Source organism: Nomascus leucogenys, chromosome 2 (assembly GCF_006542625.1).
Source record: "Nomascus leucogenys isolate Asia chromosome 2, Asia_NLE_v1, whole genome shotgun sequence".
Lineage (NCBI taxonomy): Eukaryota > Metazoa > Chordata > Mammalia > Primates > Hylobatidae > Nomascus > Nomascus leucogenys.
The window spans coordinates 21,831,813-21,903,901 of record NC_044382.1 but is presented as its reverse complement, the minus strand read 5'-3'; the positions used below and the strand labels follow the sequence as shown (position 1 = coordinate 21,903,901).

The window sequence follows — 72,089 nt, the reverse complement described above, 5'->3', positions numbered from 1 at the left end:
AGAGAGAAAGAGAGGAAAGAAAGAAGAAAGAAAGAATGAGAAAGAGAAAGAGAAAGAAGGAAAGAAGAAAAGAAAGAAAGAAAGAGAAGGAAAGAAGGAAAGAAAGAAAAGAAAGAAAGAAAAAAGAAGGAAGGAAAGAAAAGGAAAAAGAAAGAAAGAAGGAAAAAGAAAGAAGGAAAAAGAAAGAAAGAGAAAGAAAGAAAGAAAGAAAGAAGAAAGAAAGAAAGAAAGAAAGAAAGAAAGAAAGAAAGAAAGAAAGAAAGAAAGAAAAAAAGAAAAAAATGAAACGAAACAGGAAGGACATAAGAAAAAGGTCTTTTTTTTTTTTAAGTTAACACAGACAAAAGAGAGAAAGAGCTGAGGCAAAATTTTGAAGTGATGATAGCTGAGAACTTTTCAGAATTAATGAAAGACATGAGTCTATAGATTCAAGAAGTCAAACATCCTGAACAGGAGAAATAAAAAGAAATCCATGTCTAAACACATCATATAAAATTGCAGAAAACCAATGACAGGAAAAAGTCTTTAAACAGTCCAAAATAAAAAGATGAATTAACTTCAAAAGAGCAACTGTTAGACTGACGTTGTCTTCTCTGCAGAGATAATCAAAACAGAAGAGTACTATGATATCATCAAAAATCTGAAAGAAATTAACTGTCAAACTAGGATTCTAAACTCAGGGAAAATATTCTTTCTAGAATGAAAGACAAAGACATTTTAAGAACACAAAACTATCAGAGATGACTACAAATAAGTTTGCACAAAGAAAATGCTAGCATGGGTGCAATGGCTCATGCCTGTAATCCTAGCACTTTGGGAAGCCAAGGTGGGGGGATGACTTGAGCCTAGGAATTCAAGACCAGCCTGGGCAATATAGGGAGGCCCCATTTCTACGAAAAATTTAAAAATTAGCTGGGCATGGTGGTGCACACCTGTAGTCCCAGCTACTCAGGAGGCTGAGGTGGGAGGATTGCTTGAGTCTGGGAGGCAGCAGTTAAAGTGAACCAAGATCATGCCATTGTACTTCAGCCTAGTTGACGGAGCAAGATGCTGTCTCAAAGAAAAGAAAAAAAAGAAAGAAAGAAATACTAAAGACTGTATTTTACGGAGAAGAAAAAGAAAAAGAATATCAGATGGAAAGTCAGATATTCAGAAAGGAATAAAGATCACAGAAAGTGGTCAAAACAAAGTAAATGTTGACTATATAAAACCATAACAATAATATCATGTTGCATTAATAAATTTACATATACTTAAAATGCAGGACAATAGCATATATCAGGAGGATTAAGTGAAAAGAAAGTATTTTAAGGTCCTCAATGGTCCAGGAAGTTAATGGTGTTGATCAACATTAGACTTTGATAAGATAAAGATGTATGTTATCAGTTGTAGAGCAAACACTAAAAAATAGAAATACAGTGTATAATTTTCAACCTAATGGAGAAAAAAATGGGAAATTTTTAAAAAAATCAATCCAAATTAAGAAGATAAAAACAGCAAGCAGCACAAATAACACAAAATAATATCATAGATTTAAATCTAAATTTTATCAGTAATTCACTTAAATATAAATAAATTGTTCCAGTTAAAAGGTAAAGATTGTCAAACTGAGAAGCAAATCTAATTGTGTGTTGCTTATGAGGAAAACAGGCATTTCATAATAAAATTAATGGAAGCATAAATCGGGAAGGTACTTTGGACCTTTCCAAGGTATTTTCAGTGAACAAACTACCAAGACTTTAACATACCCTTTGAGCCAGCAATTTCACTTATTGCAATTTACCATCCAGTTTTGCTCTTATTCATGCACAAAGATGAACATGTGAGACCGTTATTGCAGTGTAGTCTATAACAGCAGAGGACTGGTCTTCGTGTAACTACTTACCATCAGGAACCTAGTTATGTTGTAATAATCTATATAATGGTACGTTCTTCAAAAATAAAAAAATGAATGAAGTATATTTTTATGTGCTAATAGAAAAAGATATCCAAGCTGTATTACAAAGTAGAAAAGAATAAGATGCCAAGCAATCTGTAGGGTATAATCCTTTCTGTATAATAGAATATATTAATGTATACATTTTGCTTATTCATGAATAAAGCATTTAGGAAGAATACACAAACACATACCCAAAACAGGCAAGAGTGGTTTCCCCAGAGAAGGAGACTGCAGATGGCAGGAGGAAGGGAAAGAGATAAAATATTTAAATTGTGTGTACAACTTTTATATAATAAAATAATATAAAAATGATGTAAAAATTTTCTTTTGTCACAGTAAGGAGTTTTGCAATTGAAAGCTGTCTCCTGGCCAGCCACAGTGACTCATGCCTGTAATCCCAGCACTTTGGGAGGCCGAGGTGGGCAGATCACTTGAGGTCAGGAGTTAGAGACCAGCCTGGCCAACATGGCAAAACCCCATCTCTACTAAAAATACAAAAGTACAAAAGAAAAATTTGCCAGACATGGTGGTGCATGCCTGTAGTCCCAGCTATTCAGGAGGCTGAGGCAGGAGACCCGCTTGAACCCAGAAGGTGGCTGCCGAGATCGCACCACTGCACTCCAGCCTGGGCAACAAAGGAAGACTCTGTCTCAAAAAAAAAAAAAAAGAAAAGAAAAGAAATAAAGCTGTCTCCTATTTGGCTGGAGCATCACCTTTGCCTTTCATTTTCCATTTCTGCCTATCACACACACACACACACACACACACGCACACACACACACACACACTTTCTCTCTCTCATACACATCATCCACAAAAGTCTTCTTCCTCAAGACTATGTCAGAATCCCAGCTACTCAGGAGGCTGAGGCAGGAGAATCACCTGAACACTTATGTAGTGTTCATATTTATAACAATGTACCAGCAACATAGGCCAGAAAAACTTTATTTTATTTTATTTTATTTTATTTTATTTTAGAGACAAGATCTGGAGCACAGTGGCATGATCTTGGCTCACTGCAACCTCTGCTTCCTGGGCTCAAGTGATCCTCTCACCTTAGCCTCCCAAATAGCTGAGACTACCATAGGTTCACCATCATGACCAGCTAATGTTTTTTTTTTATTTTCGGTAGAGATGAAGTCTCGCTAAGTTGCCCAAGTTGGTCTTAAACCCTGGGGCTCAAGCTATCCTCCTGCCTCGGCCTCCTAAAGTGCTGAGATTATAGGTGTGAACCACCATGCCCAGCTGCCAGGGAAACTTTAATCACCACAAATTCAGTATGAAGTAACTAGGTGAGATATTGCTGTTTTAAATATGATTGTGGTCTTAGGTTGCATTGTAGGATAATGTGATGGCGTTATTCTATTCTGTGGTGGCCAGGCCCCTGCATTCATTTCAAGCAACACTTGGCCAGGCTTGATGATGCATGCCTATAATCCCAGCACTGTGGGATGCCGAGGTAGTGGGATCATTTGAGCCCAGGAGTTTGAGACTAGCCTGGGCAACATAGCAATGCCCCATCTCAATTGAAAAAAAAAATAATAAAAAAAACAACATCATTTTTAAGATCCTTATTAAAATATAAATTACATACCATAAATTCACCTGTATTAAGTGTTCAATTCAGTGGTTTTTAACATATTTACAGATGTATGCTACTATAGCTATAATCTAATTTTAGAAGATTTTCATCGCCCCTAAAAGAAATCTAGCACCCATTAGTGGTCACTCCCCATTTTTTGCATCCTCAGCCCCACATAAGCAAAAATTTTTCCTTTTTTTTTTTTTGAGACAGTGTTTCACTCTGTCACTCAGGACGGAGCTCAGTGGGCATGATCATGACTCACTGCAGCCTTGATCTCTTGGGCTCAAACGATCCTCTTCCCTCAGCCACCCTAACTACTGGGATTACAGGAGTGAGTCATCTCGCCTGGCCATAAGCACTAATCTCGATGTCTCTACAGATTCGCCTATTCTAGAAATTTTATGTAAGTGAAATCACACAATATGTAGTCTTTTGTATCTGGCTTCTTTATCATAATGTTTTTGAGGTTTATCCATGTTGCATGAATCAGTACTTATTTTATTTATTTATTTATTTTTTTAGACAGTCTCACTCACTTGGTCACCCAGGCTGGAGTGTAGTCGTGCAATCTTGGCTCACTGCAACCTCTGCCTCCTGGGTTCATGTGATTCCCCTGCCTCAGCCTCCCGAGTAGCTGGGATTACAGGAACCTGCCACCACGCCCAGCTAATTTTTGTATTTTTAGTACAGGTGGGGGTTTCACCATGTTGGTCAGGCTGGTCTTGAACTCCTGACCTCAGGTCATCTGCCCACCTCAGCCTCTCAAAGTGCTGGGATTACAGGTGTCAGCCACCGCACTCAGCCCATATCTTTTTATTGCCCAATAGAATTCCATTGTATATACCACATTTTCTTTATCAGTTTATAGGTATTTGGGTTGTTTCTACTTTGGGGCTATTATAAGTAATACTACTATGAGCATTTGTGTACAAGTCTTTGCTGTATCATATAGTAACTATGTCTAACATTTTCTGAAACTGCCAACTATTATCCAAAGCGGCAGCACCATTTTACATTCTCACCAACAACGCATGTAGGTTCCAATTTCTCCACATCCTTCTTAGCACTTGTTATTGTCTTTTTTTAAATTAGTACAGCCATTCTAGTGGGTGTGAAGTGGTATCTCATTGTGGTTTTGATTTGTATTTTCCCAAGTGACTATTGAAGTTGAGCATCTCATGTCATTAGCAGCCATTCATGTTATCTTCCCGGAGAAATTTCTATTCAAATCATAGGCCCATTTTGAAATTGGTTTGTTTGTTTTCTTATTAGTAACCCCATCTTAACAGGGAACAGTGACAAAGCGAGCACATTCAGACAAAGACCAAGAAGAAAGTAAAAGTGTTGTTAGGAACTAGAAGAGAGAATACCTGGAGGCAGAGAGAAACACAACCATTGTCTTCAAGGGTCTGAAGGGCTGTCATGCGAAAGAGAGAACAAAAGCCTTCTAGTTTATTCCAGGTGGGAAGAGGGATCAGGAGACAGAAGCCATGGAGAGGCATATTTTTCCCTACTTACGAAAATATGTTTTTTACCAGTTAGAGCCACATAAAAATTAAAGAGGAGATATTGAGTTTCTAGTCACTGGAGGAATTCAAGAAAATCTGGCTACCTATTTGTCGGAGGTGTTGTAAAACAGACCAACACATGGGAAGAGAAATAGATCTACCTTCATTCATTCAAAGAATATTTGAAAATATAGTGAGGCCGGGTGCAGTGGCTCATGCCTGTAATCCCAGCACTTTGGGAGGCCGAGGCAGGTGGATTGCATGAGGTGAGGAGTTCAAGACCTGACGGACCAACATGGTGAAACTCCATCTCTACTAAAAATACAAACATTAGCCAGGTGTGGTGGAGGACGCCTGTAATCCCAGCTACTGAGGAGGCTGAGGCAGGAGAATCACCTGAACCCGGGAGGCAGAGGCTGCAGTGAGCCAAAATTGCACCACTGCACTCCAGCCTGGATGACACAGTGAGACTCCATCTCACATACAAAACAAAAAATAAAAGAAAAAGAAAAAAGAGTGCAGGCCAGATACTGCCAAGCAACGGAAACAGAGAGGCCATGACAAGCCTCAATCAGATAGGGGTGTTCAAGAAACTCAGCTGTGAAACAGGAGCAATAACTGAGGGTACTAGAACTAGAGAAAAAGAGGGTACTGTCTTGGGGTTAATTGCAGTGGACTGAGAAAGAGAATAAAATGAGACCTATGCACAGGGTCGAAAGACAAAGGTAAATAAAGCTGAGTGAGAGTTCAGAAAAGCAGGGCAAGACCAGAGGGGCTAGGAATTGAGATGGCTGATATCAGCACTGTTTGAATGTGAGCCTTTGAACCACACTCTCAGAGCGTGATCCTTTGACCCCCTGCTTCAGAATCCCAGTGGGCAAGGTGGAATTGCAGGGCCCCCATCCAGCATCACAGAATCAGCATCTCTGAGGATCGGGCCCAGATATGTGGATTTTAGCATGTCCCTGGATCGTTCTTACGCTCTTTAAAGGATGAGAACTGCAGGCCAAGAGACACATACTCAGCTTCTGAAACAGAGCAGAAACCCCCAGGTTTGACATTCTGGTTTTGCAAGTATACCGAATGCATCCTCAGTGGGAAACTGTGCAGATCCTGCCAGCAAATATCCATAAACACATACTTAAAACTCTAAACTTGCTAGGCCCAGAGAGTGAACAGCAGCAGCAGCAGCAGCTGCTAGTCATGGGGAGCCTGCCCTGTGCCAAGTACTGTGCTGATTATTTCACTGACATTAACACATTTAATGCTTACTTATGAGGAGGGTGCCATTATTATTCCCAATTTATAGATTATGAAACTGAGACTGAGAGAAACTGAGCAACTTGTCCTGGGCCACCCAGCTATGCTATAGCAGCTTCATGTTCTAGGCCAATATGACTCCAAGACCTGTGCCCTTTCCATTTGCCAACAGGTGGCAAACTTTTTCAACAATAGTTAATAAAGGGCGGTGGAGGTCGCAGCATCATCAGTTGATGATAAGTCTTTGGCTAATTAAGAAACTTTATTTATCCCGGGATGCCCAGGACATTATGAGAAGCAAGCTTCTGCTGTCTTTTCTAATCATCTTGATCCCTGAGCAAAAGGTATTTTCAGCATTTGTAATGTCGTTCAGGCCTTTTTTTCATCTCAGTGAAGAAGGGTATGAGATTAAGTTTGGGAGATTGAAAATCAAAGCTCATAGGAACAGATTAAAATGATGCAGAGACATCCTGAATCTGGAGGGAAAAAAATGATAGGATCGTGTTGATGGAGCTGCTGAAGGGAGATAAGACACCAACCTCATCTCAGAAGGAGGAGAGAAGGGGAAAGAAATAAATAGAACAGAGGGAACAGAATAAACAGGGTGGAGAATGGATATAAGAGGTGGAACAAGGGCAAGGCCAGGGAGCAGGATGGTGAGACCAGGCTTCTCTAAAGGAGAGTAGAACCCAGGCCACCTCCTTTTTTCTTTCTTTCTTTCTCTCTCTTTTTTAAGTCTTTTTGCACATTCTTTAAAAAACGAGAGGTGGCAAAATTTCTAGTATAGTTTAATGTTTGAACCTGATCATTTAATCTCTGTGCTTTAATATATGACCTCATTTGGAGATCTGGGTCTAAACTTGGGTCTCCTCAAGAAGGTGAGACCCAGCCAGGTGTGGGTGGCTCATGCCTGTAATCCCAGCAATTTGGGAGGCTGAGGCTAGAGAATCACTTGAGCCCAGAAGTTCGAGACCAGCCTGAGCAACATGGCAAAACCCTATCTCTACCAAACACACACACACACACACACACACACACACACACACACACACACACAAATTAGCCAGGCATGGTGGCTTGTGCCTGTAGTCCCAGCTACTCAGGAAGCTGAGGTGGGAGGATCACTTGAGCCCAGGGGGATCACGCCACTGCACTCCTGCCTGGGCGACAGAGTGAGACCCTGTCTCAAAACAAACAAACAATGTGAGACCTAGACCCAAAGAACTTTCTAGCTCCATGCTCTTCACTCTCCACCCATCTCCATATTAGTGGCATTCGGAGAGTCTAAGGATGGAGAACACGTTGATACAGGCGTTAAGAAGAAATCACTCAGGCAGATAGCAAGAGTATGAGAGTCCTCAGTAAGGCTTTTCTTTTTGATGAAGAGCAGCCCCAAATAATTTTCTAACAAAGAGCAGCCTGCAAGCTGGGAGCTTGCATGGGTGAATGCCGGCAGAACTAGGGACTAGACATGTTCAAGATGGCGGCTCCATTGTCCCTTCTCTGCCAGCCACATGTACAGTAAGAAGCAGACAAGATGGCCACGATCAACTGGAAAGTCCATTTGCAAAAGAAGATTAGGATGGGTCGACCAGCCTTCCTCGTGCGCTATGTAAACGTCATACCTGATCAAACCAATCTATGAGCCCTAAATAAATCAGACACCATCTCCTCAAACCAGGCTATAAAATTCTGCATATTCACCACCAGCAGGTCTTTTGCGCTGGGAGACCCCTTCCTCTATAGAGGAAGCTGTTTCTCTCTCTCTTCTCCTCTACCTATTAAACCTCTGCTCCTAAACTCCTCGTGTGTGTCTGTGTTGTAAATTTTCCTGGTTCGCTACAAGGAACCCCAGGGTATATACCCCAGGCAACATAGCCGCTCCAGCATCATCTTACTAAGGTGATTAGAGGGAAAATGGGAACAACCTAAAAGTCACAGCTGAATAGTTCTTTCTAGCTTCCACGTGTATGTAATCATTAAGAGATCAAAAAAGTGCTTTTATTTACCTGAAGGGCCAGGGCACGTGGGTTAAGGCCCTGGGCCATGGAGGTGCTTCTTAGTTAGAATCCCAGCAGACTAGCCTCTTTATCTGACTGAGCTTCCGTTTCCTCATCTGTCAAACAGAGATAAAAGTGACAACTACCTCAAGGGGTGATTGTCATGATTAAATTTAAAAGCCTATTTAAAGTGCTTAGAGCAGTGTCTGGCTTATTGTACATGCTCAAATAATATTAGTGATGATGATTGGCCATGTTATGAATTCCAAGCACAAAGCCAGGGGCACATGGTGAGCATCCCATAAAGATGGCATGGATCCATTGATTTGAGGAGGAATCAGGACACTTGACTCTAGTCCTGTCTCACTAACCATGGTGGGAACACAGTCACTTTGCTTCTCTGTGCTTCCATTTTGCTCCTCTGTGAAATGCAGATACACTGTCCCTCTGACACAGAGCACCAATGTTTGAAAATGCCTAGAAAAGTATGAAGCAGCATAGAAATATAAAGTGAGATTTATTTCTATTACTCTCACATCTGTGATAAAGCCAACTATCTTCTGCCAAGCTAAGAAAGTTCTGCCATAGCTAAGAATTCTTGATCTAATTTGCCTTCACCACCTAGGTCTGGATGTTTCACCTCCTTCCTCCATTGACTGGTGATCCTTACAGCAAAGATACAGGTCCACAATTTCAAAAACGTATCTATATATATGCAGAATTTCTAAGCATATTATCCCTTCACTCTTTTTGTTTCTCAGGCACATCAGAAATGATCCAAATATTTGGAATCATGAAATGGATGATAAAGATAGAAATGGCTTTCCAGACTGTAAGCTGCCTAGGATCAGGGACTGGTACTCTCTTGTTCCTCACAATGCCCCGGCTCCCCACAGGGCCCTTTGGCACGTAGGAGACAACCAGTAACCTTGTGGTGGATGAGTGACTATGGCAGAAATCAAGACTATTCACCCCACAGCCATTCCCAGTTTCACCCATGCTAACGGATCCTAGTCAATATGCATAGCCTAGAGAATGAATAATGATTGATTAATATAAATCATCTTAGCAGTTGCATTCCCCTTTGCCAGTGTCTGGGTATGTGACCCAGTTTGGACAATCAAACATAGGAAAGTCTTTTAGTAATGTCTGTGAAAGATGTCCCTTTTTGATAAAGCATCATATTAGAGGAAAAGCCCCATTTGCCACTTGCTTCCTTTCTTCCTACTTGGCTTTTTTTATTTTTTTATTTTTATTTTTTATTTTTATTTTTTTGAGACAGGATCTTGCTCTGTTGCCCAGGCTGGAGTGCAGTGGTGCAATCAGCTCAATACGGCCTCAAAATCCTGGGCTCAAGGAATCCTTCTGCCTTAGCCTCCTGAGTAGCTAAGTGAGCAGGTACATGCCACCACCCACAGCTAATTTTAAAAAAAAATTTTTTGTAGAGATGGGGTCTTGCTATGTTGCCAGGGCTCTTTCTTTCTACTTGGGATGCTTTTGTGGGAGGGCATATCAGGGCTGTGGCAGCCATCCTGCAACCATGAGGGAAGTGCCAATGAAGACACAGAGACCTAATACCTCATTCTCGTGAAGCTGCTGAACCAACCCTACAACACTCCTAAGTCCCAACTCTAGTTATGTGAAATGATTCAAAGTCTTTGCTAATTAAATCATTATTTCTTTGTATTCTCTTACTTGCAAAAAAATACAGTCTTACTGAGACAATGAATAACTGCTTATTCCCTACAGAAGATCTCCCGTTATATCTAAGTACAAAAGAAAACATAGTTGCCTTTTTACCAAGTTCCTTATTGTGCAACAAAGATTACCACTTAACCAATCTCCCACGTTTCTCTTACAATCTTGGTGTCAAGACGTCTTTCTGGTGTCTTCTGAAGAGATTCACAGTGTCACCCTGACCCTAAGGACATTCCTTCTCTGATTATCTTTTGTCTTTTCTTATTATCACTTTCCATAGACTAAATATTATATCTTGGTTTGTAACTACTTTACTGGGCCTTTTCCATAGTAATTGGTCATTATCTTTATGCCTCAGATCTTCTTGAGCAATATTGATGATTTCCATATGCAAAATCATGTGGGGGTAGTAGAACCACATAAACTTAGGCCAAGCTTTGTTCTGATTAATTAGAAACATTACTTTCTGGTACAAAGCTACCCCTTCTTTAGGGCTGAAGTTTGCAAACATTGCTGTATATTCAAATCACCTGAAGTGCTTTTAAAACTGATGCCCATGGCTCCTCGTTGTCAATCAAATCAGGACCTCAGATGGGAGCCAGGCATCAGTATTTTTAAGAATGTTTTAATTATTTATTTGTTTTATTATTTTATTTTTTGAGATGGAGTTTCACTCTTGTCACCCAGGCTGGAGTGCAATGGCGTGATCCTGGCTCACTGCAACCTCCACATCCCAGGTTCAAGTGATTTTTCCTGCCTCAGCCTCCAGATTACCTGGGATTACAGGCGCCTACCACCATGCGTAGCTAATTTTTGTATTTTTAGTAGAGATGGGGTTTCACCATGTTGGCCAGGCTGGTGTCAAACTCCTGACCTCAGGTGATCCACCCTCCTTGGCCTCCCAAAATGCTGGGATTACAGGCGTGGGCCACGGCACCTTGCCTAAATTTATTTTTAATTGACAATAATTGTGTATATTTATGGGGTACAAGGTGATGTTTTGATCTATGGATCAGGCATCAGTATTTTTTAAGTTTCCCCATGTGATTCCAGTGTGCAGCTGAGTTTGAAAATCAATGCTTTAGACCAGGACTTCTCAAACCTTCATGTGCACATGAGTGACCTAGAGACCCTAGATGTTACAAGGTGAATTCCCATTTGGAGGGTCTAGGGTAGGGCCTCGGACTCTGCATTTCTAACATGATCCCAGGTGATGACAAAACTGCTGGTCTGAATCTCACACTTTGAATACAAGGGTCTAGATATAAAATGTAGATCTAGTAGTAGCCTGTTCTAACAGCGGATCTGAACAAACTAAATTCCATTTGGGTTCAACTGCAAAGTCACAGGAAAAGTGATCATTGCAATACAGTCAAGAGCAGGGGCTGTGAGTGAGAGAACTGAGAGGATGGTTGTTTTTAATCTCCAGTTTATAGACTTAGGTTGACCAACCATCCAAGAGAAGCCATCTTTGCAAAATTATAATGGTGAGAGAAATCTGACACAATCGACCCCATTTTGCATAGTTGACATATTTTGACCCCATAGTTTCCACAATCCCTTATTGCTCAGGAGTCATATAGCCAGAGATCACAAGATTTGCGACTTCCCCAGTTGCTTGTATAGGTAACATCACCATTGTAGAACCTAAGATTGGTTTTTTGAAATATTTTTTCAACTGATCCCACCCAGACTTGTGACTCATGATTCACCCAGTCCTGTGGCCCCACCCAGAGTTGGACTCAGCATGCAAAGAAGTTTTCCACACCACTATGATTTCATCCCCAACTAATCAGCAGCACCCTTTCTCTAGCCCCCTGCTCTCCAAACTGTCCATAAAAACTCTAACCTTCAAGCCTTTGAGGAGATTGATTTGAATAATAACTCTATTTCCCATGTGGCTGGCGTCATGTCCATTAAACTTTTTCTCTACTGCAATGCCGTGGTCTCAGTGAACTGGTTTTGTCTGTGCAGATGGCACAGGAAGAACCTATTGGGTGATTACACTAGTTTGCCCAGGACTGAGGGGTTCCTGCCATGTGGGACTTTGAGTTTTAAAACCAGGAAAGCCCAGAGCAAATTGAGACAAGTGGGTCACCACAGTTATGGTGCTGCTAGGAGACCAACAGAGCAGCCAAGCTGTGTGCTTTTTGCATTCTGATTCCTCTTCCTGGGGGCAGCAGCCCACTATAAAGCCAGGGGTGTGCTAAGAGAGATGGCTCATGGAAAAGAAACGCTGAATTGCATGGCCACACCAACAAGAACTTAATTACATGACTCCTGAAGGGCAATAACAGGACAGATTCTGTGAAAACTCCTGAATCTTAGCCACAGAGACAAGTCTAGAAAACACGATTTAGTGCTTTGCTCTAGCACTCGTTTACTGTGGGACCTGGGCAACTCATGCTCCCTTTCTGAGCCTCAGTTTCCTTGGCCGAAAATGGGAGTGAAACTGACAGATGTATGCGGGTCTTTGCTGTGCTCCCGCCCCATTATTTCACATATAATATAGATAATGCATATAACTGCACAATAGCACCTTTTCAGCACAAGCAGCAAATCCACCTTCCGTTTTGTGAGCAGCCATTTCCAGTGCTCCCCAAACTCCCTCTGGATAGCATTAGCATTCATCTTATTCCGGAACACTTCCCTTCACTGTCCTTTGATGCTCAGAGAGCTGAGAACTCACAGTGCTTTTTTTTAAGGCTGTAACATATTTACAAATCTAAATGAAGCTCTATTTCCAGATCCAGTCTTTCAGTTTTGAGTGGCTTCCTCCTTCTGCTCTCACCTCCACCCAGGGAGCCCACTTCTCCACTTCCTGTTTTCTTTAGAGAGACAGAGTCTCCCCAGCCACCCATTGCTGGATTCCTGTTAACCTTTCATTAAGCCTGCTGACAGCTGGCTTCGGCTCTTCATGAGTTAGTTCAACACATTCCCATTTAAATGTGTCCCACCTGGCTTCATTAAGGTTCCTGCCAGGTTCTCCCTTTACAGCTTCCTCTGCAAATGCAAATCAGATTCTGAGTAAATAATATGGGGACAAGGGAAGATTGAGCTACAATAGGGTTGTAACTGGAAAGCCATTGATATACTCAGGCTGCTGTAGATCTGAGGACACTGAAATCCATTTGAGTCCAACACAGGTCAGTGTTACAGAGCCATATGCATGAAGTCTGGAATTGGAGCCCTCACTGTGAAGTACAGGGTAGTGGTTAGAGTGTGCAGTCCTTCAAGCCTGGTTCAAAACCCAGCTCTGCTACAGGAGATTGGATGACGTGACCTTGAGCAAGTTCCTTCACCTGCCTGTGCTTCTGTTTTCTTAGCTCCAAAGCCAAAATAATATACCTGCTTTATCGAGCTGCTGTCAGGAGTCAATGAGATAATTGCCTTGAAACAGTTAATAGAGTACCCAGAATATAGTAGGTGCTCATTACAAATTGATAGTATCTCTTGTATTTAGCCTAGAAAGGCCATGGTGAGAAATTAGGTTGCTTTAAATTGAGCTTGCATGCGTTCCAGGATGGCTTTGAATGCGGCCCAACACAAATTGGTAAACTTTCTTAAACATTATGAGATATTTTTGCGATTTTTTTAGCTCATTAGTTATAATTAGTGTTAGTGTATTTTATGTGTGGCCCAAAATAATTCTTTTTCTTCCAATGTGGCCCAGGGAAGCCAAAAGATTGGAAACCCCTGCTTTAAATTGTGAGGTTTGATTGTGGATCCACCATATAATCATTAGCTGTAAGAACCATATACTGCATCAAATTCCTTCCTTATGGAAATGGAAAAACAACATTGATTCCATTCTATTGCATTACCTTTTTGTCTGTTTGTTTGTTTGTTTTTTGAGACAGAGTCATAATCCATTTCCCAGGCTGGAGTGCAATGGTGTGATCTCGGCTCACTGCAACTTCCTCCTCCCAGGTTCAACCAATTCTCCTGCCTCAGCCTCCCGAGTAGCTGGAATTACAGGCACCCGCCACCAAGCTTAGCTAATTTTTGTATTTTGGGTAGAGACAGGGTTTTGCCATGTTGGCCAGGCTGGTCTCAAACTCCTGGCCTCAAGTGATGTGCCACCTCAGCCTCCCAAAGTGCTGGGATTACAGGTGTGAACCACCACACCCGGCCTATTCTATTGCATTTCCCATGTGTGCTTTGTCTCATTCAGATGTGAAGCTCCTTAAAAGAGGCAATTCTCTCTCCTGGGTCCCACATACAATAGATACCAAAAAGTTATTTATAGATGCTAACAATTCATCCTCATTACACAAAGAGGGAATGAGAGGAGCAACTACAACCATAGCCTCCTCTGATCAAGGAGTCTCAGTATAAGAATTATATGTTTATTTAATTCATCTTTTACTAAAATCCACCCCTTACCCCCAGTCTCAAACTGGCTACCTTGTTTTAGCCCACAGCCATGCTTTGCTTGCCCAGGAAATTATTTTAACTAATTTTAAATTTTAATGCCCTTAAGTGGACATACGCACACTCCAATTTATCATGGCCCAGGTCATCTGCCTTTGACTCCCTCAACTGTATCAGCTGCCTGGCCTCTGAAGTCATCAGAGTTTGCCACTTCTGCCCCAGCCAGAGCTAAGTGTGCTGCTTCTAGGTAGGTCTAGGGGCCAAGGATGAAAAGGGTTGGAAGTCAGGAGACAAATCCCATACCTGTATTGAAAGAGGGTATCTCTGCCACAGCATGGAGAACAGAGAGGAAAAGGAGTCAAGTCGGAGATTATAATTAGGAAGATACTGCAGGAATCCAGGCAGAAAGTGACGTCAGCTTAAAGGAGGTGAAGCAGCAGGGCCTTTGCCCCCGGTACTGGAAGCTCCTGACCCTCTGTCTGGCCAAGCCCACCACCACACAGCCCTGGTAAAGGGAGATTCTTCTCTTGAACGCTTAATCTATTAGGAATTACTACGGTGCAACATTTCTCAAACTCTAACGTGCATCAGAATCATCTGGAGGGTCTGTTAAAACACAGTTTGCTAGGCTCTACCCCCAGAGTTTCTGATTCTGGAGGTATGGGGTGAAGGACATGAATTTGCATTTCTATCGAGTACCAGTGATGCTGAGGCTGCTGGTCTGAAGTGCATAGTTTGAGAGCCACCGGGCTAGACCAGCATTTTTCAGACCTTGGTTCCACATTAGAACCACTTTGGGACATTTTTCAAAAATTCAGATGCCCAAGTCATACCCTAGACCAATTACAGAAAGAATCTCTTAAAGGGTAGGACTCAGGAATTGGCATTTAAAAAGCTCCCCAGTTGATTGTTCAGCTAACATTGAGAACTACTAGGACAGAGGCTCCTGGAGGCTACTACCAGCTCTAAAATACTATGATTGCTCATGTCAGTGTTTCTTAGTCGGTACAAGGAGTTTCAGAAATATATTTGGGAATCGATTGAAAATACCCCTTTGCAAAACAGAAAAGTAATATTCATTGAGTTTAAATGTTCTGTTTAGGAAGTGTCTGTTGTCTTCTTTTTCTAGTCAGACCCAAGTTGGTAGTGACATTGATAATGGCGGTGGTTTTGGAAGGTGGATAGGGAGCGTGAGCTAAGTTAGGGATAGCTCGTGCTAACCTACTAATGTATCATTACCTCACAAGATATTATAACCTGACTACATACACAAAGCCATCTAGCCCCACTCCATTTTCCAGATGGGGAATTTAGGCCCTGAACCTGGCCTAGATCCACTTCCCCAATGTTTCTAAATAAATGTTTGAGTTTAGCACACTAGACAAAATCACTTTAAGTATCTTAAGCTGACATCAAAGCCAAGTTGACCTAAAAAATAAAAATAAAAAAATAAAAGGGCCAGGCACAGTGGCTCACGCCTGTAATCCCAGAACTTTGGGAGGCCAAGGCGGGCACATCACCTAAGGTCAGGAGTTCGAGACCAGCCTGGCCAACATGGCAAAACCCATCTCTACTAAAAATATAAAAAATTAGCCAAGGGTGGTGGCGGGCGCCTGTAATCCCAGCTGCTTGGGAGGCTGAGGCAGGAGAATCGTTTGAACCCACCAGGCAGAGGTTGCAGTGAGCCAAGATCATGCAATTGCACTCCAGCCTGGGCAACAACAGCAAAACTCCGTCTCAAAAAGAGGAGAAAAGAAAATAGAAGAGAAAAGAAAAGAAACAGCTGCCAATCTGCTGCTCATTGTTTTCATCATTGGTGCCAATCATTCTGCCCAACCGCAACTGAACAAGTCAGAAGTCAGGCTGCCCTGGGCCAGTTTTTCCAAGTACCCAGGTGAGGGGGATGTTTACTAACTGCTGGATCAGTGTTGTGTGAACTAATAGGACAAAAAAATCTATAGGCTTCGCCAGTCAAGTAATTAGACTGACTTTTTTCTCTCTCAAATGTAATGTCAAGAGAGTTGAAATCCAAAGATGGCTACCTTTAGAGAACCACGTACTTATTCCATTAATGTTGCTATTGCTCTAAACATGCTGGGAAGTCCTTCACAGAAACGTCTTTCAGATCTGGTTTACTTTCCACATTTCTACCCAGCCAGAAGCCCCCCTCACTCAGGCACACATGTTTTTTATTCATTCATTCAACAACTGTTTGCTTTAATCTCTCTCCCAGGGCTCCTCGTGTTAGTAGTTATTAAAGTTTTAAATTAAACCTGTTGTTACTGAGGAGCACATTTCCATGAATTATATTTACAGAAACTTATTTGGATTGCCTTGCTTTCACATCCACGCACTGCCCCTGGTTGAATATCCCTGTCATTCACCACATTTTACTCCCCCAGACTCTTCCCTGTTTCCAAAATTAAATTCCCCAAGCAAGAATTAGGATGTGACACTATGGTCACCTCTAAAGACACTCAAATGTGAAAAGAAAATAATAGAAAATTTAGGAGTTTTAGAAGTGATTCAATGTTGGCCAAGTGCAGTGGCTCAAGCCTGTAATCCCAGCACTCTGGGAGGCCGAGGCAGGCAGATTACCTGAGGTCAGGAGCTGGAGACCCACCTGGCCAATACAGTGAAACCCCATCTCTACTAAAAATACAAAAATTGGTGGGCATGGTGGCACGCACCTGTAAGCCCAGCTGCTCACTCAGGAGGCTGAGGCAGGAGAATCGCTTGAACCTGGGAGGCAGAGGTTGCAGTGAGCCGAGATTGTTCATTGCACTTCAGCCTGGGCAACAGAGCACACTCCGTCTCAAGAAAAAAAATAAAGAAGTGAGTCACAGTTATGGTGTGATTCCATGTCATTTCCTGCATTGTTAATGAACCATAGGCTCTGTGCTGCTCATATCATACCTGCAGTGAGACAACGAACTCTGAAAGCCGGACATAAAAGGAGAGATACAAATACACACGAGATGAAGGCAATTAGGGTAACAAAAGAACAAGAAATTGTATCCCAGAAGCAAGGAAATTTGGAGAAACATGAGATTCTCCTTCCAATACCTGAAGAGTGAACAGCTCTCCAGTACTTCCCAGCATGCTTAGAGCAATAGCAACATTAATGGAATAAGCACATGTTTCTCCAAAGGTAACCATCTTTTGGATTTCTACTCTCTTGACATTACCTTTAAGAGAGGAAAAAAAAATCAGTCTTATTGACTGATGGAGCCTATAGATTTTTTGTCCTGTTAGTTCACACAACACTGATCCAGCAAGTTAATAAAGAAGAGATGTTCTGTATAGGCATAAGGAGCTCAACTAGGACCTATAGGCAGATGTCATCCAGAGACAGATTTTGCTTTAAATATTTCTTAATCTCAGAACTGCTCTGAGATTGAATGGACTCCCTTGCGTGTGGTAAGGAGTTCACCGTGACTGAAAGTGTTCAAGTGTACTGTGAAAGATCACTTAGCAGTGATTCTACAGGGATGATTTAGAGCATGGACAGAGAAGTTGTGGTCTCTAAAGTACCTTTCATTCATGAAACTAAAGCAAAACTGGATCAATGACATCCATGGAATAAGTGAGTCTTTTTTATGAAACAAAGAAACCTACTAAGACTTATTCTGACACTGGAGTGTCATGCCCCCATCCTCAATCTAACATGCTACTGCATCGTTAGAGGGTAAAAAGGCCGTCTTCATCTTCCCTTCCATGCTGCACGTCATTGAGGACATTTTTACTATCTCCAAATCCGTCTAGCCTGTAAACAGAAAAGAGGGGCTCATAATGGGAAACACAAGACTAGAAAACAAAACAAAAGACAGATGCTGCTAAGTTACAATGCAATTACCCTTAAAGTTCAAAGGGCTCACAGTTCATTTAGTCAAAGCTCCACATTTTACAGATGGGAAAACTGAGGCTGCAGGGGAAAAAGAGTTTCTGCCAATCCATCATAACGAGATTAAAAAAATACTTAGCAAAATATAAAATCATGATTTCAATACATTTATTTACCAAAAGGTCTCTAAGTATGACCTTGAAAGGTCACCTTGCTGGGTGTCAATTTTCCTTCTTGTTAATACATATTGTGGTATTAATGCAACTAATTAGTGAATGCAATTAATTAGGTAAGGCCTTCATTAATAATTTACACCTTTTTTAAAATTTCTTTTCCAAAAGCTATAGAACAGGGCAGATAGCTAAAATCCCTTACTAGAGAATCTTCAAATACTATTTTTAAAAAGGCCCCAAAACAAGCTGCTCCCATGGTCTAACTGGGCAGAGGAACCAACTCCCAGGAACAATATTCTACATGCTTTTTTCATTTTCCATATTGCCAACTCTCCTCAATAAACTCAGTTTAACAATGGCCTCTTAAACTAACTTACCCATAGGTGAACAAAAAATTTCAGAGTAAAGTGCCATATCACCTTCTTTCTTTTGCATGCTATACTTCTGTTAATCCCACCTGCCTTGGTACTGGCATTTTGCTCAGAATGTTAACCAAGACACAGGTTAATGTGAGCTAAATCTGCACAACTTTTTCACTTCTAATGTCACATCTTTCCAACTCTATGTTTAATCGTAACACAAGCTCAAGTCATTAAAGCACTGAGTAGTATCTAATCATTTGTAACAGCTTGTACAAGCATTACAACACCCATTCATGCAAGAAAAATTACCTTGTGTGTTTCTGCGAACAATAGGTTTCCATGAGTTTCCCTGAAAAGACAAGGCCACAGTGTGAGCAGAGTGGCTGCGGTGCATAGAACGTGCAAAATGCTGGGGGAATTCCAGTGCTGCCTCCCAAAGAGCAGACGTGGGCCAAAGGTGAGAACCAGTGGCTGGCTTTGGCAGAAAAAGCCATTCCCTTTCCCAGGTCAAACGCTTGTTATTTTAACCACAGTCAGTGCTCATCAATTACAAAGTTGTTCCAACATTCTGGCAATGCTGTTAAACTATTTCATTCTGAGTCATCTGCCTATCCAGAATTCAAGTACTCACTTGGATTTTAAAACATTTCTTTACGAGACATACTCAGAATTTTCCAAAACTGTAATCATGCCTTTGTATGAAGGCTAACAGCAGGATTCCAGTAAATTTTAAATTTCCTTTTGCACCTGGGGCAGGTGTTGAACTATACAAGTTTCACTATTATTCAAATCAGCTGAGATGGTTACTAGTCTCATCTCCTGATGTACTGCCCTGAAACAGCTTTTGTTAATGAGTCCAGAACAATTTATCCCCATTTTACAACAGTACCAGGTGCCATGTGCCTATAGTTTGCATGAAAACCGTAAGCTGTTTCATGGCTACTTTTGTAGTATTTTAAAACTTTTGGGGGCGGGGGGCAGGGGTGGGATGGAGGTGCAAGGTCATGGAGCAGCTTGCGAATTTAATGAAAACTACAGACCTTGTCCCCTGAAAAATGCAGGCGTGAACACATAAACGCTTTTGCATGTGATTTCAAAGGATTCACATTACCCTTTAAGTCCATCTGTGGCCTCCAAGTTAAGAAAGCTTGCTTTTAGGGAACATATAAGAAAACCAGGATCAGGCCAGGCATGGTGGCTCATGCCTGTAATCCCAGAGCTTTGGGAGGCCTAAGTGGGCGGATCACCTGAGGTCAGGAGTTTGAGTCCAACCTAGCCCACATGGTGAAACCTCCTCTATACTAAAAATACAAAAATTAGCCCCATGTGATGACGTGAACCTGTAGTCTCAGCTACTCAGGAGGCTAAGGCAGGAGAATCACTTGAACCCAGGAGGCGGAGGTGCAGTAAGCTGAGATCATGCCACTGCACTCCAGCCTGGGCAACAGAATGAGACTCCGTCTCAAAAAAAAAAAAAATTAGAAGAAGAAGAAGAAAACCAGGATTGTTCATAGTCTTTGTCCTGCAACAATCCTAGCCAAAAGAAGAGACAAGCTAGGGTTTTCTCAACCAAAGAACAGAGAAAGTGAACAAAATGAACAAGGAATAGTACTTTCCTCTTAAGGCAGTAATAGGGATAAAATGAATTAGGCCCATCAAGAGTATACCATCAGGACTGGCACAGAAATATCCAATAAATGAAGGTGCTCTTCTGCTTTTTTTCCTTTTCCAAAATGTAAACTCTACCAGGAGGTTAATACACAGAGCCATTTAGCAGCTTGGGGAGAATGAGCTTACCTGTTACCTCCCTGGCTGGAATGGGAACAATGGCAGAACTGAGCCTCTCTGGGGAGGGATAAAGGGGAAGGAAGTGGAGACAACTCCAGATCCTCCCGCAGTCGCCAGGGTTCTGAAGTGCTCCATCACCTGGCCCTCCCTCCTTACCTCTCAGGAGAAACGCCACGAGCAATGCCAAGAGCAAAAATCCCAAGGTGGGGACGATGATCATCAGTAGTTGGGAGATGGGCATTTCATTCTTCATGGATATGGGTATTCCATCCATCTGATGGGACACAGGCAAGGAGATGGGCCCAGTCACTGCTAGACGCCACCCTCACAAGATGACACGCCAGCCCAATAGTACCTTACAACCACCAGCAGTTTCACTACATCTCACCACCTTTTGTCAAAAACCTCTGAAAGCCTAAAACACGTGACCCATATCCCAAAATCTTCTGAAGTGTTAGACATCAGGCATAAGGAGCTGTGGGGCTCAGGGGTCTGAGGATAAAAAAACAACTGTTGTGAGCTGTGTTCTCCATGGTCAAATCTCTTTCCTAGCCACTGCTCAAATCCTTTGAGCTCTCCCTAGCCCTGTGCCACTCTTTTCATGGCTGACTTAGGCTTCTAGAGAAAACAGGATGAAAGAGAAAATGAAACTTAATTTCACATTTTCTACAGCAGTGGTTCTCAAAGTCTAGATGGGGGGCCCATGAGATCAAAATGATTTTCATGGGACATTTTTTTGCCATTTTCACTATCATTCTGTCATGAGATATACAGTATACTTTCCCAGAGGCTATGTGATGTGTGACGTCATTGCTCTCACTTATACAGAATGTGGAAACAGAGATGAGAATCCCTCTGTCTCCTATTAAGCCAGATATTAATGAGACTTGCAAAAAATGTAAAACAATGCCATTTTTCTCACTAATTTTTTCATTCATTTTTCTCACTAATATTTTTTTCAAAATAGAGTTAGTTGCCATAAAACATGTTATGTTAGCACAAAGTGAGTTTGTTATTATTTTTAAATAAATTGATTTTTTAAAATGTTTAAAATACAGACACCTGTATAACAAACTTGCACATGTACCCCTGAACCTAAAGGAAAAGTTTAAACTTTTTTTTTTTTAATTTAAAAAATAAGATGGTATCTCGCTATGTTGCCCAGGCTGGGCTCAAGCTCCTGCCATGGCCTTCCAAATTGCTGGGATTAAATTTTTTTTTTTTTTTTTGAGACAGAGTCTCACTCTGTCAGCCAGGCTGGAGTGCAGTGGTGTGATCTCAGCTCACTGCAACCTCTGCCTCCCGAGTTCAAGGAATTCTCCTGCCTCAACCTCCCACGTAGCTGGGGTTACAGGCATGCATATCCAAGCCCGGCTAATTTTTGTGTTTTTAGTAGAGATGGGTTTCCACCATGTTGGCTAGGCTGGTCTCGAACTCCTGACCTCAAGTGATCTGCCCACCTTGGCCTCCCAAAGTGCTGGGATTATAGGCATGAGCCACTGCACCTGGCCTAAAAAATTTTTTTAATTGTAAAAATGTCTCAGTTTTTTCTTCTGAGCAGTCTAGAGAATCAAAAACAAAACAAAGTCTCAGTTTTAAGAAACTGATTTTTTTTTCTTTTGTAGAGACAAGGTCTCACTCTTGCCCAGGCTGGAGTGCAGTGGCAATGATTACAGCTCACTGCAACCTTGAATTCCCGGGTTCAAGCAACCCTCCCACCTCAGCCTCCTGAGTAGCTGGGACTGCAGGCATGCATCACGATGCCTGGCTATTTTTTTTTTTTAATTTTGCGTAGAGACAGAGTCTCACTATTTTGCCCAGGCTGGTCTTGAACTTCTGGGCTCAAGCAATCCTCCTGCCTCGGCTTCCCAAAGTGGGATTACAGGCGTGTGCCACAGGACCCAGGCTGTTATTTTTTTTGAGACAGGGTCCCTCTCTGTTGCCTATGCTGTGGTGCAGTGGCACAGACAAGGCTCACTGCAGCCTCAACCTCCTGGACTCAAGTGATCCTCCCACCCCAGCCTCCCAAAGTAGCCTGGATTATAGGTACATGATACCACACTTGGCTAATTTTTTTTTTAATTTTTATTTTTGTAGAGACGGGGTCTCGCCATCTTGCCCAGGCTAGAAACTGAGTTTCAAAAGTATAAAAAGACCTTGTGAAAGCCCCCACTGCCAGCAACATGTTCAAGGTGGTTTAGAGGTCCATGGGGCTGGCCAGCCTGAGCCTACTCACCTTCAAAGTCTATGCGGCACCAAAAAAGGACACCCCTCCCCCAAAATCCCATGAAAGTTTATGAGCTTTTACTCTACTAAGTTCTCAGGGACCAACCTAAACATGTGGAGGAGTCAAGGACTCAGCTTAGGAAAGCATCTCTCAGCTTTGACATTGTCATGAGCTATATACAAGTTGGTGTCAGGAAAGGTACTCCTAAACAAAGCCCAAGATGTAAAGTTTGGTTCAATGGGTGTGAGACAGCTATGAATATCTCCAAAATGCACCTGCTGGATTTTTTCCAGGACTAGGTGTTATTGATTTTGCTGGCCTTGTTGGACTTCTTTTGGCTAGAGGTTCCAAAATAAAGAAGCAGGCATTTCTATCTGGTTTCATGGGATTAGCAGCCTCTATCCATTATCCACAACAAGCCATCGAGTTTGTGCAGGTCAGAAAGGACAGATTATATGACCAGGGTTTACAACGTTACATAGTTGTGGAAGATTTTTGGAAGGAGAACTTTCTAAAGCCAGGAAATGTGAAGAATTCATCTGAAAATAAGTAGAAAATTCCATGCTCTACACATTTTAATCAGTTATAGGTAAGCAACAGAAACTTCATATAGTCAATCATTATTTTTACAGAAAAATAGCAGAGAAGTCAGTATTGAATACATTAAACTGGCTTTCTTCTTCAGGAAAAACTATGCTAGGTCTCTGTTATCTTGGGTGATGCCATCCTACAAGCAAACGAATCTGAAATCCTTTCACTTAGAGATAAGGCACAAGCCTTAGAACTCCCTGCATTCATGTTGCTATTTACATACATAATTAAAATCCAAGTTTAAAAAAAAAAAAGGAGTATAGGCCAGGCACTTGGCTCACAGCTGTAATCCTGGCACTTTGGGAGGCCAAGGCGGGTGGACCACTTGAGGCTAGTAACTCAAGACCAGTCTGGACAACATAATTAAACCCCATCTCTATTAAAAATACAAAAATTAGCCGGGCATGATGGCGCGTGCCTGTAATCCCAGCTGCTCAGGAGGCTGAGGCAGGAGAAGCACTTGAACCCAGGAGGCAGAGGTTGCAGTGAGTCAAGATTGCGCCACTGCACTCCAGCCTGGGCAAGAGTGAGACTTTGTCTCAAACAAACAAACAAAAAAAAGCATAAAGGGACCCTGACACCAATTGAGAGCTGCTGCTCTGCAGGCAGGCATTGAGGCATCTTGCTGGGGCTATTTGCTATCTCCATTGACCAAGCTATGCTCTCTCCCTCTCTTCCTGTTCCATTCTCTAACACACAGAATCCCAGAGACAGTGGGCACCGCAACCAGGACAGGACAACAGACAGTGTCTGAGAGAGAGATGGGGAAGAAGAAAGAGGGGATGGGGAAACCTAACTTATCCTTTACAGACTTCTGTACTGCCTGAAGCTTTCACTTAAAATGGCTTGAATCACTTTTGTAATAATAAAAATAGTACCCTCAGAAAATATGAGAAATATTGATGACAGAGGTTGATTCTGCAGTATGTCATGAATTCTGGGTCACGCAGAAGGAACACACAATGATCTTGAATGTTTTTTTGTATTTTTTTCTTTTTGCTTTTCAAAGCATTGGCACATACAGAAGTAACAATCAAGGTTTTTTCTGCCAAGAGTACAAGTCTATAAATTCTTGGGCTGTTTCATAATCGTTGCAATGAATTTTGCCACTTAGCAATATCCTGCTTTTCCTAGTCCATTCTGCAAACTTCTGTGGATTGTTTGTTTGTTTTTTGTTTTGTTTTGTTTTGTTTTAAGAGACAAAGTCTCACTCTGCCACCAGGCTGGAGTGCAATGGCGCCATCTCGGCTCACTGCAACCTCCGCCTCCTGGGTTCAAGCAATTCTCATGCCTCAGCCTTCTGGGTAGCTGGGACTACAGGCACGTGCCACCACGCCCGGCTAATTTTTGCATTTTTGATAGAGATGGGGTTTTGCCGTGTTGGCCAGGGTGATCTCAAATTTCTGGCATCATGTGATCCGCCCACCTTGGCCTCCCAAAGTGCTGGGATTATAGGCATGAGCCACGGTGCCTGGCCACTACTGTGGATTTTTACGATTTAAGTGATACACTTCAAATACTTCACAGATTTTTTACCTGTCCTGTTTTTGTTGTTTTGTTTTGCTCAGGAACTGCTGTATCGGATGCTGGGAAGGAAAAGAGAAGAAAATGGTTATATGTCTGGTTGGGGAATAAAACATCACTTCCTGAAGTAGGTAATTAAGAGCCCATCTGGAACTGCAGCTGATGTGTTTATTTAATCCCGTGTTTTTTGTATAATCTATTTATACATATCTGTTTTGATATGGTTTTAATGTAAAGTTTATCTGCTATACAACGTTATCCCCAGGAACATCTCCATTTTACAGATGAGTAGAGTCAGGCATTGGGCCAGCAGGCAATTGGCTCTAATTTTTCTGTAGGCCTCAGCAATTCATTCAGGATTTTTATCCAGCAAGAAAATTTGTCAATTTTCTAGTTAACAAATATTTATTGAGCACCTATTTTAGGCCATGCAGTGTGATAGCTATACCTTGGACCTCACAGAATTTACAACTTAGTGCAGAAAACCAAATGTAAAAATGTAATGTAAATAGTTGAAAACATAATTAGTTATGAGTACCCAATTCTGGGAAAAATACAGTATAAGGGACATATCATGAGGATGCCAGGCTTGTTCTGGAGGGTCAAGGAAAACTTCCTTGAGAATGGGAGTTTATGCTGAGAGGTGGAGTCGTGTATTCATAATCTATAGTTGAGTTACAAGAGAACCATACTGAGAATCTACCAAATGCTAAGTACTGTTCCAGGCACTAAGAATACTGTGAGACTGCAGCATGGCCCCTACCCTCAAGAAATTTACAATGCGTTAGAGAAGAGAGACTGAAAGATGATTTCAGCCTAACAGGCCAAAGGTAGTGATGGAGCACACACAGGCTGCTGGAAGGGCAGGTGGAGGGAGAAGCATTCAGCTCAACATTGTAGTTCATTGAAAATTTTATTAGAATAAAGTTTCATGAGGACAGAGTCCCTGTCTGCTTGTTCACCACTGGGACTCTGATACCACTTGGCATATACTTGGTGCTCAATAAATGTTTCTTGAATAATACTTCTGAGTTAAGGTCGTGTAAGAATTAGCCAGGCAAGGAACGGTGGCAACGGTGTTTCAGGTGGACAGAACAGCATCAGCAAAGCTGTGGAAACAGGAAAGAGCATGGTGCCCATGTCAGATGGCAAGCGGCCATGGAGAGGTGAAATGCGGGGTGGTAGCTGCAGGAGATGAGACAGGTGAGCAAGAGCCAATCAGGGAGGGCCTTTGTTTCCTGATGGTAAGTCTCCATTGGATTCTGTAGGCAATGGAAAACCACAGAAATGTTTAAGCATGATATGGTCCAGTTAGGAGGATAAGGGAACGGCCAAGAAGAGAGTTGTCATCTAATTCCAGGTCTGAAATTCAGAGCTAGTAAAACTGAAGAGAGAGAGATATTTCAGAAATGCTTAGAAGGCAGAACAACAGGGTATGGACGTTGAATGTGGGAGTGAGAAAGAGAGAAAAGTCTTTGATACCTCACCAGTTCCTACTTGAGACACCTGGCTATGGCCTGAGCTGTCCACTAAGACTGAGAACAGGGGAAGGAGTGGAGAAGGGTAAGTCTAGGGCAGAAAAGTGATGAGTTCACATTTACAGTCACTGAGTGACTATGGGGCACATGCAAGCACAATTCGCCTAAAAAGCAGTTGATGCCTTTGAATCTAAATCAAACTCAGGAAAAAAAGGGTGCAGTTGGAAATACTGATTTGGGAGTCATCAGTATCCAGGGAGCAGTTGACCTCCTCAGAGTATATAAGAAATCTGGCCCGGGCACGGTGGCTCACGCCTGTAATCCCAGCACTTTGGGAGGCCGAGGTGGGCGAATCAAGAGGTCAAGAGATCGAGACCATCCTGGCCAATATGGTGAAACCCGTCTCTACTAAAAATACAAAAATTAGCTGGGCGTGGTGGTGTGAGCCTGTAGTCCCAGCTACTCGGGAGGCTGAAGCAGGAGAATCGCTTGAACCCAGGATGGGAAGATTGCAGTGAGCCGAGATTGCCCCACTGCACTCCAGCCTGGCAACAGAGAGAGACTCCATCTAAAAAAAAAGACAGAAAGAAATCCATGGGCTGCATGTTCAGAGAGAAGAGTAGGGATCCTGGAAAACGTCAGCATTAAACAGTAGGCAGAGGAGGTGGAGGAGAAAAAAAAAGAGAAGAAATGGTCAGAGAGATGAGAAAGTAAGAGCAGTATCAGAAGCCGGGGCAAGGAAGAAAACATCCAGGAGGGATGTAAAGTCATATGTACAATAAAGTCTTAAAATACAAACAGAACTTAAATAAAACACACAGGGAGAGGTCCTGGATATAAGTACCTAAGCTAATAATTAATGAAATTGATCATTGTTTCCCCAGAGCTTCCTTTGTACTTAAGGCAAAAGGATCAATGTAGATTTTGTAAGGCTCATAATTTGGTATCAGAGAGCTGAGTTGTTCATCAGGAAAATGACTTGTTAAATGCCTAGGAATTAAGGGGAAATCTGGCATGTTTTCATACCCTAGAACTAAGTTATTGTTGTTTTTCTCTCTGCAATTATCCCCTAGAGCTGAAAATTGCAGGTAAGAATTCAAAACTCCTACCCCTGTTGGAATCATCCAATGGGAGAGACATTTTGCAAACACAAACACTGCTGCATGATACCAAACAGCACTTTTTTCCTTCTTCTTATTCTTCTTCTGAAGATGCTAAAAGCCCAAATGGGAAGCACTCCAAGGGCTACAGTGTCATACACGGAATGGCAACACTGAGAACAAGTTGACAGTGATTTTTCTTCCTTGCGAAAAGTAGCCATGCCAGTGGTGAGGGGATGGGGGTTAGACAAGGCAAAACTACTGATTTCCAGGTTGTCTGTGTTCCCCCAGCCCTTAGATTCTCAAGGCCCTGAGCTTTGACATGTGTACATTGAGACAAAGGCAGGAGCCTCCCAGAACTCTGTAGTAAAGCAATTCTGCAAGAGGGAAGTATAATGAGTAGCATAGTATCACTACCCCCTCTCCCCACCAAATCACATCCACTCAGAACCTCAGACCATGACATTGTTTAGAAATAGTGTCCTTGCAGATGTAATTAGTTAAGCTCTTGAGATGAAATCATTCTACATTTAGGGTAGGCCCTAAATCCAATGATTGGTGTCCTTAAGAGAAGGGGTCACAGAGAGACACACACAGAGAAGGTCATGTGAAGACAGGAGAGATTGGAGTGATGCTGTCATAAGCCAGGGAATCCCTGGAGTACCAGAAGCTAGGAAGAGGCAAGGAAGGGTTCTCCTTTAGAGCCTCCAAGGAGAGCATGGCCGTGCCAACCCTTTGATTTCAGTCAGACTTCTGCCCTCCAGAACCGAGAGAGAATAAAAGTTCTGTTGTTTTAAGTTTGTGGTACTTTGTGTTACAGCAGCCCCAGGAAATAAATTCAAAGGAATCAACACACAAAGAATGAAAGCAACCTTAAATAGGGATAACCAACCTAAAAAAAAGTCAGGAAGTGGGTTGCTGAGCACAGGTAAGAAGACTAAATCCAATGAAAGATCCTAGTATTAAACTCCATGGAGTATAAATCTAATGTCATATTATTATTAAAATTCCATTGAACATTATTTATTTACTTATTTTGGAGAACAGAGTCTCGCTCGGTCGCCCAGGCTGGAGTGCAGTGGCGTGATCTTGGCTTGCTGCAACCTCTGCCTCCCAGGTTGAAGTGATTCTCATGCCTCAGCCTCCCAAATAGCTGGGATTACAGGTGTGCACCACCAATTTTTTGTATTTTTAGTAGAGATGGGGTCTTGCTATGTTGGCCAGACCAGTCTCAAACTCCTGGCCTCAAGTGATCCACATGCCTTGGCCTCCAAAGTGCTGGGATAACAGGCGTGAACCACTGCACCTGGCCTCACACTGAATATTTAATCCTCACAAGCAACCCTATGAGACAGACATTATGCCATATTGCCAGTGAAAAAACTGAGGCCCATGGGGTTGAGCAATGTGATGGAGGTTGGACAGGTGGTAGTTGTGGAGCTGGGATTTGAACTGTTTGACTGACATAAATACCTATACTGTTAACAACCTCATTATGCTGGAGCTCAAGTGCCTTTTACCATATAAATAGCATGTCCTACTGACAGAAGAAAGCCATGTTCAGGACAGTGATTTGCATTGAATGTAGAAAAAGGATAGTTCAGGACAATGGTCTCTAAAGAGGGCTTGGTACTCATGACCATGAGTGTAGTAGGCAATCCACTGGCTGTGGAGAAAATGACATCTTCTATTTACATTTATTTATACCTTATCTTTTAAACATTTTCCAGAAGGATATATTTCATAATGTACTGAACAAATTGGTAAACAAATATAAATAAGCATCTTAATAACAAGAATACATTATTTTTCATCAGAACACATTATTAGTCTGGTCTAGAGAAGAAGAAGGAGTCATTCGTCTCTCAAATGTAGTTTGGAGACTGTGGTCAGCAAAATAATGACACCCAAATATGTCCATGTCCTAATCTTCAGAAACTGTGAATATGTTCTCTTATATGGCAAAAGAGATTTTGCAATGTCATTAAGTTAAGGATCTTGCGATGAGAAGATTATCCTGGGTTATCTGGTGGGTCTAATGTAATTACAAGGGTCCTTATGAGGAGGCAGCAAGAAGGTTAGAGAAGAAGTCAGGGGATGTGTGATAAAGGAAGAAGAGATCACAGAGAGAGAGAGATATTTGAAGATGCTATGCTGCTGACTTTGAGGATGAAGGAAGGAGTCACAAGCCAAGGAATGCCTCTAGGAGCTAGAAAAAGCAAAGAAACAAATTATCCCCTAACAAATCCGGTATGAATACAACCCTGCCAACACCTTGATTTTAGAGCTTCTACGTTTCACAACTCTGAGATAATAAATTTGTGTGTTAAGCCAGTAAGTTTGAGGTCATTTGTTACAGCAGCAACAAGAAAATACAGAGACAGTGGTCCCTAAGACCTTCCAAAAGAAGGTCTTGGCTCTGGGACAGGCACAAGATATGAAAGGAAGATTGACTTTTCATGTTAACATTTTTTGCATGCTTTGTACTTTTTCCATGAGTGTGTATGATGTATCTTAAATTAATTAAAATTTAAACAATAACAAAACAATCTTAACGTTAACTCCACTTTTCCTGGGTCCATGGATTCACCAAACCTTCTGGTTAATATTAGATTTTTCTACAGGATGAGAATATATTTACAGGGGGATTACAAGTTAGATCTCTTGGCAGCTAGAATTCTCACTGTAAGCTAGTAAATTGGCTTTCTAGCTTGTATTTTGGTCTCTTGAGTTCTTGGTAGGCATGGGTACTCTGGTAAAATGAAATTCCTGTAACACTTAACCTTAGGTCTTGGAGTATTGCCAAGTACTTGCCCCTCAGCCTTCCTCACTGTGGCATCCTGGGACTCTCTGCCATCACTAAGTATTTATCTCAACTTTCCTGGCTATGCGACCTTGGCTAAGATACTTTCCTTCTCTGAGCCACAGTTTCTTCATCTGAAAATATTAATATTTCACCAACTGATCTTCTATATCCTTTTTAACCTTTCTAATTCTGGATATCTTTTTTCAAAGAATTTTACTGAGAAAAATTATCATTACACAGTATTCTTTTTAAAGGATATAAAACTATACTTAGTATAGGGAATGAGTATGCAAATACTTAAAAATACATACAGAAATACAATTATGTATTCTTAGTTATTTGTATACTCATTCCCCAAAGAAAACTAAAAAGAAACTTAAAGACTAAATACACCTGCTTTCAAGTAGAAATATCAAGACAATTAAAATTATTCTTCCTAGTACCATTTTAATTTTGTCTAATTTCTAAATTTTCTCAAATGTGACTTTTTAGTGGTGAAATATTATTTGTGTCATGTGTTAATCACTGGAAACTCCACGATGCTTGAGGCAAGAGCAAACCCTTGGGGTGTGTGTCATTTCCCCGAAGCAGCGTCAAAGTGACCTTCTATGTGAAACTTTGAAGACAGTTGTTAGAAACCCAGTAACCCACAGCCAAAAAAGGGTTAGAATTATGCTATTAAAAAAGGACACCCTCCAGATCTAAAAGTACTGACACGGAAAGCTGCACAATAGAGATATACTGCTTGTTTTTATAAGTCCAAAGAATTTTTAACAGTAAGTACATATAAAACCCAAAAAAGGCCTGCTAGGGTTAATATACTAGTTAATTGTATTGTGCCAGCGTCAGTTTCCTGGCTTGGACAATGTACTATAGTTACATAAGATGTGATCATTGGGGGACACTGGAGGAATATATAGGATAACCTCACTGCACTATTTTTGCAAGTTCTCATGAGACTAAAATTATTTGAAAACAAGCTTTAAAGAAAACGGTTTAAGGGCCAGGTGCAGTGGCTCATGCCTGTAATCCCAGCACTTTGGGAGGCCGAGGCGGATGGATCACCTGAGGTCAGTTCAAGACCAGCCTGGCCACATGGTGAAACCCTGTCTCTACTAAAAATGCAAAAATTAGCCGGGCGTGGTGGTGGGTGCCTGTAATCCCAGCTACTCCAGAGGCTGAGGCAAGAGAATGGCTTGAGCCTGGGAGGCGAAGGTTGCAGTGAGCCGAGATCGTGCCACTGAATTCCAGCCTGGGCAACCAAGTGAGACTCCGTCTCAAAAACAAAAAAAGAAAAGAAAAGAAAATGGTTTAAATATTAGCCATTTCACATTGTTCTACTGAATATACGAATGGTATATAGCAGCTTTGCGGTAAAGATTTCTTGAATGAAACTAATGAAATTTAAAGTGAGTTTAAAAGAATATAGAATGATTTTGAAAATAAAAAAATTGAAACTTTTTTTTTTTTTTTTTGAGACGGAGTCTCGCTCTGTCGCCCAGGCTGGAGTGCAGTGGCTCAGTCTCGGCTCACTGCAAGCTCCGCCTCTCGGGTTCACGCCATTCTCCTTCTGTGAAAAACAATAATCTATTGTTATAAGGAAAATTAAAAAGACTGGGCAAGGATGGTGACTCATGCCTGTAATTCTAGCACTTTGGGAGGCCAAGGTGGAAGGGTCGTTTGAGGCCACAACTTTGAGACCAGCCTGGGAAACATATCAAGATGTTCTCTCTACAAAAATATTTTTTAACAAATTAGCCAGGCATTCTAGGCTGCAGTGAGCTATGACCGGGTCACTACACTACAGCTTGGGCAACAGAGCGAGATCTCGCCCCCAACTCCCCCCCAAAAAAAGCTGAAAAGTGAAAGGATATAGTCCAAACTGTAACAGTGATAATCTCTTTATCTGTTCATGGGTGAGAGTATTGTTTTGTTTTGTTTTTTTGAGACAGAGTCTCACTCTGTCTCCCAGACTGGAGTGCAGTGGTGCGATCTTGGCTCACTGCAACCTCCGCCTCCCAGGTTCAAGCGATTCTCCTGCCTCAGTCTCCTGAGTAGCTGGGATTACAGGCCCAGCTAATTTTTGTATTTTTAGTAGAAATAGGGTTTCATCATGTTGGCCAGGCTGGTCTCAAACTCCTGACCTTGAGGAGCTGTGATCCACCCACCTTGGCCTCCTAAAGTGCTGGGATTATAGGTGTGAGCCACCGCGCCCAGCCCTTTCTGGCCCTTTACAGAAAAAGTTTGCAGATCCCTGTTGGTCTACTGGTGCAAAAACAAACCCCATGGTATCAAGGAATTAATGTAATTGTAAGAGCCTTCAGAAGTTAGGGTGATGATAGACTTCCTTTTCAACATGGCTATGCTTACCGTGGTACACCAGAACCTGCTCTGTCACTTAATTAGAACTGTGCTATGTGCAGTTGTGAAATGGCATTACAATTTTAGACAAGAAGATCTTTTAAGAATCCACTTTTAATATCATCCCCGTTCCCATCCTATTCATAGAAACTTGCTTTAAAATTAGCAGAGACTTTCTCTTTGAATACATTTATTGAGCGCTTACTATGTGCCAGGCACAGTTATAAGCACTTTGTATAAATTATAATTTTTTAAAAACTTTGAGACAGGGTCTTGCTCTGTCGCCTAGGCTTGAGTACAGTGTGCAATCAGGGCTCACTGCAGCCTCAACCTCCCGGACTCCGGCTCAGGGTATCCTCCCAACTCACCTCTGCTTCCCAAATAGCTGGGACTACACGTCTGTGCCACCACACCTAGCTAGTGTGTGTTTTGTTTTTGGTTTTTTTGGTTTCTTTTGGTTTTTTTTTGGTAGAGATGGAGTTTTGCTATGTTGCCCAGGCTGGTCTCAAACTCCTGGGCTCAAGTGATCCTCCCACCTCGTTCTCCCAAAGTGCTGAGATTACAAGTGTGAGCTACCATGCCCCGCCAAATTATCACATTTAATGTTCATAAACCCATTTTACAGATGGTAAACTGAGGCTGAAAGAAGTTACATTGATTGCCCAAGGTGACACAAACAAAGGACATTTGAACCCAACTCTTAATGACTCAAAACAAAAAAATGTTCTTAACGAATCTGACAGAAAAGAAAAAAAGCATATTATAATCCTACTTGAAAACACAAATTCTCGAACGAGTGAGCTTCGAGCCAGAAATCAACAGAAAAGAAGAGCACTCTGTCTTCTCAGTGGGTGCATTTTAGAACAGATATCACATATGTTGACTCATCATTGAATTCATAGATGCTGGGACTCATCTGTCCTATGTTTAAAACAAAATTAGTTCTGAAATAAGTCAACTCAAAGATACAACTTTAACGCAATCCTAGAATTTTAGAAGTGACAAGTGCAAGCCTTCAGAGAACAGTTTCTTTTCTTTCATGGGTAGCCTCAGGCTTACGCTGCCCCCTGTGGATCATGGGCGATATGGTCTCAAAAAATCCAAAAGACAGCAAAAGTATCCAAAAATCACAATCTGAATGTTTAAGAGTTGAGAGGGATTTGAAATTGTCTCCTCCAATTTCTTTTTTTTTTTTAATTTGTCAAGAGGGAAGCTGAAATCTAGAGAGAAAGGTTCATTTGCGCAAGATTTTACAGTAAATAACAAAGGAAGGGACTACGTATTTTGCTGACCTCTACTCAGAATTCATATTTTCTGACCTTTCCCAGCAGCACTAATACAGATCTGGAATTTCAATACTCCTTTTGAAAGTGGAAGCACACATTTATTGAATTCGCATGCTTGCTTTAAATTCTGAAGGCCTTTACATGTTTTTATACACTTAAATGAATATATACACTGAAATGAATAAACCAACAGAGCATTACATACATCAGTCAGGCGTTCCTTAGCTCCAAGGGAAGAATTGGGTGGGGTCCATGTTGGTAATTTTGACAGAGAACAGAGAGCAAGTTGTGTTGGCACCCAATGTGGTTCAGAAAGAGGATGAAATGGTGAGATACTGTCACATTTCACGCAGATGAGGTAGATAGAAGGAAACCAGAGACCCTAGAACACCATTGTTCAAGAGGCACCTTGGTTCTGAACCTTGGCCTCAACCTTCCACTGCTCTTGAGACACCCTAGCAACAAAATCTCATCAACCCTATTAGAGCCTAGAGTCACCTCCTTAGGCTTCTGCTCTCGTGTGCCAATAGACGAGGGTATCAGTAAAACACAGATAAGACCTCATTCCTAATCCTTCATCACCGGACTCTCCTCTGGAGGGTAATGTCTAGCACTGGGCTTTGCCCACCTTAGCTGATCAATAAATCTTCACCGAGGCCAGGCGCAGTAGCTCATGCTTGTAATCCAGCACTTTGGGAGGCCAAGGTGGCCAGATCTCTTAAACGCGGGAGTTCAAGACCAGACTGGGCAACATAGGGAGACACCATCTCTACAAAATAAAAAAAAATTAGCTGGGCATGGTGGTGCATGCCTGTAGTCCCAGCTACTCAGGAGGCTGTGGCAGGAGGATCGCTTGAGCCCAAGAGATCGAGGCTGCAGTGAGCCATGATCGCATCACTACACTCCAGCCTGAGCTGCAGAACGAGACCCCATCTCAAAAACAAAAATAAATAAATTAATTAATCTTGATTGAGGGAGGTGGGAAGATCTCCATTTGACCTAAAACCCTCAGAATTATTGATAACAACAACAATAATAATAAATGGCTACCATATACTGAGCACTTACTGTATGCCAAGTACAATGTGAAGTACTTCTCATGTTCTCAGTTAATTCTCAGAAAATGCTCGGCAGTAGTTCCCATTACTGCCCTCATCTCACAGTGGGAAACTTGTGCCCTGGAGAGGTCAGGCAACTTGCTCAAGTTGCATAGTAGGAAAGCACAGAGAAAATCTCGGAGCCAGGATCATCTGCCTTCGGAGCCCAAGCTCTTATCCTCTGGGCTCTATGGACTTTGGAAAATGTGGCAAGATGAGTGCTGGAGAGTGAATACAATGGGAAGAGTGGCTCACGCCTGTAATCCCAGCAGTTTGGGAGGCCGAGGTGGGCAGATCACCTGAGGCCAAAAGTTCAAAACCAGCCTGGCCAACATGGTGAAACCCCATCTCTACAAAAGTACAAAAAAAAAAAAAAAGAAAAAAAATTAGCCAGGCATGATGGCGGCTGCCTGTAATCCCAGCTACTCAGGAGGCTGAGGCAGGAGAATCGCTTGAACACGGGAGGCAGAGGTTGCAGTGAGCCGAGATGGCGCTTGCCCTCCAGCCTGGGTAAGAGAGTGTGACTCCATCTGAAAAAAAAAGAAAAGAAACCCCAGTCCTGTACCACCTGGATGGGTACAGTTTTTGGAAAAGAAATTCTAATAATCATTATTATCGATGATTATTATTGTGAGTACAATAGAAGCATCCGAAAGTGCACAAAGCACTTTCACATACATTATCTCATTGGAGCTTTAATATGAGTCTATGAGCTAAGCAAACTTGGGCAGACTTATTGAAAGAGGAGGAAATGAAAGCTCTGAGGGGTCCATATCTTGCCCAAGGCTGCATAGCTAATAATGAGAGCTAGTGAATGGTAGGGCAATGACATCTGATTCCAGGTTCCACTTCTTTTCCTCTCTACTGTACTGCTGAGCATCACAGGGTTCAACAGCCCCCAATTACAGATGGTAGATCTTACCAAAGGGCATTTGTACCTTTATTTGTTGACTTGTTTATAGGGCAGAAAACAGAGAGAGACCACACTGCAGAACTCACTGAGGTTTATTCATTTATTCTACCCACTGTGAAATCAGAGACCTCTCCAGTGCCTAGAAACCCCTCCCTGGCTCTGCATCAGAGAGGTGTTTTGGCCTACAGAGGGGCCACCCAGCTCAGTTTATTAGCCATCAATGAGGACCTATCTTGGGGCTGGCTTTGTGTTCTATTTCAACAGCTCACCCCTTATTTCTTTTTCACTCTTTGTTTGTCTTACATGGACATACTTCTTTTAAAGCTTGGCAATTCTCTTTGATCTTATTTGGCTGACATTTCTGAAGGTGAGCTGTTAGATGCTAGAATTACATGGATTCAATTCCAGTATTATTAATAAAAAATTGTACAGTTGGTAGACTAGAATGCTATTGTGAGAAAAAATAAGAAGAATCCACTTTTGTCTTTTTCCTTTATCCCCCAGCCGGGCTACCAACTGATTCAAGCCTGTGAACAGCACTGGGCATGAGAGATAAAACAAATCTGTTAATACCTCATGAAAGATGTTGACTTTGAAATCAAGTGCATCCAATTTCTTTCTTCCTAACAATGGCATTGGTGAGTACAAATGTGGTTTGCTTCATTCCTCTGCCTTTCTCTGTTCCTTCTGCTGAACTTGTACTGAGAATGGCAATTCCTCCTACAACTTTTCCATGCCCTTGATCAGCGAAAGGCTCAGAAAATTGTCAGGTTCTGACAGGGCTCAATTTTATCTTTACTTTATTAAAATAGTGCAATGTAGGGCAATTAGCTCTAATTTGGGAGCCAGAAGAGACTCCTACCTAAGGACGAGTGCTCACTCCTCTTTAAACTTTTTAAATGTCTCTGTGCCTCAATTTCCTTATTTGTAAAACAAGGAGAGTGTACTATACTAGGAATTCCTAACTGCCTTCTTGGGACCAGGGCTGTGGCTTCAAAAGATTCATCTGAGTTTTGTTAAACATATGATTTCTTGACCCCACTGCCAGAGGTTCTCATCTGCAAGTCTTGGGTACACTAAGGAGACCTATATTTTTACTAAGTTCCCTGTGATTCCAGCGCATGATCAGGTCTGGCATTCATGGATTAGATGATCTCCAAGTTCAAGGTCTTGCTTCCCCAGTCTTCTCCTACCTCCTAGAGGTCAACACGAGATCTGATTGTTCTCACACCTTCATTTATTCTCTCCTCACCCTCTTCTCTCTTATCTCCAGGTCTAGATCAAACCTACCTCTGCCATGTTTGACTGCATCCTCCTATCCAATGCCAGAATACACCTTGCTCATTCAGCAGCTCCTTCCTTCTCTACCCAGCCTTCCCTCTAAATTTCTTGAAAGAACGTCAAACATTCATCCTCTAGCAATTGCTCATTTTGGGATTTCATGGAGTCCGCCCACAGAGCTCACACTCTCTGTCCACTTCATGGTGACCCTGCTGCAGTACACAGCCACATCTCTAAATGCCTCATTCTAGAATTTCCTAATCTTTAACTACAGCCTCCTTAGGCTTTGCCAGCCCAGCTTCCTCTGCCCTTGTGCGCTTATGCATCCAATTCTAGTTCTGGTGTCTTCCTGTCTAGCTCCTTAGCTGGCTTAGGAGTAGCTCCTTAGTAGGCTTTTCTTCCTCCACCACAAGCTCCCCCAGTGTACTGCTCCTTTATGGGGAGGGAGTCTCCCTTTGCACCTCTTCATCTCTCTCTTCATCTCACACAATATCTTTAGGTGATTATACAGGAGCTTCCATTATCCCTCCTGTGCTAATGAGGCAAGACAATAAAGGGTGTAAGAGCTCAGGTTCAAGCACCAAAGAGACCTGGGATTCAAATTCTGGCCAATTTTTTAACCTCTTCAAACCTTAGTTTTTCTCCTTTATCATGGACCTTATAATAGAATCTTCCTCGCAGATTTGGACAATTGCTCACAATGAGACAATGCACTGGATGCATTGAGCCAAGCCTTGGCATATAATAAGTACTCAATAAGTGTCGTTTATGAGCAATGACCTCCCAAATTATATCCTTAGTCTTGCACTACCCCTTTTGAGAGAATATACATGAAAGTATTGGTATACTGGCAAGTCTTTATTTAGTACTTATAATGTGAATCATTGTAGTAATTATTTTGATCAGATATAAGTGCCAATTAGCAAAGACACCCACCCAGGCATCCATGAGTCAGCCCAGACCCACACTTTCAACTGCCTGTTAAGACACTTCTCAGAGGCATTTCAAACTCAAGATCTCACACACAAACTTAACTCTTCCTCATGGAGCTGCTTTACCAGTTAACCCACACATCGACCCATTCTCCCAACTGCAGAGAATTAGCTGTCCTTCATTCTCCACTTAGGCCACCAAGTCCTCTGACTCCTAATTGCTAAATGGCTGTTACTCTGTCCCCTCTCTATTGTTGTTGCTGCTGTCATTCTAATCTAGACGCTCATGCTTCACCTGACGTATTGCAGGAGACTCCCGCCTTGCTCCCATCTAATACATCCTCCATACCCTTGCCAGAGCAATTTTTCCTAAAACAACTGAAAATGTCACTCCCTATTCAAAAAACATGAACGATTCCTCACGACTCTGAAATAAAATATAAATTCTTTAGTCAATCATACAAGCCCCTTAAGAACCTAGACCATTACTAGCTTCCTATCTCTATTTTTGGATTAAACCAGACTGTTAAATAATCACCAAAGACATCATGCTTGTATTACATTTCTCCGTCTTTGCTCATGCTGTTCTTCCATCCTGCTGGCTCTTCCCTCCTTAATAGCATTTTCTCCTTGAAGAACGAATTCAAAAGTCAATGAGTAAAATCAGCCCTGACCCTGGCCCTCATTTTCATTTTCAACTCTTCCGTCTTTGGGCCCCAGTGTGCCTTTTCTCACCTCTATCTCAAAGCAGAGCTCACTAAAGGATGGTTTGTTATGCACAAGCCTGTCCATCCCGCTAAAGTGTGATCCCTTTAAAGACGAAGGCCATGACTTACTCATTTTTTATGTCCTACGCCACATAAAGTAGCAACCAAATATATTACCAATTGTCATATATCTAAACCAAATGCCAGAGTTACAAGGTACAGATTTAAAATTCCATGTCCAACCACATTTCCCTCTGAGCATGCCTTAACTCCATGGAAAGGCCAGCTTGTTTTGGATCTTGAAGCTTCAACTGACTTTGCAAAATAAAAAGATATAGTAATAGAAAAAAATGTTTCTAAACTCATCCCTAACCCACTCCCCCATATTCTTGCCCCTGGGACCAAGAAATAACTACTGTTAAGTATCGCAAGGAAAGAAAAATGTTGTTATTGTCAGAGCAATCTTCATTTTTCCCAATTTGAATATTGACGGCAAAGTCCTCGTGTGTTTTTCAGTGCATTCAATTTGAATTTGTGCTAGAGTTTTGACTTCCTGCTGATTATAAGTATAATGATTCATTTGGGGCACAAGAAAAAGTGAAACCTCATATTTTAGGAGTAAATAAGGAACCCTGCCTTCAAGAAAGCTCTGTTGAGAAAAAGTGGCTGCCAGTCCGGCAACAAAGACCAACTTTGCATGGGATCAGGACCACTGGCCTCTTGCCTTAGCTCTCTTCCTACCTCACTACAAGGCTTCTCTCAATTCCCTGGCCTTCTCTGGGTCTCAATTTCCCATCTTCTTAGTTTCCCAGCATTCTACAGACAAGACTTCCCCCCTACATCCCCCCGGAAGTTCATAGACACAAGTTTAAAATCCCTGAAATGTGGATGTGAGTCCCAGTTCTCCCTCTGTCTAGCTGTGGGACCTTGGATAAATCATTCTACATCTCTGAACCCTATATCTGGCATCCAGAGAGTGGAGATTAGAATTTGCAACACTAAGTAGGGCTTCTTTGGTTGATATCTGCAGACCAGCCACCTAAAAATTGGAGGAGAGCATTGAACTAGAAGACATGTACATGGAGTTGCTTTGTAAAATAAATAAGACAAACCTGGAAGCATTCGAATGGCAAACTGGACCACAGCTCTTTTTCAGCTGTAACTTGATTCTCAAGCCTAAATTATAGAGTGGAGCCTCAATAGATTGAGCAATGTGAGAACAAAACAACTGAGAGGCCATTGAAAATTAAAGATGTTCACCCACAGGAATAAAAACAATAATTGGGAGTTCTGCAGAGCTATCTAAACAGAGGTCAGTGAAAAGCTTTCAGAATCTCAGATTTATTCTAATACTGAGAATTACTACTATGAGATTGTAAAAGCTTCTGTAACTTCTCTGGGTTTGTGATTTTGTCACTCTTCAGCTGTTTCCCTAGCGTGATTAGTAGTTGAAAAAAAAATCATAAAACCAAAAAGTATCTATATACTGATCAGGAACAACCAGTCAGTTGGGAGCTGGCAGAAGTGGCCTCTTGTTACCCTGCTGTACTCCTGAAAATGAAGGTTTGTGATCTGGAATAGCAGCAGAGATGTAAAGAAAAGAAAAAAATAGAAGTCCTTCCTAATGACTATTATTTACAAGCCAGTAATTATGTACTAGGCATTTTTCTCATGCATTTTCTCACTTAATAGCCCTACACAATAAGTACTACTGTTATCCCCATTTTACATTTTGAGGAAACTGAGATTCAGAAAAGGATAGAACAAATAACTCACCTGAGATTCTACAAGAAAAACAAAAATCTCACAAAATGGCAGAGGTAGGATATAATCAGGAGCCTTTGTGCTCCCTGACTCAACTCTTTCAACTCCCACCTAATGCTACCCAACAGGCTATGAGAAGCAAGGACAAGAAAGAAAGGATAGGGATTTGGGATGTTATAGAGGCAGTGAACATGAGCCTGAGATACAATCAGTAGGGAACTTAATCCCAGGCCACCTGATTTTATTTAGGAAATGGCATAGTTATGTAGCTTTTTATGCCCTGGCTTCGGAGTCCCTACCCAGTAGAGATGGGGCCTTTTGGGAGCAACTGGGGGCCATTTCATACATTCCTGCTACCAAGCAAGAAATAAAATTAATCCCAGCTGGGTGCAGAGGCGCATACCTGTAATCCCAGGACTTTGAGAGGCCAAAGCAGGTAGATCATAAGGTCAGGAGTTAGAGACCAGCCTGGCCAATATGATGAAACTCTGTCTCTACTAAAAATACAAAAAAAAAAATAATTAGCCAGGGGTGGTGGTGGGTGCCTGTAGTCCCAGCTACTCAGGAGGCTGAGGCAGGAGAATCACTTGAACCCAGGAAGCAAAGCTTGCAGTGAGCCGAGACCATGCCACTGCACTCCAGCCTGGGTGACAGAGGTGAGACTCTGTCTCAAAAAAAAAGAAATAAAGAAATAAAATTAATCCCATAGGCGAGAAGGTATGATCAGAGTTCCTAGGTATCTTGAAGTATGAGTCTGTATTACTCTAATAGATTTTGGGGGAGTGGGACCTATGTCATATTTTCATGTGAGTTGTTACTGCTGTTTTATCTGTTTTGTGCTTGTATTTGTTACTGAATTATAGTTTCTAGCCATTTGGGGTTTTGTAGAATATTTAGAGAATTGAATGAAAGTCCTGGACTTTGCCCCAGAAAAATGTGTGTGCACACATACATACAATTATGCATATAATTTCAGGAGGGTCATGCCCTTCCTGCAAGAAGCTCATCTACAGATATCCCCCATCCAGGAGTCCTTAGACACAGTTTAAAATCTCTAAAAGCTGGGTATGACTCCTAGCTCTCCCGCTGTTCAGCTGTGTGATCTTTTTTTTTTTTTTTTTTTTTTGAGACGGAGTCTCGCTCTGTCCCCCAGGCTGGAGTGCAGTGGCGCGATCTTGGCTCACTGCAAGCTCCGCCTCCTGGGTTCACGCCATTCTCCTGCCTCAGCCTCTGGAGTAGCTGGGACTACAGGCACCCGCCACCACGCCTGGCTAATGTTTTGTACTTTTTAGTAGAGACGGGGTTTCACTATGTTAGCCAGGATGGTCTCGATCTCCTGACCTCGTGATCCGCCCGCCTCGGCCTCCCAAAGTGCTGGGATTACAGGCTCGAGCCACTGCGCCCGGCCTGCTGTGTGATCTTAAGACAAGTCACTCCACATCTCTGAGCTCCATTCTAGGCAGCCATGAAGTGGAGGCAAGAAATTGCTACCCTGGGTCATGCTAATTTTAGGGAACAATGATTGACAAGACCCTCTTTAAGGATTTAAATCAGCCCAAAACCACGGAAGCTTTGCCATCCGAAAATTACATGAAAAAATGGAGAGGGAATTGAGGATTGTTGGCCAGAGAAAGAAAAACCCACAGAAGCCTGTAGGCCCTCTGAAGTGGGTTGGAAGGGTTTTCAGGTGAATGAAGATGTAGTCTTATTCTGTAAGAGGCACCAGAAGGGAGACCAGGAGGAAGCAGAGCAGCATGGTGTTAGAGTGATTTAGAGTTGAAAAGACATGGGTTAAATCCAGGTCAGCCGTTTACTGGACAAGTTTTAAATCTTCAAGGGCTCAAAATGGAGGTGATAATGGTATCCATTTCTTAGGAATGTGTGGACAATCAAAAGAGATAATACATGTAACGTGCATAGTGTTAAAACAATGACAGACCTACAACGGTAGGTGTTAGCTTCCCTAATAAAGTCTCTGACCCTCCATTTCTTTACCTATAAAATGAGGATAATATCTGTAGCTGCCTAGGAGGTTGTTGTGAGATTCAAATAAGAAAATTAATGCAAAAACGCTGAGCACAGTACCTAATGCATAGATAAATCCTTGGTGGATGTTAACCACAATTATCGCTATGAATGTTTCATTACCAAAAAACAGTGGCAAGAGAGGAAGTAGGGAGTGAAAGAATTTTATTTCTATCTGTTTTTATGTACCCCTAACAAAAAAACATGCGTGTAATGTTTGTGTAATTTAAAATAAATGAATAGTAGTTAAAAGAATATGACTTTTAATTTCAGATTAGAAAACCAGATAAAATAAAATGATATCTAAAGAGTGTAGAATCAGAACTAGACATCCCGGACCTGACAACCTGGGAGCTGTGCGGTCTTCGGAGATTTTGATAAAACAAAAATGTGAGCATCTGCTAAAGAGGGATTAAATTAAGTGGCCAAGGAAGATGGCTTGACATAGACCTAGCACATAACACATGGTCAATAAATCCTGCTTTTCATCCCTAATGACTAAACGTTCCATAGAGACTGACTGGCCTTCTTACACCAAGCTCCTCTTCAGCCCAGGAGCAAGTGCTCTCTCTTCTGGGATTTGGTCAAGAAGGAGAGAAATGAAAACTATAAAGAAGCTTATGGAAGGTAAACATCACATGACCTCTTGTTCCCTTGTAATTCAATGTAAAATAGTCCAAGATTTAAATGGAATAAAGGATGATGGCGTTAGAATGTTCTCCCTACTTTCCATCACCTTTCTAGTCACTGCCGTCTCTTTCTTTGTCAGAAAATAGTCCCCCACCCTTACCCCATCCCACAGACAAAAAGGGTTTGGATCTTTGGCACCCCATTTCCCTTAAATTATCAACTCCTAGTCCAGATTTTCTGTTTTCCCACTGTATGAGTTAGTGCAGGCCAAAGCGTCTTAATATCAGGTTCCCCTTGCATTTTATCCTGAGTTACAGTCTTACTTCAAAACCTGTCCCCTTCCATTCACTCTTGTCTGTTTCCTTCAATTCTGAGCTTTTTTTTGTTTGTTTGTTTTGAGACAGAGTCTCACTCTGTCACCCAGGCTGGAGTGCAGTGGCAAGATCTTGGCTCACTGCAAGCTCCGCCTCCCGGATTCACGCCATTCTCCTGCCTCAGCCTCTGAGTAGCTGGGACTACAGGCGCCCACCACCACGTCCAGCTAATTTTTTTGTGGTTTTTTTTTTTTTTAGTAGAGACGGGGTTTCACCATGTTAGACACGATGGTCTTGATTTCCTGACCTCGTGATCCGCCCGCCTTGGCCTCCCAAAATTCTGGGATTATAGGCGTGAGCCACCACGCCTGGCCTCTTCTGAACTTTTGAGTGATGCTACATGGTCTCCTTCACAGAATTAAACGATGCCTGTTTCCTGGCTAATAAACATATAGAAAGGAACTCAAACTCTCTGTTAATCAGGATAAGAAAAGAACAAGATGGGCCGGGCAAGGTGGCTCATGCCTGCAACCCCAGCACTTTGGGAGGCCGAGGTAGGTGGATTGCCTGAGCTTAGGAGTTCAAGACCACCCGGGGCAACATGGTGAAATCCCATCTCTACTAAAATACAAAAAATTAGCCAGGCATGGTGGCATGCGCCTGTAGTCCTAGCTACTCAGGAGGCTGAGGCATGAGAATCACTTGAGCCCCGGAGGCGGAGGTCGCAGTGAGCGGAGATCGCACCACTGCGCTCCCACTTGGGCTACAGAGTGAGGCTCTGTCTCAAAAAAATTAAAAAGAAAGAAAGAGGCCGGCGCGGTGGCTCACACTTGTAATCCCAGCACTTTGGGAGGCCGAGGCGGGCGGATCACGAGGTCAGGAGATCGAGACCACGGTGAAACCCCGTCTCTACTAAAAAGATACAAAAAATTAGCTGGGCGTGGTGGCGGGCGCCTGTAGTCCCAGCTACTCGGAGAGACTGAGGCAGGAGAATGGCGTGAACCCGGGAGGCGGAGCTTGCAGTGAGCCGAGATTGCGCCACTGCACTCCAGCCTGGGCAACAGAGCGAGACTCCGTCTCAAAAAAAAAAAAAAAAAGAAAAGAACAAGATGACATTTTCTTCTCATAAGATTGAAAAAGTTAAACAAATGGTCATATCATGTGTAGGGAGAATATGGGAAAGCAGACACTCTGTGGGTGGAAAAATAAATTGGCACAGCCTTTTCTGAGAACATTTCTCTACAAGCTATTAAATTTAAAGGTGCACATTTCTTTTAACCAGTAATTTTTACTTTTTGGTCAACCATTCTAACTACAGAAACACTTGCATGAATGGTTAGGGAGGCATGCATGTACTAGGATGTTCACTGCAGCACTGTTTATAAAAAGGAAACATTGAAACAACCTAAATGCCCCTCAATAGACAAGAAATACTGTGAGTACTCATAATATGAAATATTACACAGCAATTTGACATATATCTACATAGATTAAAGAAGAAAGTGGTCCAATATACAACAATAAGTGAATAAAACAAAATGCAGAATGCTGCATATAGCATGATAACATTGTTTAAAGACATACACTAAACTGAACTATATATTTCTATATGTAGACACATAAGGGAATGGAAAAAAGACTAGAATGATCATCTTCAACTAATAACAGTTATTATCTCATGGCAGGGGGCTGGGATTGAACACAAGGAGTGAAAGAGAATTTTATTTCTATCTGTTTTTATGCACCCCTAACAAAAATGCATTAGTGTGATATTTGTGTAATTTAAAATAAAAAAATAAAAATTTGAAAAATGAATAGGTGGTTTTCCTACTATCATTCCTGGCGTCAGGTCAGCAGTTTCTAAGGAAGAAGGAAGATTTCAATGGAAGGACTTCAGAGATGAGAAGAGGAGAGGAGAAGCCAGCACTGATGCTTGCAGCATGTTTTGCTTCCATCCCATCTGGCAGGAGGATGTGGTACGTGGCCGTGAAGGAGCCAGAATAGTTGCATCCCAAGACAACCAGACAGATGACAGATTGTTTCCACATCCAAAGACAAGCCACTCATGAGAACACAGCCCCAGGCCAGGCAAGGTGGCTCTAGCACTTTGGGAGGCCAAGGCAGGAGGATCACTTGAGGCCAAGAGGTTTGAGACCAGCCTGGGCAACACGGTGAGACCTCATCTCTACAAAAAAAAAACAAAAACAAAAAAGCGAGACTCTGTCTCAAAAAAAAAAATTAATAAAGTAAAATAAAATAAAAAATTACAGCCCCCTTACCTCCAGGCTGAGGAGAAGACACTGAATCACTCGTTTTCCACATTGACACATGGGATGTTGATGGGAGATCCCAAACTTTGGACTCTTTGGAAAAACAAAGGAAAACAGAAAACAGACTTAGGTAAATGCTCGTCTTCCTGCTTTTGGTACTCAACTGTCCCTATGCTGACTTCTGTCACTGAAAAAAAAAAAATAGTATGTGCCAGACACTGTCCTAAGTGACCTACATGCATTCTGTCATTTAATCCTTAGAAAGAGCCACAGGATAGGTGTTATTCCCAGTTTACCAGTGAGGAAACTAAGGCCCAGAGAGATTAGGTAGCTTAGCTAAAATCACACAGCAGGAAAGAGGTAGAATTTGTATTTAGGCAGAGTGAAGCCACAACGCCCAAATAAATCACTCTATCATACTGTGTCCCTGCATTGTACTATCACAAACACTGATTTACTTACCTTACAGATGTCTGTTTTCCTTTGCTAGATTATTAGCTCCATTACGGTAACCCTCCCATATGAGTGCTTACAAATGTGCCAGGCACTCTTCTAAGTCCTCACATGCATGAAGTTATACAACCCTACAACAAACCTAGGAATAAACTGAGGCCAGGGACCCCCAGCCAAAAGTAATAGAACTGGGAGTCAACCCCAAGTGGTCCTCTCTAGCACCCCCAAGGATGCCAATCGTGTCTTATTTCAGGGTATACCCCATCCCAGGCCCCACTAGCTACCTAAAGAAGTTTTGATGGGTAGATGACAGGATAAATAATGAAAGAGTGACCAATTCTCCCTCCACTCTAAAAAGCCAACGCATTGAATGAGTAAACCCCTCAGCAGTCTCAACAAAGAAGATTTGAGTGCATGAAATTAGAATGAGACAGCTAAGTGCTACTTAGCCTAGAGTCTAAAAGCAAACATCCTAGAGATGTACCATGAGCTAGTGCGGAGAATTTCACCAATCAAGAAAGGCCTTCCTTTTCCCTCCCTCCCTTCTCCTCCTCCTCCTCCTTCTTCTGTCTCCCTCTCTCTCTCTCTCTCTCAGCCACAAGAAGGAACAAACAACAAAGGCTGCCCTGAGGCCAATTTGCTGCAGGGGGATTTTATGGCACAAAAGACCCAAAGAGGTTGTCAGTCATCTGATTCAGCAAGACTTTTAGTAATTTCCTTCTCCTCAGTCCAAGGGGTGAGGGAGGACAGAGAGGGTGAGTGTCTGCACACCTTTGGATGTCAGCAGGACAGTGTCAGCAGAAGCAGACTCAGCACTACTCCAGGAGTCACTGGGGAGGACAGTTTCTGATTCTGGAAGAGAAAAAAGTTGGATAAAAGGCAGCTAAAAAGTAATTATTGTGTTTGTGGTGGGTGGTGGGATTTGGGAATATCTTTTTTTAATTGATTTATTTATTTTTTGAAACAGAGTCTTGCTCTGTCACCCAGGCTGGAGTGCAATGGCACAGTCTTGGCTCACTTCTGTCTCCACCTCCCAGATTCAAGCAATTCTCCTGCCTCAGCCTCCCGAGTAGCTGGGATTACAGGTACCCGCCACCACGCCTGGCTAATTTTGTATTTTTATTAAGAGACGGGGTTTCACCATGTTGGCTGGGATGGTCTCAAACCCTTGACCTTAAGTGATCCACCTGCCTTGGTCTCCCAAAGTGCTGGGGTTACAGGCATGGGCCACCACACCTGGCCACTTTTTTTTCTAATTTATCTAATTTTTTTAAAGACAGAGTCTCACTATGTTGTCCAGGCTGGAATTGGCTTCTTGGGCTCAAGGGATCCTCCTGCCTCAACCTCCCAAGTAGCTGGGATTACAGGCTCACATCACCATGTTCCAGGGTATTTTTATGGCTGTCTTGGTGCTTCTTTATATATTTCAAGTTTTCTTCAAGGATTGCAAGTAATTTTTAGAATCAAGGAATAGAAACTACAAATGTTGTGTTTTATGGTAGTTATTTATTTTAAAGCCCAAAGGAATAAAAAAATACATACAAGAACTGATTGGTTTAGGGTTCATGGATTTTTGGTGACTATTCAGAGTATAATAGAATTAGCCAATTCAATTTTGTAAAGCTATTTGAATTATCCAAGACTTATTGAGGCAGCTGAAATGTCTAAGAAAGCCTTCAAGCTGTCTCATGATTGCTTTCCCAATTCTTACTGCAGAATCAGAGTCTGACATACAGTGACAGCCTTGACAAGCCCCCCTAAGCAATAGAGCAAGTCACTCAGTGAGAGGTACAAGTTGCAGGGTCAAGAATTCCAGGGGAAAAAAAAAAGAAACAAAGAAAAGAAACAAGGCTAGAACTAGTTCACCAACAGGGGATATTTTAAAGGCGTCTGGAGGTCTTTCCTCAACCAATCTCTAATGCTCAGGCAGCTACTTAACCCCTGAAAGAATGGAACTGGAGTCTGACCAGGAGTGACCTTTCCTGGTTCTTCAATAAACATCTCTTGCAAGACTCCTTAGAGGTCAATTGGAGAACCCAAAATGCTGACTTTTCAAAAACACAAAGGATAAGGCAGAAGAAAAGAGAAACCATAAAAAAAGAAAAGGAACAGTTTGGTGAAAACACCTCCTTATACACACACACACACACACACACACACACGCACACACACACACACAAATGCCTACTGTTAAGGAGTAAATTGTGTCCCCTCAAAATTCATATGTTGAAGTGCTAACCCTCAGTACCTTGGATGCAAATGTATATTGAGATAGCACCTTTAAAGAGATAGTTAAGTTAAAATGAGGTCATACCAATGGACCCTAATCCAATACGACTGGTATTCTTGCAAGAGATTAGGACATAGAAGGACAGACAGAGGGAAGATGGCCACCTGCAAGCCAAGGAGAGAGGACTTAGAAGAAACCAACCCTGCTGACACCTTGACCCTGGACTTGTAGAACCCAGAGCAGTGCGAAAATAAATTTCTGTTGTTTAAGCTACCCAGTCTGCGGTGTTTGTTTGATAGGTCTAGCAAACTAATATACGCATGTGCACATGCACACACTCACACACACACTGAGAGAGAGCAAGTCACTGGGCTGCCTCATTCAGTGAGACAGCTCTGTTCTAAGAAACCCAAGATACATCTGCGTACCTGCAGTGACGATGGGCCCTTCCTTAGAAGGCTCAGGAGTCAGAAGACCTGTGGCTGCCTCTGGAAGGAGGCTTGGGGTTGGTGAAGGGCACATGTTTGCTGTTGTGAAGACGGCAATAGTTGTCATCTGAAGTGGTGTTCTGGTTGTGAGATCGGGTGTGGTCACGACTGTTGTTGGAAGTGCAGCTGGGGTTGTTGTCATTTGTGGGGTGGTGGTGGGGCTCGTTGTTGTTCTGCGTGTGGTGGTAGTTGTTGTTCTGCGTGTGGTGGTGGTGGTTGTTCTGTGCGTGGTTGTCGAGGCTGTAACCAACAACAGACATGTCTGGCACCAAGCGGAGATGGAGGAAAAAGAAAATCATGCAAGTATATCTGGGATCCATCCATTTCTGTTGCCCTCACCTGGTCCACTGGCCTGGACCATTGTAATGCCCAGTAAAACTGTGTTTCCTGCCCCCACCCTGACCCGTTCCTTCCAATCTATTCTTCACACATTGGCTACAGTAATCATTTAAAATGTTGGCCAGGCGTGGTGGCTCACACCTGTAATCCCAGCACTTTGGGAGGCCGAGGTGGGAGGATCACTTGAGGTCAGGAGTTTGAGACAAGCCTGGTCAACATGGTGAAACCCTGTCTCTACTAAAAATACAAAAATTAGCTGGGCGTGGTGGCATGCACCTGTAATGCCAGCTATTCAGGAGGCTGAGGCAGGAGAATTGCTCCAACCTGGGAGGCGGAGGTTGCAGTGAGCTGAGATAACGCCACTGCACTCCAGCCTGGGCAACAGAGTAAGACTCTATCTCAAAAAAAAAAAAAAGTCAGATGTAATTATGTCCCTCCCCTGCCTAAATCTTCTACTGGGTACTCCTTGCCCTTAAGATAAAGAACCCAATCCTGCACCTTGGCCTTCAAGCCACAAGCCTCCATTTGACCCCATCTTGCCTTTCTTTCCAATCTCATATCTCCACCCCCGGCTATCACTTTTTCCCACCCAACTGGCATTTCTTTAGCTCTTTGAATACATCAGCAACCTTCCCGCTGCATGAAACTTTCCACCTGCTGCTTCCTATTCTCATTCTTCATGAGGCTGACTCCTACTTAACTCTCATGTCTCAGCTAAAAGGTTACTTCTGCAAGGAGGCCATGTAGATTCTCCAATAATGATTAGGCTTTTTTGTTATGTACTCTCATAGTTTACCTCCACAGCCTTTATTGCATTTCATAACTGCACATTTATTTCATTGCTATTGTTTAAAGTCTGTTTATCCCATTAAACTTTAAGCACCATGAGGGAAAATCTGACATTTATTTTGTTTTATGCTACAAATCCAATAACTATCACAGTGTCTTGCATATAGTAGGTGCTCCAAAAACATTGCATGAATGCATAAATGAGTGCATCAAAAGTGAGCTCAAAGTATGCAACCTAGAGTGAGAATGTAGTCTCTTTCAGACAGTAAAGATCGGTTCATACAAACACCACTCACCTCCTAAACATCTGATTTGAGCTTCGTTAGCCACCGTTTATTCTACAAATCTTATCCTCCCTAGAATATGCCAAATTTCCATTGACTCTAATGGACCAGAAAGACACCATTTGTTCCAAGTGAACTTCGAAATGACCTCATAATATATTAAGGTCAAGTATTTTATAAAATAATAGCTGGTTATACCCAACTTGAAAAGAGAAGACTTGAGTGGGAGTCATCTAACTTCAATAAACCTCATTTCTCTCTTCTGCAAAATTGGAATACCTTTTATCTCATAATGTTGCCTTAAGAGAAAGACATACTAATATGTATGTAAGTTCTTAAATTAGAAGCATCTACATCAGTTGGTCTCAAATTTTAGAGTGCATTAAAGTCACCTGAAAACTTAAGAATATAGGCTGGGTGTGGTGGCTCACGCTTGTAATTCCAGCACTTTGGGAGGCCAAGGCAGGTGGATCACTTGAGGTCAGGAGTTCAAGACCAGCCTAGCCAACATGGTGAAACCTCATCTCTACTAAAAATACAAAATTGGCTGGGTGTGGTGCCAGGTGCCTGTAATCCCAGCTACTCGGGAGGCTGAGGCAAGAGAATCGCTTGAACTGGGAAGTAGAGGTTGCAGTGAGATGAAATTGTGCCACTGCACTCCAGCCTGGGCAACAAGAGCAAAACTCTGTCCAAAAAAAAAAAAAGAGAGAGAGAGAATATAGATGTCTAGACTCCTGTCTTCCAAGGTGCCCATCCAGTTAGGAATAGAGCCCAAGGATCCTCCAGGTGACACTGATGCAGGTGGAATACAGAGCTCACTTTGGGAAGCTCCATGCCGGACAAGCCCTAAAGGTAATTATTGTTAGCATTATTCAACCATAGGCTCAACGCAGCTCAAATTTTTGAAGTCCCACCATATTCCAAATTTCATCAAAAGCAACTGATAGTAACAGAAGAAAGAGCTCCTAAAAACTGCTATGACTGTGTCCAAATTTCATGCCCTTTCTCCCCTGCCAGAAGTGGCAAACTGTTGGTTTACTGGTTGAAGGTGACCCCTGAATACATTTTTCTCAGTTCATGCAGTTTTTTTTATTATTTTAAAATCTGGCAACATGTAAAAAATCAACAGAGTTCACATAAAACTTCATAGATCTGAAAACACTGGACCCAAATATCTGCAAGGTGGTAATCCCCTAGATACGTAGCAGCTGCCTCTTCAGATTGACCCTGCAATTCACGAGTTCCCTTTCCACCTTCCACTCATTGCTGTGGCTGCTTTTGTGTTTACTTGCCTACTTCAAACCACGGCACTTTATTTCAAATTCAATCTTCCCACTCACTGTGAAAGCAACTCCAACCTCTTCACCACCAGCCACTGATCCCATTATCCATTAACCACTAAATCTCTCCTTCCACAGCCAGGAGGCCCTTCACGTGCTTACCTCTCTGTAGATTCAGGCGCACGTTTATCTTTACATCATTGAACCAGCCAGGCACCTCTATGCGGCAGCAGTACACACCGCTGTCACTTTCACTGGGGTTTAAGATGGTCAAGGAAACATCACCTCTCCGGATAGTCCCCTGAAGTCTGTATTTTGCTGACTTTCTTGAGGTCACCCTCATTCCATCAGTGCGGATGAGCGCCTCCTTGCAACCGGAGTAGGGGCACTGGTCTTTCCCCCAGCACATGCTGTTGCTATTGTGAGACCAGGATGAGTACAGACAGGGCAAAGTCACCCGGTGACCCAAAACCTCCGTCACAACAGTCTCTGAAGTGACTGGTGCTGCAAGGAAAAATGCAAAATTTAGGTCATGCAGTACTGAAATCTCTCAAATATGCTACATAGTTTTTGTGCTAATAGATGTTTCCAGGAAGATGAAGAGAGCTGTAGTCTACGTTTTTTTTCTTTCTTTCCTTTTTTTTTTTTTTTTTTTTGATACAGGGTCTTGCTTTGTCACCCAGGCTGGAGTGCAGTGGTGCCATCATGGCTCACTACAGCCTCAACCTCCCAGACTCAATCCATCCTCCCACCTCAGCCTTCTGAGTAGCTGGGACCACAGGTGCGTGGCAGCATTCCCAGCTAATTTTTGTGTTTCTTTTGTACAGACTGGGTTTCCCATGTTGCCCGGCTTATGTGGTTCTTCAGCGTAAGTTTTGATGTTCCTTGCTGTGTTCCTGTGCTCCTAACTCCACATGATTCTATCCCCTAAGTGGAATCAGGTGACCAGTTGAGTCTCTAACCATGGCAAGACCTTTTTGCTGATTTAAATACTCCGATTTGAGTTGTATTCGCTAACCAGTAAACTCTCACATGAAAAATCCTGACCTTGTAACTCAATTTCACTTTTTCATACAATCAGGTGGGCTGTTTTCCACAAATAGATATTGTGAACTACAGACTTAAAAGCTTCAAATGGCCGGGCACGGTGGCTCATGCCTGTAATCCCAGCACTTTGGGAGGCCTAGGTGGGCGGATCACAAGGTCAGGAGATCGAGACCATCCTGGCTAACACGGTGAAACCCCATCTCTACTAAAAATACAAAAAATTAGCCGGACGTGGTGGTGGGCGCCTATAGTCCCAGCTACTCAGGAGGCTGAGGCAGGAGAACAGCGTGTACCCAGGAGGCAGAGCTTGCAGTGAGCTGAGATCATGCCACTGCACTCCAGCCTGGGCAACAGAGTGAGACTTGATCTCAAAAAAAAAAAAAAGAAAAAATAAAAAAAGCTTCAAATGGGTCTCCCAATCCAGAGAGTGCTATGAGAGAAAGATAGGCTGTAAAACCGTATTCCATTTCCTTCTCTCCTTTCAGTGGAAATTACTAGAATTGGAAATTACTTGCTTTGGACTATTTGTTTGCTGTTAGATAATATGAAGTTAGGTGGAGTTCATGGACTATTTATTTTTAATGGACAAATAATAATTGTGTATATTTATAGGACACAATGTGATGTTCTGATATACATATACATCATAGAAGGATTCAATCAAGCTAATTAACATATCCATCGCCTTACCAACGTAACAAATTTTTGTGGCAAGAACATTAAAAATCTATTAGCAATTTTGAAATATACAACACATGATTAATTACTGTGGTCACCATGCAGTGCAATAGATCACTAAAACTTAGTCCTTCAGTCTAACTGAAATTTTGTACCTTTTAATCAACATCTCCCCTTTCACTATCCCACCCACTCACCCACCCCCCAGCCCCTGGTAACCACCTTTCTACTGTTTCTGTGGGATTAACATTTTTAGATTCTGCATATAAGTGAGATCTTGTATTTGTCTTTCTATGCCTCGCTTATTTCACTTTGCAGCATGTATTTTTTGTTAATGTTAGAGCTAGAAGGAACCGCAGGAATTATCTAAAATGGCAGCTGTGCCATAAAAAAAAAAATGCTGGAGGGTAAGTTTTACTGCATCAGCTACTTGAGATGGAATGTTTCTCCCTTTCTAAAATGAAGCATGAGTGTGTTCTAACCACTTGTACTCATTAGCATGACCTAGGGAGCTTGTTAAAAATACATATTTTATTGCCCAAACCTGAGCCTGAATCCCTGAGGCCAAGGCCAGTGCATATGTACTTGAATCAAGTTCTCCAGGCCACTTTGATGTAGTTGACTACACATCCAGTGTTTGAGAACCACTAGACAAGCTCCTCTAAGATTCCTTTCATCTCTGATAATCTGCAAAACAATTTCATTGTTAAAAATGTTAAGCCCATTGGTTTAATTGTGCATCAGAGATTATTCTAAACCATTTCCCTCCCCAAAAATGCTATTGAAGTGAAAGCCAGGCAGGCTGTAGATCTCAGATTGTTGAGACCACACCCTGATCCCTCTTGGGTACCTGGGTCCCTGCTCCTTGTTTTCTCCGAGGCACCCTCCTGTGAGATTCTCCGTTCACTAACTTTGCTGACTTGGTTGGCTAAGTTATAGAAGGCATGGCCAGCAGTGCTGTGCTCCTCCCTGACTCAGCTGGCAGTAACATCCAGGCATTCCTCTCTCTAGCAGAAGGTGGCCATGAGCCCTAAGAGTCACCCATATGGGAAGCAAGACTATGTGCTTCTGGGGTTTTTCACAGTTGGCTTTTTTTTTTTTTTTAAAGACAGTCTCATTCTGTCACCTAGGCTGAAGCACAGTGGCACAATCTCGGCTCACTGCAACCTCCGGTTGTTCTTATGATAAAAGATGATTCCCAATTCGGACCAGCCTGCAGCCTCCCCCGAATTTAGTCTCTTCACTTTGCCACAGTGGAAATGTTTCACAGATTATAAATGAAGTGAGAGGCTGGGCACAGTGGCTCATGCCTGTAATCCCAGCACTTTAGGAGGCAGAGGCTGGCAGATCACCTGAGGTCAGGAGTTCAAGACCAGCCTGGCTAACATGGTGAAACACCATATCTATGAAAATACAAAAAATAGGTGGGCATGATGGTGGGTGCCTGTAAACCCAGCTACTTGGGAGGCTAAGGCAGGAGAATTGCTGGAACCCAGGAGGCCGAGGTTGCAGTGAGGCGAGATTGCGCCATTGCACTCCAGCCTGGGTGACACAGTGAGACTCTGTCTCAAAAGAAAAAAAGAAAAATAAAAAAGTGAATGCAGCGGGAAGTCCATTTTGCCTCCCATGAATCCAGGAGAAAAATAAGAAGTTAATTGTCATCACCCTCAGCTACGTTAACAACATAGAACATATGCACCTAAATTAATAACTACTAAAATATGAACTTAGCCAAGTGTGGTGGCACATGCCTACAGTCCCAGCTACTCAGGAGGCTGAGGCAGGAGGATGGCTTGAACCCAGGAGTTTGAGGCTGCAGTGAGCTATGATCGTATCATTGTTCTCCAGCCTGGGCAACAAAGCAAGACTGCCTCAAATTCAAGAAAGAAAAAAGAAAAAATAGATGATACCAAACTCATTGTGTCAGTTACCCCCAGGATCGGAGAAAAGGGATTGGAATTGGGGATAGCAGTCCAAAGGGCATTCGGCTTTATAACATTTTAATTTTTTCACCAGGAGTGTTTCTGTGTTACTCATCTTATTAAAAATCCATATAAGAAAAGGAAGCAGGCACTGAGTATGGCAAGAAAAACATCCATTACGCTCACATTGTAAACCCCATTCTGCCATTTACTGCTTTTGTGTTGTCAGAGGAAAGCCATGATAATCCTGACCTCATTATCGTCACAAAGCGAAGGGGATAATACTCACCTCAGAAATGGTTCTGAGGTCCACATGAAGAAGCAGAGTATCAAATGCCACGTGAAATTAGCAAAGTATCAATATGCGTAACCAAGGACATTAGAATTTAGAAATAAGACAAAAAAATGTTTCCTGTCTGTTGTAAAAGTATCCCTGAGTAAAGCAATTGTTGGTATCAAACCAGTTTCACTTCTGTGGAGCTACCTGGAATGGTGGATACAACCTAGGTCCTTATGCCAGCTTGGTTCCTTCCATAGCTGGTGAGCTTAAGCAAGGCTGGCCCTTCCCCAATCTGAGTCTCAAAATCACCATCTACAGAGTGAAGGGCATCTTTTAAGAGTACATCCAGCTCTGATGCTTGGTGATTCTGAGCAGTCACTCTCTTTTAAGTTGGTTATCTTAGAAAAGTCACATATAGGCTGGGTGTGGTGGCTGACAGCTGTAATCCCAGCACTTTGGGAGGCTGATACAGGTGGATCACCTGAGGTCAGGAGTTCAAGACCAGCCTGGCCAAATATGGTGAAACCCTGTCTCTACTAAAAAATACAAAAAATTAGCCAGCTGTGGTGGTGGGCGCCTGCAATCCTAGCTACTTGGGAGGCTGAGGCAGGAGAATTGCTTGAGCCTGGGAGGCAGAAGTTGCAGTGAGCCAAGATTGCACCACTGCACTCTAGCCTGGGCATTGGAGTAAGACTCTGTCTCAAAAAAACCCAAAAATATTTTGAAAAACAAAAGAAAAAAGAAAAGGCACCTATGAAAAAAACAAAATAAAACAAAAAACAGCTCACCAGGTGCTGCCTCCTTCAAGCAGGAATTGAAAATCCCCCTCAACCAGTGTCCTGCCAGTAGCAGGACATGTAGACATAGAACCCTGCAACTTTCAACCTAGCAAAATCCTCCAAGTTTCCGGGATAAGACAAAGACAGTAAAAAAAAAAAAATTGATGAAAAGGCAGATGGTAGTTTTCTTACATCCAAACAAACCCATACCAAACCCAAAATATTAGTGTGATAGTGACAGGGACTGCTTTCATTCTGTACATTGTTTTTTTCTTCCTTTTTTTTTTTTTGAGACAGAGTCTCACTCTGTCACCCAGGCTGGAGTGCAGTGGTGCGATCTCGGCTCACTGCAACCTCCGCCTCTCAAGTTCAAGTGATTCTCCTGCCTCAGCCTCCCGAGTAGCTGGGATTACAGGCACATGTCACCATGCCTGGTTAATTTTTGTATTTTTAGTGGAGACGGGGTTTCACCATGTTGGCCAGGCTGGTCGCAGATTCCTGACCTCAGGTGATCCACTTGCCTCGGCCTCCCAAAATACCAGGATTATAGGCATAAGCCACCACGCCCAGCCTGTAGATTGTTTCCTCAGTGCCTATAATGTATCAAGCGTGGAACTAGGTGCTGGAATATAACAAGCCACAAAGCAAACCTGGCCTGCCCTCATGGGGCCTGCAGAGTACCTAGGAAGAGAGTCAAGTGAATGAGCATTTGCTATAGAGTGACAAGTTTGCAGATGCAGGAACTCCAAGGAGGATGAGAACTCATAGAAGAAACACCTAAACTAGTCCAGAGGCTACGGGGTAGCCAGGAAAAGCCTGACTTAAGTAGTGACCTGCGGATGTATGCCACTACGGAGGAAAGAAAAGCAGACAGAATGGTATAATATGAGTTTGAGAGGTGAGGAAATAGTTTGTTTTCCTTCAAATGTGGGTATTTTCTCATGCACCATGTTGGAAAGGTTTCTGCACGTACAAAGAGCCAAGAGGTAGAAGAAAAATTCTTTAACATCGCTAATCACTGGGGAAATGCAAATCCAAACCACAATAAGATATCACTTCATTTCTGATAAAATGGCTACTATCAAAAAGACAAAAAGTGACCATTGCTGGCGAGGACGCAAAGAAAGAGGAGCTCTCATACACTCTTGGTGGGAATGTAAATTACTACAGCCATTATGGGAAACAGTATGGTGATTCCTTAAAAAACTAAAAATAGAATTACCATATGATCCAACAATCCCACTACTGGGGATATATCCCAAAGAAAGGAAATCAATTAAAGAGATAGTTACACTCCCATGTTTATTACAGCACTATGCACGATAGCCAAGATATAGAATCAACCTAAATGTCCATCAATGAATGAATGGATAAAAAAAAATGTGGTATATGGCCAGGTGCTGTGACTCATGCCTGTAATCCCAGCACTTTGGGAGGCTGAGGCGGGTGGATCACCTGAGGTCAGGAGTCCAAGACCAGCCTGACCAATATGGTGAAACTCCGTCTCCACTAAAATTACAAAAATTAGCCAGGCATGGTGGCGGGCGCCTGTAGTCTCAGCTACTTGGGAGGCTGAGGCAGAAGATGCCTGAACCCAGGAGGTGGAGGTTGAAGTGAGCTGAGATCGCGCCACTGCACTCCAGCCTGGTGACAGAGCAAGACTCAGACTCAAAAAAAGAAAAAAACAAAAAAAGTGTATATAAACACAGTAGAATATTCAGCCATAAAAAAGAATGAAACTGTCATTTGCAACAAAATGGATGGAAACAGAGTTTATTAATATTATGTTAAGTTAAATAAGGTAGGCACAGAAAGGCAAATATTGCATGTTCCCACTCATACATGAGAGCTAAAAAAGTTGATCTCATGAAAGTGGAGAATAGAATGATAGTCACTGGAGTCTACAAAGGATAAGGGAAAAGGGGTATGAAGAAAGGCAGGTTAATGGGTACAAAATACAGTTAGAACATGTGGAAAAAGGGAAAAAAATACAACTAAATAGAAGAAATAAGTCCTAGTGTTTGATAGCATAGTAGGGTGTCTATCGTTATTAATAATTGCTTGTGTATTTCAAAATAACTAGAAGAGAACATTTGAAATGTTCTCAGCACAAAGAAATTAAATGTTTCAAGAAATGAATATCCCAATTACCCTGATTCGATCATTGTACATTGTATGTATATATCAAAATAACACACATGTAGCCCATAAATATGTATAGTTATTATGTATCCATTTAAAAAAACATGGACTTTTGTAAAACTGCAAGGGCCATTCAATATTATCTTGTCCTAGAAGCATAGATTGTGACAACTGGTCATTTAAAAAGCCAGGTCTCTCATTTCAAATATGGGAGAGCCAGAGCAATTTAGACATATTCACAGTGTCAACAGTTAGTGCCCGAGACGCAGCTGCAGCGCAGGCAAGAACACTTGGCTCTATATCACCAGGATGCAAAGAACTTCACTGGAAACTGAGTGTGTACATTTGCATCATCCAAAACCCAAAAACAACGTGCAGAAAAGAAACCTTACCATAAAGCAAAACAAAACAAAAAGCAAACAAACACTTCTAAAAACAGAGGGAATGATAAGAATTATCACAACTCTCACCAGAACAAATTCTCCTGGCTTATTGATTGTATGAATAACACCCATAGAGGAAATCTCTTTTCCCCAGTTTATCTGACCACTTATTTCCGTGTCTCTTCTTCAGTTGCCATTTCCAATACAAGCCCAAATTACCCCAGCCTAAAACCCCCAGACCAGTCTGGATAAACCTCTGCGTAACAAGGCAGGACAGAGACCCTCCACAGAAGGAAGCCTGGTAGGGAGAGGGGAGGGATGCAGAAATGAAGTGAGCTTCTTCTTTACTGAGGCCCAAACCAGTGCTTGGAAATCCATCACACAATAGCAAGTCCTCTGGGAACTTCTACATAGAAGGTTTCAGAACACTTACTCAGGTAAAGCCACCAAAACTCAATCACCAGCCAGAGAATGAGAGGTTCTTTGGACATTTTGGCGGTTGACCGGACCCAGGAATCTGTCTATCTATCCAAAGCCCAACCTCTTATATCCCAGTTAATGCTGACAGGGTGGGACTCTTTAGTTTCATTTCTCTTTTTGCCTCATAATCTTCCCTTTCTCCTGTCCTACATGGCTTCCCCCAATGGGCGATGCATGATGAAATGTGCTGAGCCCTTTTCTCCTGGTGACTAGTGTGTGTGTGGAGGGATGGCGTGGACATACTTGTGCTTCTTTGTCCATGTGTATAGGGGGTTTCCTATATGTGCACGAGCATCTATGCATGTGCTGGCACAAATATGCCTGTATAACCTGTGTACATGCCACAGTTGTCCCAACTGCTATACAGCCTGTCACAAAATGCAATTGACTCTCCACACTGTCAAGTGTTTACGTGTAGATTCCTCATGGGGCCAAAGCATAGTTAGACTGAAAGTTGCCTCCATTCCCATTCGAGGTTCTCCCTCACCTGTCCCCTGGCCTCCTTGCCCTAATAATGGAGAAAGAAAGTGAGGATAGGCACAGTGGCTCACACCTGTAATCCTAGCACTTAGGGAGGCCGACATGGGAGGATCACTTGAGGCCAGGAGTTTGAGACCAGCCTGATCAACATAGCGAAACCCCATCTCAATTTTTTATTTAAAAAAAAAAGTTTAATAAAAAAATTAAATTTTTTTTTAAGTTTTAGGAAGACACTGAAGCCCAGAACTTCCTGATTCCAAAGCTTATGGTTAATCACTACATTGTCCTTTGACCTGTGACCCTTTGGGTATCATGTCCATATGATGAGGCCTAAGAATTCACAAATGTTCTAGATTTTTAAAAATCCTCAATTGATTGTAACTAGCCAACAAACCTCAAACATTCAACATTGCTTCTACTGAAGGTATCAGTGAAAAATCTAAATATCAGGTGAGGTTCTAGACCCAGAGAAGCCAGACTAACATGGGCAGGGATGAAAATAAGGGGATTCAGAGTGAATCTTCCCACTGAATGCCCACAGAACCAAGGGATCCTTTCCCCATTCCCCATTCTATCCCCAGGAAACTGGAAGATTTAATCTCTGGATAAACTAAGTGGTCTCAATAAAACATTTTCAGATATTTATAGTTTTGAGTTTTCCCCAACAAAACCACTCAACCCTCCTTCAATAAGTTCATCAGTGTATGAGCTTCAGCCATGCATGCAGAACTTTTAACTAGTTTTTAGTGTCCCTTTCAGATATGAACAGATAACCAGGGATCATCAGATATTTGAGGAAAGCATTTAACATAAAAAAGAGACAAAAATAACAGGGAGAGCTAAAGAGAACTTCAAAAACTTCTTGAAAAGCTAACATTTTCTCAGAAAGAAAGATTTTACATTCATGAAAAAGAACAGACATTATAAAAATGTCCTGAATTTTGTGGAAGGTTTGAAAAATAAAGTTAAGAAAATTTGTTAGAAAGTATAACCATCTACAAAGTCAAAGGACTAGGATTGTTTCAGGACATAAAAAGAAAATAGAGGAGAGGAAATTACTAAAGAAATGATAAAGGAAAGACTCTTGTAACTAAAGGAGGTGACTCTCAGTATTGAGAGGGTCAATCAAATGCTAAACTCAATGAATAAAAATATCCCCACAAAGCAAGACATTATCATGTAATATGAGAACATCAGACATAAAGAAAAGACACGAAAAGACTCCAGAGAGAAAGAACAACATATTGCACTGAATGGATTTGGAAATAGAATGGCATTGGTGTTCCAAACAACAAAGCTAGAAAATAATGCGTGAATGCCTTCAAAATTCAGAGAGAAGGCCGAGTGTGGTGGCTCACATCTGTAATCCCAGCACTTTGAGAGGCCAAGATGGGTGGATCACTTGAGTCCAGGAGTTCCAGACTAGCCTGGGCAACATGGTAAAAACCTGTATCAGCTGGGCACAGCGGCTCACGCCTGTAATCCCAGCACTTTGGGAGGTCAAGACGGGCAGATCATTTGAGGTCAGGAGTTCAAGACAAGTCCGGGCAACATGGCAAAACCCGGTCTCTACCAAAAATACAAAAATTAGCTGGGTGTGGTGGTGCATGCCTGTAATCCTAGCTACTTGGGAGGCTGAGGCAGGAGAATCACTTGAACCCAGGAGGCAGACATTGCAGTGAGCTGAGATTGCGCTACTGCACTCCATCCTGGGTGACAGAATGAGACTCCATCAAAAAAAAAAAAAAAAAGAGGAAAAGAAAATCTGTATCTGCCAAAAATACAAAAAATTGGCCAGGTGTGGTGATGCGCACCTGTGGTCCCAGCTACTCCAGAGGCTGAGGTGGGAGGATTGCTTGAGCCCGCCAGGTGCAGGTTGTAGTGAGCTGAGATTGTGCCACTGCACTCCAGCCCGGAAAACAGACAGAGAACCTGTGTCCAAAAAAAAAATCCAGAGGAGAAATTTATTTTCAACCTAGAATCCTACTCGCAGACAATCTATTTCTCAAATGTAAGAGCATAATAAAGGCCTTTTTGGACACAGATTCAAAATTTACTTACTATACTTCCTTTCCTAGGAAGTTATGGAAGGGAAATCTGTAGCAAAACAGGAGAAATAACCAGGAAATGGAAAGTCATGGGGTCCAGAAAACACGACATCTAACTCCAGGGAAGAAAAATTTCACAAAGAAAACTGCAGAACAGACCTAGAGGGGAACTGTTTCACTGCATCACAAACCACCCCAAAACCTAGTGCCTGAGGAATGTACTTTTCATGATTCCCTGGGATGACAGTGTTCAGCTGGGTAGCTCTCACTCAGTGACAGTGGCTATCTCAAGACTAGATTGGACTATTTGTCCAAGATAACTTTCTCACTCACATGACTGATCATCCAAAATGACATTTTTAGCTGGACTCCTATGTCTAGCAAATTAACAGAATGACTAGAAGAGGTAGGGGCTGGACTGACAACTCTCTCTCTCCACATGACCTTTCTACATGGCAGCTTGGGCTTCCTTACAGTATGGTGGTCTCAGAGTAGCTGGATTTTTTACATAGGATCTGGCTTTCTCAAAAATTAGCATTCCAACATGCTCAGGAATAATCCACAAAGGTTCTTATGACCTAGCCTTAGGTGACATTCTGTATCATTTTTACAGTATTCTATTGGTCAAAAGGCAAATTATAAAGCCATCTCAGAGAATTCAAGTGGAGGGAGCAATACAAGGATGTGAATGCGAGGAAGTGTGGTTCATTGGAGTGGTAGGGGAAGCATCTTTGGAGAATAATTACTTTAATAACCACCTCAGGCTGGGGCAGAAGAGCAGAGGAATAAGCCTTGGGGTGGTGGTAGTGAGTGTCACGAATAAGCTCATGTACTTAGGTATTTTGAAAATAACTTTGATAGGTGTTTGGCAGATATGATGGAATACTTGGGATGAATTTTTTTTTTTTTTTGAGACAGGGTCTTGCTCTGTTGCCCAGGCTGGAGTGTACTGGTATGAACATGGCTTAGTAAAGCCTCAACCTACAGGCTCAAGCAATCCTGTTGCCCCAGCCTCCCAAGTAGCTGGAACCACAGGTGTGTTCCTCCACACCCAGCTAATTTGTTTAAATTTTTGTAGAGGCAGGGTCTTGCCATGTTGCCCAGGCTGGTCTCAAACTCCTGGTCTCAAGTGATCCTCCCATCTCAGCCTCCCAAAGTGCTGGGATTACAGGCATGAGCCACTGCCCACAGCCATGGGATGAATTTTTGATGGACACTTGGGAAATTAAGAAAAAAAAAAAACAATGAAGACTGGGTGCAGTGGCTCACACCTGTAATCCCAGCACTTTGGGAGGCAGAAGCAGATGGATCACTTGAGGTCAGGAGTTCCAGACCAGCCTGGCCAACATGGAGAAACCCCATCTCTACTAAAAATACAAAAAGTTGCTGAGTGCAGTGGCACATGCCTATAATCCCAGCTACTTGGGAGGCTGAGGTGGGAGAATCCCTTGAACCGGGGAGGTGGTGGTTGCAGTGAGCCAAGATCATGCCACTGCACTCCAGCTGGGGCGACAGAGCGGGACTCCGTCTCAAAATAACAAACAAACAAACAAACAAAAAATGAGATAATTATTACAACCAGGAAAGATAAAATTTTGTACGAGGAAATAAATGTAATTATGGTGCATTTGCTAAATGTGAAAGATATTAATAGTTACATGCTGATAATAACGTAAAATCTGGCTACTGGCTTAATACACAATTTTTATTTTTATTTATTTTTTTGACACAGGGTCTCGCTCTGTCGCCCAAGCTGGAGTGCAGTGGTGCGATCTTGGCTCACTGCATGGAATACTTGGGACAAATCTCTGCCTCCAGGGTGCAAGCGATTCATGCCTCAGCCTCCCAAGTAGCTGAGATTACAGTCACGCATCACAACACCTGGCTAATTTTTGTATTTTTAGTAGAGATGAGATTTCGCCATGTTGGCCAGGCTGGTCTCAAACTCCTGGCCTCAAGTGGTCTGCCTGCCTCAGCCTCCCAAAGTGCTGGGATTACAGGAATGAGCCACTGTGCCCCAACTTAACACATAATTTTGATTTGACTACACTGGAAAAAATTGGTAGAGAAGAAGCGGGGTTGGGGTGTAAGAAAGCCAAAGTCTATTCACATTTACAGGGAGTCAACAAATAGTGTCTCAAATTGGTCAATCAGACAATATCAGCATAAACACACTATGAGTAATATGAAGGTAAAAACCAGAAGAACAAGCTCAAAAGAGTTTAATGCAAAGAAGTGGGAAAGCAATTCACTATTTTTTTAGTTATAAACCTTTTACAACTTGACTATTAAAAATGCATATATTGAGGCCGGGTATGGTGGCTCATGCCTATAATCCCAGTACTTTTGGAGGCCAAGGTGGGCAGATCACTTGGGGCCAGGAGTTCGAGACTAGCCTGGCCAACATGGAAAAACCCTGTCTCTACTAAAAATACAAAAATTAGCTGGGTTTGGTGATGGGAGCCTGTAATCCCAGCCACTCGGGAAACTGAGGTGGGAGGATCTCTTGAACCTGGGAGGCAGAGGTTGCAGTGAGCTGAGATCGCACCACTGCGCTCCAGCCTGGGCAACAGAGGGAGACTGTCTCAAAACTAACTAACTAAATAAATAAATAATAAAATAAAATAAAATGGCTATATTGAGCATACCTAGCACCCACATCTTAATTTCCAATTCCATCCTCCCATAAGAAGAACCAGGGCTTCTTGGAGAAATGGCTGATTCTAGTACTGAGGTGAAAAACATATGGAATGAGCCTGGAGCATCCTGCAATGTCAGTAAGTAAAAGCAAGAAAGTGCTAAAAAAAAAAAAAAAAAAAAAAAAAAAAGAAGAAGAAAAGAAAAGAAAAAAAAATCCCACAGTGATGAGATTATTTTAAAGGGCAAAGGAGATTATCAAAAGAGCTTCCAAAAAGCTTTGGCTCCACCTCAAAGCTGGAACAACCTGAGCAACAAAATAAATAAAAGAATACTGGATTATAATCCAAAGTATAAAATAAGTATCTGAGCCTATACTGACAGAAGTAAATTATTGAATCCATAAATAAGTAGGGGAGAATAGACAAATCTTCTTCCCAGAAGCATTATAAATAATTTATGTAGATACTCCCCACTCAAGGAGATAAAGCCTAACTCCCCACTCTTTCAGTGTGACTTCTTTCAAAAAAATGGGGAGTGGTGGGGCAGAAGTAGCTTTGCAGTAAAGAAAACTGACAAATACTACCTCAGGCAGGCGATCAAGGTCAACATCAACAATAAGTTGAGTTCATAATATGTACCCTTGACATGAGGTAATATAAGGGTCACTTTACCTCTGTGGACTTCCTCCTCAAAACCCATGACATTGAATCATGAAGAAAACAGGCAAAGTGAGGTGGCTCATACCTGTAATCCCAGCACTTTGGGAGGCTGAGGCGAGAGGATCACTTGAGCTCAGGAGTTCAAGACCAGCCTGGCCAACATAGTGAGATATTGTCTCTATTTTTAAAAGATAAATTAAATAAATAAATAATAAACATAATGTAGTATCCCAGGTGGGGTCTTGGAACAGATAAAGGCCATTAGCTAAAAAGTAAGAAAATATAAATAAAGTATGGATTTTAGATAATAATAATGTACCAATCTTGATTCACTTATTTGATTTGATTTGATTGTTATTATTATTTTTTGAGACAGAGTCTCGCTCTGTTGCCCAGGCTGGAGTGCAGTAGCATGATCTCGGCTCACTGCAACCTCTGCCTCCTGGGTTCGAGTGATTCTTCTGCCTCAGCCTCCCAAGTAGCTGGGATTACAGGCACCTGCCACCACGCCCGACTAATTGTTTGTATTTTTAGTAGAGACGGGTTTTCACCACGTTGGCCAGGCTGGTCTTGAACTCCTGACCTCAAGCAATCCACCCACCTTGGCCTCTCAAAGTGCTAGGATTACAGGCGTGAGCCACCACGCCAGGCAGGTTCATTAATTTTAATAAATATATCACACTAATATAAGATGTTAATAATAGGGGAAACAGGTGTATGGTACATAAGAACTCTGTTGTATTATCTTTGATTTTTCTGTAAATCTAAAACTGTTTTAAAATAAAGTACATTTTTTAAAATGCACATATTGCTTTGTTTTAGGAATGTAAATGTTAAAAGTAATCTAGTATCTGCAGGGGTCAAACACTGGAAAAAGACACTAAACTTGGTTGTCTCTTCCTACGTTAGAGTCCATGATCAAGCTTCAGAATATTCAAAGACTTCCTAATATTTGATGCTCAGTTTTTATTAAAGCATATTATTGAGAGAGTCCAAAGCAGTGCTGGATATTTCATGTCTTTGCCACCTTCATTCTCTGCATTTGGAGGTTTGCCTCTGGAGAACCGGACTTCCCTCATTCTCAGTCAATGTGGTTCAGGTGGCGTTGATTTCATTCATGGGCACAATTGGCTCAAGGATAGGCAATTGACTCAAATGAAGTCAAGGATACACAATCTTGAGATGTTTATTGTGACTTTTAAGAGATAGAGACCCTCTCTATTTTCCTCTGGTCTGAGCTGTGAGAAAGTGAGCTGGAAGCTAATCGCAGCGGTCTTGCCACCAACGACGAAAGCCTACCTCGTGAGAGAACCAATCAAGCAGAAGGCAAGTGAGGAAATAAAGCAAGTCTAGGCCTATGTCATGAATGGAATCCCTGAAACAAGGCACATCAGTGAGGCAATACATTTCCTTTTGGGCTTAAGTTAATGTGCATTGGGTTTGCAGTCATTTGGAATCTTAAATCTGAAAACAAACAAACAAACAAACAACCACCTCTGCAAAGTGAGAATTTGGCTGGATGATTTTAAAGTTTTTCCTGTTTTAAGAGTTTAGGACTGGGCACCATGGCTCACACCTGTAATCCCAGAACTTTGAGAGGCCGAGGCGGGCGAATTGCTTGAGCTCATGAGTTTGAGGCAAGCCTGGGCAAAATGGCGAAACCTCCTCTCTACAAAAAATACAACAAATAGCCTGGCGTGGTGGCATGCGCCTGTAGTCCAAGCTACTTGGGAGGCTGAGGCATGAAAATCACTTGAACCCAGGAGGCAAAGGTTGCAGTGAGCTGAGATCATGCCACGGTACTCCAGCCTGGGCAACAGAGCAAGACCCTGTCTCAAAAAATAAATAAATGAATAAGTAATACAAGAGTTTGTATTATTATCTGGTCCAACTACCTGCTTCATCAAACACCTGATTCACCTCAACCTTTTAATCATTCAGCAAGTGCCTGTCAACCTATTATGCTTAGACATGTAAGAATTCTGTTAGGCCCTGAGAATAAAGACAAATAAGGCATAGATTTTACCTTTACAGACCTGACAGTTCCAAATCTTTAAACAAAGAAGGGATTATCAGACCCCATTTTACAAATAAAGGCGTGACGCCAGAGAAGATAAAGGACTGTCATGTAATAGGATGAAAATAGAATCCAGGTTTTCTGGATAAAGAGTCCTTTATAGTACCAATACTTTCTTTCTGGTAAATGGCATTATTAAATAAAATCCCATTCATTCATTTTTATTCATTCATTTCTTCATCATCTATAGCAAGGGTCAGCAAATTATGGCTCATGGAGCAAATATAGCCCAATACCCATATTTGTAAAGAAACTTTTATTGCAACATGGTCACGTCCATTTTTTAGCATATGGCTGCTTTCACACTACAATAATAGAGTTGAATAATTGCAACAGATATCATATGTTCCACAAACCCAACAATATTTGCTATCTAGTCCTAACAGAAAATGTTTGCCAACCCATTGAGTTCACGTTATGTGTAGGCACTGTGCTAAGCCCTGAGACTGGCATATCAGACGAGCCATTCTTGCCTTCAATAAGCTCACAACCTAGGCGCTAGGGAAATGGAAAAGGAATGAACATTCACTAAGCTGTGGCTATGTGCTAAACACGGAGCTGGGTCTTGTTCACATGTAATCCCAGCAACAAACCCGCAAAGGAGGTATTATATTTGGCACTATACGTGCAAGGAAAGAGGGATTGGAAGACATTGAAAACTTAACTCGAAATATAGCTTTTATTGCCTAGTATATTCGAGCTGATATCAGCACAAGAATAGAGATTCATTCTAATTGCCCCAAGGAGGAGGTTACTCATGACAAGGGCACATGCAGTCTGGAATTAGCACCTCATTAGGAAACATCAAGTTGTTACTTCCTCTGCTCTTCTCTGGGGTGTCTCTTTCTGTCCCTCTCTGAACCTCTCCCCTGACCCGCTTTCTCATGAGTTCAGCTTTCTTATGGTCCTTATTATACACCTTAGCCCCAAATCCTCTAAGTAACCCTCAACCCAGCTCTCTGAGCTCGCTCACTCATTCTTTCAATTCTAAATGCCAGATTCCTGAGGGAGAACTTGAGCTCCTCTGGTTCGCATTTTCCAAGGTAGGCCTCAGATTGTTTTCCACTGGCTGCCCTCTGCGACTGGCTACCCTGAGATCAGCCTTACCCTGGAGAAGAAAGATCCCACTGTGCAGAATGCCACCATTCCATTTGCAGTTTCAGCAACTGGGCTGTGGATGAAGTATGGTTGCTCAGAAGTGGCTGGGTTTGGTAGGCAATGACTAACAAATCTAGTACAAATAGAAATTTTTTATGAGTCTGTCGCCAAAACAATCATTTAAGTCACTTAGGAATCCAGTCAACTGGAAGGAACAGAAAGTCCAATTCACAGAAGCCTAAACATATAAGGAGTTTGTTTTTTCTTTCATAAAAAGAATGCTGGGTGTAGACGGCCCAAGGAATCAAAAATATCATCAAGGAGCCAGACTCTTCTCTTTCTGTTCCTCCATGCTGGTTTGTCACACCCTGGTCACAGGAGGGCTGAGGTACTTCGGGACATCAAGTTCATGTTTGGGAAGGGCAAAGGGGAGACAGAAAGGCTTTCACATTGTTAGTCTTTGACTTTTTATTTGGGAAGAGAAGCCGTTCTCAGCAGACTTGACTTATCCAGAACTAAGCCACCAGCTTACCTTCAAATCTATTGTATGAGATGGCTATGACTGGTTTATTTATTTATTTTTGTTTTTTTTATTTTTCCATAAGTTATTGGGGCACAGGTGGTATTTGGTTACATGAGTAAGTTCTTTAGTGGTGATTTGTGAGATTTTGGTGCACCCATCACCCAAGCAGTATACATTGCACCATATTTGTAGTCTTTTATCCCTTACCCTCCTCCCACTCTTCCCCACAAGTCCTCCCCAAAGTCCACTGTATCATTCTTATGCCTTTGCATCCTCATAGCTTAGCTCCCACATATCAGTGAGAACATACGATGTTCAGTTTCACATTCCTGAGTTACTTCACTTAGAATAATAGTCTCCACTTTCATCCAGGTCACTGCAAATGCTGTTAATTCATTCCTTTTTATGGCTACATAGTATTCCACACCACAGTTTCTTTAACTGCTCATTGACTGATGGGCATTTGGGTTGGTTCCAAGATTTTGCAATTGTGAATTGTGTTGCTATAAACATGTGTGTGCAAGTATCCTTTTCAAGTAAAGACTTCTTTTCGTCTGGGTAAAATCCTACCCAATAGCGGGATTGCTGGATCAAATGGTAGATCTACTCTTAGTTCTTTAAGGAATCTCCACACTGTTTTCCATACTGGCTGTACTAGTTAACATTCCCACCAGCAATGTAGAAGTGTTCCCTGTTCACCACATTCACGCCAACATCTACTGTTTTTTTAAATTTTTTTATTATGGTCATTCTCACAGGAGTAAGGTGGTATCTCATTGTAGTTTTGATTTGCATTTCCCTGATCATTAGTGATGCTGAGCATTTTTTATATAATTATTTGGCCATTTGTATATCTTCTTTTGAGAACTGTCTATTTATGTCCTTAGCCTTTGATGGGATTTTTTTTTTCTTACTGATTTTGAGTTCATTGTAGATTCTGGATTTAGTCCTTTGTCAGATGTATAGATTGTGAAGATTTTCTCCCACTCTGTGGGTTGTCTGTTTATGCTGCTGACTGTTCTTTTTGCCATGCAAAAGCTCTTTAGTTTAATTAGGTCCCAGATATTTATCTTTGTTTTTATTACGTTTGCTTTTGGGTTCTTGGTATGACTGGTTTAGACCAATCAGGCCTATGCCTTGAGCCTGGGGTAGGGATCTAGGGTCCTTCAGATCAGAAGATGAAACGTGCCGGTTCCCTGAAGAAAATTAGAGTTCCATTAGAAGAAAAGGCTGTTGCCTGAGCAATGGAGAGCAGAGCACAGAGACCAAGTACATACAACCCTGTGGCTGATTCAATGCCAGGCTTCTAATAGATAATAAGCACCTGATAAGTGAATGAATGAGTCAACATTTTGATTAATTAATAGGAGAAAATAATACAAAGTGGAAACAAGGTAAGAGTAGCTGTCAGAAGATGTAAATATTTCAGAAATCTTTGTGAGGCCCTGTCTCACCTCTGAAATTTATTTTCTTTATTTGTAAAAAAGGATTGAATAATGCCTTCAGTGTAGAGTCTATTTGAGAATTAAGTGAGATTACTTATGGGCAAGTTCTTTGAAGTCATAAAGACATAGGAAAAAGTTTCAATTTATAAGCAAAGGAAAAAAGATGGGAAGAAGCTGGCATGAGTCAATTGGCCTCATAAATCAACCTGACAAGGAGGATCCACAAATAGAAAAGGAGAAATGGAGCTTGGGTGGATACATGTTGCAGTTGGGTCAAAAAGTCATTGTTACATTAGTTTTACTCTCAGAAGAGGAAAGAGTTTCCATCTGAAGAAATACAGAAAGTACTGAAATCTTGGAAATTCAACTTTTATTCTCCTGGCAAGGCCAGACATTTGTTAAGAAATTGAAAGTGGACCACACATGCTGGCTCATGCCCATAATCTCAGCAATTTATGGAGGCTGAGGTGGAAGGATCGCTTGAGCCTGGGAGGATCGCTTGAGCCTAGGAGGTTGAGGCTGCAGCGAGCTGATTGCACCACCACTATCCAGCCTGGGTGACAGAGCAAGACCCATTCAAAAAAGGAGAAGAAACAAAGAGTGAAAGAAAAGAGAAAGAAAGAAAGAGAGAGAGAGAAAGAAAGGAAGGGAGGGAGGGAGGGAGGAACGAAGGAAGGAAGGAAGGAAGGAAGGAAGGAAGGAGAAAGAAAAAAAAGAAAGAAAGAAAGAAAGAAAGAAAGAAAGAAAGAAAGAAAGAAAGAAAGGAGGGAAGAAAAAGAGAGAGAGAAAGAGAAAGAAAGAGAAAAAAGAAAGAAAAAGAAAGAAAGAAGGGAGGGAGGGAGGGAAGAAAAAGAGAGAGAAAGAAAAAGAAAGAAAGAAAGAAAAAAAGAAAGAAAGAGAGAAAAAGGGGGGAAGAGGGGAAGAGAGGGAGGGAGGGAGGGAAAGAGGGAGGAAGGAAGGAAGGAAGGAAGGCAGGCAGGCAGGCAGGCAGGCAAGAATTGAAAGTGGAAGAATTGGATGTAAGAATGAAAAAGTGCAGCATTAAACTCCGCTAGAAATATCCTGGTTTGTGCAAATATAGTGAAATCACTTCTCCCAGGTGCCATAGTGTGGAACCTCAGATGAATATAAATGGCTGCCGTTGGCAATTGAATTTAATTTGATTTCATATAGCCTTAGTAAGAGTTATTTTTACAAATATTCTAGTATTCTTCTAGGCACATAATAGTGTAACATGCCCCATCACCATGATGTTCATTATGGACACATGACTGGATTTGGCAAGTGCATTAACTAAAAGTGTCATGGACCACTTGCAGGTGGAAGCCTAAAAGAATTGGTGTACAATTCACTATGTTTCCTTTGCCTGGCTTCAAATAGTGAAAGACCCCAAGCCTGGGTCTCTGATTAACAGTGATGTTAAGTAGAGCCCCACCCTCCATCCCCATGATCCTCAATGGAAACATGTAGAAATAAAAAGCAAACTTTGTCATTCTTTTTTTTTTTTTTTTTTTCCTGAGATGGAGTCTTGTTCTGTTGCCAGGCTGAAGTGCAGTGGCGCAATTTCAGCTCATTGCAACCTCTGCTTCCTGGGCTCAAGTGATTCTCTTGCCTCAGCCTGCAGCTGGGACTACAGGCATATGCCACCACACCCAGCTAATTTTTGTATTTTTAGTAGAGATGGGGTTTCATCATGTTGGCCAGGATG

General features: G+C 42.1%; 1 protein-coding gene and 1 pseudogene across 2 annotated transcripts; one reads left to right on the top strand and one right to left on the bottom strand.

Annotated features, from left to right (window-relative positions):
• Nucleotides 1–17,880: 17,880 nt before the first annotated feature.
• TIMD4 (T cell immunoglobulin and mucin domain containing 4) lies at nucleotides 17,881–59,479 on the bottom strand. Of its 2 annotated transcripts, XM_003268566.4 has the most exons (9): nucleotides 59,365–59,479; nucleotides 51,863–52,204; nucleotides 48,949–49,248; nucleotides 47,062–47,142; nucleotides 45,847–45,930; nucleotides 24,886–24,935; nucleotides 20,688–20,805; nucleotides 19,053–19,092; nucleotides 17,948–18,130 (listed from the first exon to the last, which is right to left on the bottom strand). In XM_003268566.4, the coding sequence occupies exons 1-9, from the start codon at nucleotides 59,420–59,422 to the stop codon at nucleotides 18,046–18,048; spliced, it is 1,158 nt and encodes a 385-aa protein (XP_003268614.2). In that variant the 5' UTR covers nucleotides 59,423–59,479; the 3' UTR covers nucleotides 17,948–18,045. The 2 variants fall into 2 exon arrangements, with proteins under 2 accessions (XP_003268615.2, XP_003268614.2); XM_003268567.4 differs by lacking the exon at nucleotides 45,847–45,930 and having other exon boundaries at nucleotides 17,881–18,130; nucleotides 59,365–59,444.
• LOC115837259 lies at nucleotides 22,715–23,311 on the top strand (annotated as a pseudogene).
• Nucleotides 59,480–72,089: the final 12,610 nt, after the last annotated feature.

Bases quoted from the DNA above. Each gene is read 5' to 3' on its own strand.
- TIMD4 (XM_003268566.4), bottom strand. From the start codon at position 59,422: ATGTCCAAAGAACCTCTCATTCTCTGGCTGGTGATTGAGTTTTGGTGG. The intron at 49,249-51,862 runs GTAAGCACGTGA...TGTTGGTTACAG, and splicing joins GCGCCTGAATCTACAGAGAG to CCTCGACAACCACGCACAGA. The intron at 45,931-47,061 runs GTGTGCAGACAC...GTTTTTCCAAAG, and splicing joins TGTCCTGCTGACATCCAAAG to AGTCCAAAGTTTGGGATCTC.